This window comes from Microcaecilia unicolor, chromosome 4 (genome assembly GCF_901765095.1).
Source record: "Microcaecilia unicolor chromosome 4, aMicUni1.1, whole genome shotgun sequence".
Classification (NCBI taxonomy): domain Eukaryota; kingdom Metazoa; phylum Chordata; class Amphibia; order Gymnophiona; family Siphonopidae; genus Microcaecilia; species Microcaecilia unicolor.
This window is the reverse complement of record NC_044034.1, coordinates 208,173,230-208,245,318: the sequence shown is the minus strand read 5'-3', so window position 1 is coordinate 208,245,318 and position 72,089 is coordinate 208,173,230. Positions and strand designations below refer to the sequence as shown.

The following is a 72,089-nucleotide window of genomic DNA, read 5'->3' as shown; positions in this document are numbered from 1 at the left end:
ACTGCACACTTTAGACTGCAAGTGAGCATTGGACTTTTATTTGGAGGAGACTAAGCCTTACAGACAATCCACCCAGCTTTTTGTTTCTTTTGATCCCATCAAGATGGGGGTTGCCATCAGGAAACGCACAGTCTCTAATTGGCTGCCAGATTGCATTGCAAGGCTGCAATGGTCTTCAGTTCACATCTCACTATTACTTTGAGCAAGATACCCGACACAACAGTCGATTTGGACAAGCAGTTCTGTCAGACTTGGACGTTTGATTTTTCATTTGAAATTTTTTTTTAAATTGTGTTGACGTTGTAAGTAGCATACAATGGTATAATGTGTACTGTGATAATAATATTTTTAGTGTTGTAATTATCTATTATTACCTTTGTCCAGCTTATTATTGCTATATACTTCCTTGGGTGAATTTCTTCAAAATGGTGGTAAATAAATTCTAATAAACTAAGGGGTCCTTTTACTGAAAATTAGCTCATGTTATCTGCCACAGGTCCCATTTTATTCCTATGGGCACTGCTGCAGATAACATGTATTAATCTTTAGTAAAAGACCCTCTAAATAAATAAATGTACCATAGTATTCAATGAAGTCTCCACTAGAGGTTGTTGTAAGACCATATTTCTGATTTATTGAAGCTTTTTTTTTCTGTTGTGTGCTTATAAAGAACACTTTTCTTAAATCCAGCTCAGGCATGTTTTAGTGAGAGAATGCTGTTTTCTTTCTTTTTCAGATCCTGTGTAGAATGAAAGGCTTGTAAAGGGAATCAGCCTTTCTCTACCAAGGGCCGGTCTTAGGCCGAGGTGGCCGCATAGGGCCTCGCGTTTAAGGGGGCCCCGCGTGGTGTGCCTCAACTCTGCCTCCTCTGCTCCATCCTGCACCGGTGCTCACAGTCAGCTGCCAACCACCCGCAACCCAGACCCAGCCAGACTGCTCTGCTGCGCGTGAGCTGGGTGCCTGCCAGAGACTTGCAGCAGCCGGGTTGCAGCGCTCCCTGGCCCTGCTCACCCAGTCGCCGCTCCAGACCGTACCTCTCCTCCTGAGTGAGTCCGCATCTCTGACCCCCCGGGCCACGTGGCGAGATGGTCGTGACGCGTGCTGCATGCGTGAGCACCGCAGACTGCAGCAGAGCAGTAGATCCGTCCTGCTCGGTCCTCCTGAGTGACAGACAGTCCTGGTCTGCCACTGATGATGCGGCCCACCCCCGCGACAACTTCCTTCTTCAAGGGTGGGCCGCACGGGATGGGCAGAGAGAGTTCCAGTTCCAGCTTGAGCTTCCAGCTGCAGCCAGAGACAGAGTGACAGACAGAGTCGGAGTCTTCTTGAGTCCGAGAGTTGTGCTATATATTTTAAAACAATTTTATTACCTTGGTGGTCTATATGTTTTTATATTGTACATTATATTTTACACATCACTTTATTTTATTGTATATCTTTTCATTTTGATTTTATTGCATATATCTATATTATTTTTGCTTATCAATGGGGTGGAGCTAGGGCAGGGCGGGGCTAGGATGCGGCCCCACCAAATTGGTCTGCACAGGGCCCCGCACTTGCTAAGATCGGCCCTGTCTCTATCTGTATTTTATCAATTGCATAACCTCCCCTCTAATTCCCAAATGTAGAGAAAAGTGGGGGAAGAAGTCCTCTGTATCTTCCTGCTTGTCTGTTGATCTCTGATTCAATGTCTTTATTTTTATTGTTTTTCTCATAATAACCTAACCCAGAAAGATCAGCTTTGGACAAGAAAGCCAGAACAGTAGGCAGACGTGGGGTTATGGCTTCTCAACATAATGAGAAACAGGGATTAATCCCTAGTCCCTAATGATGTTGAGTCATGTAGAGGCGTATTTTCAAAGCACTTAGACTTGCAAAGTTTCATAGTAACATATAGAACTTTGTAAATCTAAGTGCTTGGAAAATGAGCCCCTTTGTAACTTAAGTCTTTATCTTTTGTGCTAGTTTTACCTGTACAATGAGTAGGCAGAGGAATATATTGAGTTATTGAATCAGAAAAAAAAGCTCATTCTGGCATAATTGAAATATACATTTGCAAGAAAAACTGTGACAAGATGGTGGAGAGGGAGAAGGTGGGTATTAATGAATGCTCCTGCAACCAACATACTTTCTTGTTCCTTAGATTTCCTCTTGATCTCTACGTTCTGTCACTGCTTGACTGTAACATTGTTCTGAACAGTTTCCTCCTACCCTACACATGTTCCATTCTGGGCAGTAATTATTCAAAACAATAACAATAGCAGTATTGTCAGTGTACACAGTGCTATATAGAATAATTCTTCAGATACCTGGTCCTGAAAACATACTTTCCACATTTAGAGGGGCATAATCGAACGGGGATGACCATCTCTAAGGGCGTCCATCTCTAAGGATGTTCCTGCGAAGGAGCAGGGAAACCCGTATTAGCGAAACAAGATGGATGTCCATCTTTCGTTTCGATAATACGGTCGGGGACACCCAAATCTCCACATTTAGGTCGACCTTAGAGATGGTCATCCTTAGGTCGTCCTTAGAGATGGTCGTCCCCAGTTTTCGGCCATAATGGAAACCGAGGACGACCATCTGAACAACGACCAAATCCAAGCCCTTTGGTCGTGGGAAGAGCCAGCATTCGTAGTGCACTGGTCCTCTTCACATGCCAGGACACTAACCGGGCACCCTAGGGAGCACTGCAGTGGACTTCTCAAATTGCTCCAAGGTGCATAGCTCCCTTACCTTGGGTACTGAGCCCCCCAAACCCCCCTAAAACCCACTCCCCACAACTGTACACCACTACTGTAGCCCTTAGAGATGAAGGGGGCAGCTACATGTGGGTACAGTGGGTTTCGGGTGGGTTTTGGAGGGCTCACATTTACCACCACAAGTGTAACAGGTGGGGGGGGGGGGGGATCGGCCTGGGTCCGCCTGCCTGAAGTGCACTGCACCCACTAAAATCTGCTCCAGGGACCTGCATACTGCTGTGATGGAGCTGAGTATGACATTTGAGGCTGGTATAGAGGCTGGAAAAAATGTTTTAAATTTTTTTTAGGGTGGGAGGGGTTTGGTGACCATTGGTCAGTTCGGGCACTTTTTCGAGGCTTGGTCATGAAAAAAAAGGGACCAAGTAAAGTCGACCAAATGCTCGTGAGGGACGCCCTTCTTTTTTCCATTATCAGCCAAGGACGCCCTCTCTTACCACGCCCCCGTCCCACCTTTGGTACACTGCCGACTTGGGTGTCCACCGCGACGGAAAGCAGTTGGAGGACGCAAAAGAAATCTGCTTTCAATTATGCCCGATTTGGGCGACCTCAAAGAAGGACGCCCATCTCCCAATTTGTGTCGGAAGATGGGCGTCCTTCCCTTTCGAAAATAAGCTAGTTAGAGTCATTGCAATCCAGTTTCTTAACATGTTGGATGACAGGGGAATGGATAAATTTTAATCAGAAGAACACTTTGAATATTCTCAATAATGTTTTTAACAACAGGCCCTGAACTGTCAGTGACCTACCACAGCTCAATTGCAAAACATTTTTTGTAGGACATGATTGTCTTCAAGTTATTATTGAGAGGAGAGTATTTGATAATATACTGGGTGATAAAGAGGCATATTTTCAAAGCACTTAGCCTTCCAAAGTTCCATAGGTTTCTATGGAACTTTGGAAGGCTAAGTACTTTGAAAATATGCCTGATAGAAACATAAAAACATGTCAGCAGATAAGGGCCAAATGGCCCATCTAGTCTTCCCATCCTCAGTAACCTCTAACTCTTCCTTTTCCTAAGGGATCCCACGTGTCTGTCCATGCTTTCTTAAATTCTGACCCAGTCTCCATCTCCACAACCCTTCACTAGGAGGCCATTCTACACATACACCACCCTTTCCGTGAAAGAGTATTTCTTAGATGTCCTCCTAAGCCTATTTCCTCTTAACTTCATCTTATGCTCTCTCATTCCAGAGGCTCAACTACTGTGCATTAATGCCATGGAGGTATTTAAACATATCTATCATATTCTCTCTCTCCCCGCCTCTCTTCCAGTGTATACATGATGAGGTTCATAAGCCTGTCCCTATTTGTTTTATGACAGAGATCGTGTTCCAATTTTGTAGCCGCCCTCTGGACCGACTCCATCCTGTTATATCTTCTGAGATGCAGTCTCCAGAAGTGCACGCCTTACTCTAAAGGGGACCTCACCATAGACTTAATACAAGGGCACTGTCACCTTTTTTTTTCCTACTGAGTCATTCCTCTCCTTATGCACTCAAACATTCTGACCATCACCTTTTCTACCTGTTTGGCTACCTTAATGGTCATCAGATATAATCACCCCAAGTCCCTGTTCTCTTTCATACATAGAGCACTTCACCCCCTATATTGTAACCATTCCCTTGGATTCTTGTAACCAAGTGCATGGCCTTGCATTTCTTGGTATTAAATCTTAGTTGCCAATTATTGGACCATTCTTCAGCTTTGCTAGATCCTTCCTCAGCCATCCACACCCTCTGGGGTGTCCACTCTATTACAGAGTTTGGTATCGTCACAAAGAGACAAACCTTACCAGACAGTCCTTCCGCAATATCACTCACAGAGATGTTAAAAAGAACCAGCCCAAGTGACCGTTCCCTAAGGTACACCAATGGTAACATCTCTTTCCTCAGAGCAAGCTCCGTTTACCACTATCCTCTGCCTCCTTCCATTTAACCATTTTTAACCCAGTCAGTCACTTTAGGTCCATACCAAGGGCAATCAGTTTATTTAGCAGTCGCCTATGTGAACCATGTCAAGGCTTTGCTAAAATCCAAATACACCACATCTAGCGCTCCTCTCACGTCCAACTGTTTTGGTCATCCAGTCAAAGAAATCAATCAGATTATATTCAGCCTGAACTCCAGTCCCATGTTTACAGGGAAATGTATATATGTTGGGGATTTATAAAGGAAATACGCATAGCCTTATACAGAGCCCCTGGAACCAATTTCAAAGACCTGGAAGAGCCTTTTGTAAAGAGCCTACTATTAATGAAATGCAATCAAGAAGGCAAGCAGAAGTGTGGACTGACTGCTTTGCCTTCAAGACTACCCATTAAACATAAACTCCCCCTCCAATGCTTGTTTTCACGTCTGCTCCCACCTGGATAGCACACTAGTTTGTTGCTTAGAATAAGTCCTTCCAGTAAGCAATGCTTAGCTCCATCTGTCTAAATTTAGGAGCAATCTGGGATTGGACTAATTAATTGTCATTCTTGAGTTTTACCTCCCGACTTGCATTTTTCTGTACAGCACTTACATAGTAGTTTTAATTTTATTGCACGTGAACACACTCAGGAGAATTAAAAAAAAAATAAGCTAACAAATGATGATTTGGAATTACTATGGGCTATAGGCCTAACTTCCACTTCACTGCAGTAAATAGTGTGAGTTGTGGAAACACCTGAGAAAATCAAGGCCTCTGTCATCCAGAGATGCCAGAGAGAAACAGAAGATCATGAGATGTTATTATTATTATTATTTGTTACATTTGTATCCCACATTTTCCCACCTATTTGTAGGCTCAATGTGGCTTACATAGTACCGGAGAGGCGTTTGCAGACTCCGGTGTAAACAAATACAAAGTGTTCTCCCGAGGATAAGCAGGCTGCTTGTTCTCATGACTGGGTGATGTCCACGGCAGCCCCAGGAACGGAAATCTCCCAAGCAACAAAATGCTTGCTAGAGCCTTTGAGTGCGCGGGCGCGGTCATCTTCCTACCCATCATGCGAGCGCCCCCGATCAGTTCTTTCGTTTTCCGCTGTAGAGGGTGGCTGCTTGTCAGTCTCCCTCCACAGCCCAGTGAAAGAGCCTTCGTTTTTTTCGCGATTTTTCTCTCTCCTTTTTTTTGTTCCTTATTAGTATATCCAGTTAAAAAAAAAAAGGAACCTTTATTTCTTAGTTTTGGTCCCTTAAGTTTTCTTTCGTTTTTCGGCGTGGCTTCTTATTTTTGTGCCTCTTTTCTTGGCAAAATCGCGAATTTTGACTTCGCCGCCGTTATTTTTCCGTCCATGTCATCGAGGACTCCCAGCGGCTTCAAGAAGTGTACTCGGTACAACCGGACGATCTCAGATACCGACCCCCACGCGTGGTGTCTTCAGTGCCTTGGGCCCGACCATCGCCCAGACGCATGTAAGTTGTGTCTTGCTTGAAAAAGTGGACACAGGCGTTGAGACAAGCTGTTTGGAACCAACTTTTCAGAGCTTCGTCCGGTTACTCGGCATCGATGTTGACAGCGGTACCGAGGTCAGCAGCTTCGATATCGGCACCGGGGATGGCATCGACATCGGGGAGCGCAGGTAATGGCTGTCCGGGGACCATCACACGCTGGGAGAAGTGAGCCGTCGAGTGGGTCTCCACCTGTCTCGAAGACACCTGCTGGACAGGCCCATCGGGACCGACCACTCTCGGACCCGACCCCGAGGAGGTGTGTGGATTCCACGTCCTCCTTGTCGGTACCGAGGAGTGCATCAAACGAAGGCTAAGAAGCATCGCATCAGTCTTCTTCAAGACACGGTACCGGGAGCTCTGGGGCGTCGAAGGATTCGGCATCTGTGAAGCGTCAACGCTGGGAGGACCGCTCACCCTCCATACAAGAGGTGTCATTGTGTCGGTCTCCTGACAGCCCGGTACCGCGTCCTCAACCTCCACGGGTTTTGACACCGACTCCTACACCGAGCCCACAGCCTTTCTCGACAGCGACTCTGGACGAGCGCATCCAAGCCATTCTTCCAGGTCTTCTGGAAGGACTGCTGCAACAGCCTCCTCCAGTACCGGGGGTGCTTGTGCCCTCCATGCCGTCGATGGAAGCGGCAGCTGGCTCTTTGCCTGTGGTGAGGTCTGTGATGCCGGTGCTGCCTGCGGCATCTGCCTTGGCTGCCACCCAGGTCGACTCCCCGTTGACATCGCTGGAGGGAGCTTCATCGCCGCCGGCATGGGAGTCGCTGAATACCTGCCATCTGAAGTACTTGACCTGGAAGGTCATTTTCTTGGTGGCTGTTACTTCAGCTCGTAGAGTCAGTGAGCTCCAAGCCCTGGTAGTGCATGCTCCTTATCTTAAGTTTCATCATAACAGAGTAGTCCTCCGTACTTACCCTAAGTTCTTGCCGAAGGTGGTGTCGGAGTTCCATCTGAACCAGTCAATTGTCTTGCCAACATTTTTTCCCCGTCCTCATACCCGCCCTGCTGAACGTCAGTTGCACACCTTGGACTGCAAGACAGCATTGGCCGTTTATGTTGAGCGGACAAGCCCCTTCAGACAGTCCGCCCAAAAGTTTGTTTCTTTTGATCCCAACAGAAGGGGAGTTGCTGTCAGAAAACACACCATTTCCAATTGGTTAGCAGATTGCATTTCCTTCACTTATGCCCAGGCTGGGCTGAATCTTTGAGGGTCATGTCATAGCTCATAGTGTTAGAGCCATGGCTGCGTCGATGGCCCACTTGAAGTGAGCCACTATAGAAGAGATTTGCAAGGCTGCGACGTGGTCTTCTATCCACACATTCACATCTCATTACTGCCTTCAGCAGGATTCCTGACGCGACAGTCGGTTTGGGCAGTCAGTGCTGCAGAATCTGTTCGGGGTTTAGAATCCAACTCCACCCCCTAGGCCCTTTTTTGTTCTGTTCCAGGCTGCACTCTCAGTTAGATGTTTCTTCGTAGGTCAATCCTTGTTATGTGCTCGCCGTTGCGAGGCTCAGTTGAACTTTCTTTGTTGTTTTGAGTGAGCCTGGGGGCTAGGGATACCCCAATTGTGAGAACAAGCAACCTGCTTGTCCTTGGAGAAAATGAAGATACATACCTGTAGCAGGTATTCTCCGAGGACAGCAGGCTGATTGTTCTCACATACCCGCCCACCTCCCCTTTGGAGTTGTCCTTCTCCTTGTTATTGCTTTGTTATCGAACTGATCGGGGCTCTCGCGCTACGAGCGGGAAGATGGCCGCGCATGCGCGCTCAAAGGCTCTAGCAAGCTTTTTGTTGCTAGGGAGATTTCCGTTCCTGGGGCTACCGTGGACTTCACCCAGTCGTGAGAACAATCAGCCTGCTGTCCTCGGAGAATACCTGCTACAGGTATGTATCTTCATTATATTGTGGTAAGATAAAGTTCATGTGGCACAGCCACATTAGGGAATTGTACAACGGAACAGTTGTGTTATGTTCATTACATACTTTAGTTTTGTTGTGTTGTAGAGATCAGGCATTTATGTTGGATTGGTAGGGTATGCCTTTTTAAACAGGTTAGTTTTTAGTTTTTTTCTGGAAGTTTAGGTGGTCGTACGTAGTTACTGCTACTACTACTTATCACTTCTATAGCGCTACAAGGCATACGCAGCACTGTACACCATACATGAAAAGACAGTCCCTGCTCAAAGAGCTCACAATCTAAATAGAACAGGCAAACAGACAGAACAACTAAGAGGTAAGGGAATTAAAGGTGGGGATAAAAGGGTACAGGGCAAGTGAGTAGTGGTTAGGAGTCAAAAGCAGCGTTAAAGAGGTGGGCTTTTAGCCTGGATTTGAAAACGGCCAAAGATGGGGCTAGACGTACAGGCTTGGGAAGTCTATTCCAGGCATGAGGTGCAGCAAGATAAAAGGAATGGAGTCTGGAATTAGCAGTAGAGGAGAAGGGGACAGACAAGAGAGATCTATCCACAGAACAGAGTACCCGAGGAGAGGTGTAGGGAGAGACAAGAGTGGAGAGGTACTGGGGAGCGGTAGAGTGAATGCACTTATAGGTCAGTAAGAGAAGTTTGAATTGAATGCGGAAACGGATAGGGAGCCAGCGAAGTGACTTGAGGAGAGGGCTGATGTGAGTGTAGCGACTCTGGCGGAAAATGAGTTGTGCAGCAGAGTTTTGGACTGATTGAAGAGGAGAGAGATGGCTAAGTGAGAGGCCGGTGAGAAGCAGGTTGCAATAATCTAGGCGAGAGGTGATAAGAGTGTGGATAAGGGTTCTGGTAGAGTGCTTAGAGAGGAAGGGATGGATTTTGCTGATGTTATAGAGAAAGAAACGACAGGTTTTGGCAATCTGCTGAATGTGGGTAGAGAAGGAGAGAGAGGAGTCGAAGATGACCCCAAGGTTACGAGCTGATGAGACAGGGAGAATAAGAGTGCCATCTACAGAAATAGAGAAAGGGGGGAGAGGAGAGGTGGGTTTAGGGGGAAAGATGAGAAGCTCGGTTTTGGCCATGTTAAGTTTCAGATGACGTTGAGACATCCAGGCAGAGATATCAGATAGGCAGGCTGATACATTGGTCTGGATGCTGGTTGAGATTTCGGGGGTAGAGAGGTAGATCTGGGAGTTGTCAGCGTTGAGATGGTATTGAAAGCCATGGGATGATATTAGAGAGCCAAGGGAAGAAGTGTTGATGGAGAACAGGAGAGGACCGAGAACAGAACCCTGAGGTACACTGATTGGTAGTGAGATAGAAGTGGAAGAGGATCCACCAGAGTGTACACTAAAGGTGCGAAGCGAGAGGTAGGAGGAGAACCAGGAAAGAACAGAGCCCTGGAATCCAAGTGAAGACAACATATCAAGGAGTAAGCTGTGATCAACAGTGTCAAAAGCGGCGGATAGATCGAGAAGGATGAGTATAGAATAGAGACCTTTGGATTTAGCCAGTAACAGTAACATAGTTAAGAGTTAGAGAAGGAGCAGAGGGTGATGATTCAAATTACATTAGATTGGATTTATTCATTTGATCTTTTGCTCCCAGACCAAAGGTATCAAGTGAAGTACAGTTAAAAAAAAAAACCATACAAACACAGAATCTCAGCAATAAATATAAAAAAACAATACAATTCATTAAAACTAATATAGGAGATCTAAACTAAAATGGTTACATTTTCAGTCTTCCACTCTATTTGACTATTTAAACAATCATAATTTAAACGTCTTCCTCTGTCGAACACAATTAAGCTCTTCACAGATCTCTCTTGGTAGCTTATTCCACATCAGTAGGCCAACATAACTAAATGCCTAATCTTTAGTAGATTGCCAGTGAATCTCTGAGAGTATAGGCCTAAGACCCCTATTGGAAGGAACAAAGAGCTCTGTTTGGAACATACAGATTTTGACACTTAGCTAGTTGTACCAAGAGGGGCATTTTTGATATGACATCTAAGTCCTACTTTAGATGTTTTGCAAAAAACTTCCAAAATCTGAATTGGAAAGAAGTTCATTTTAAAATAAGAAAAACATCTGTTTTTTTTTTTCGAAAATACTGTTTCTAACAAGGTTTTGTGCTTTGGATGTTTTGTTTTTTGGTTCATTTTCAAACCCCCCCCCCCCCCCCCCAAAAAAAAAAAAACATCCAGATAAAAAAATGTAAAAAATCTAGCCACTGGGATGCAGGAGGGACCAGCATTTTTAGTAGACTGGTCTCCCAGACATCCCAGGAGATAAATGGGGCGCACTAGAGGGCACTGCAGTGGACCTCAAAAACATGCTCCCAGGAACACATCTCACCGTTGCTCCCTTATCTTGTCTGCTGAGCCCCCCAAAACCCACCCAAACCCCACTGCCCACAACTGTACACCACTACAATACCCCTTAAGGGTGAAGGGGGCACCTATATGTGGTACAGTGGGTTTCTGGTGAGTTTTAGAGGGCTCACAGTTTCTCCCACAAATGTGACAGGTAGAGGGAGATAGGGATCAGAGTCCCCCACTCCATGGTGCACTGCACTGACGACTACACTACTCCAGGGACCTGTATGCTGCTCTAATAGACCTGGCTCTAACATCTGAAGCTGTCATAGAGGCTGCTCAATCATATTTGTTGTATTCACATTTTATGGGGGGTGGGAGGGGGGTCAGTGACCATTGGGGGTGGTCACCCCTGATTCCCTCCAGTGGTCATCTGGTCATTTAGGGCACCCTTTTGTGCCTTATTCGTTATAAAAACAGGTCTAGCTCAAAACATCTTATTTTTAGTCCTGGACACTTTTGTTTTGTTCCATTATGGCTGAAAAACAGGAACGCCCAGATCCTGCCCTTAACACGCCCGTGACAGAGCTCCTTGTGATTTGAACGCACTTCTGACGGACATCATAAAAAAACATCTAAAAATTGCTTTTGAAATTACCAATTTGGACGTTTTTGTGAGAAAAACGTCCAAATGCAGATTTATGCCACTTTTTGGATGTTTTTCTCTTTTGAAAATGAGCTCCCAGGACTCCCAAGTAAATGTATTTATTTATGTAACATATTTATAGTCCACCCATCCAAACATATGGGCAGAACAAAATAAAAAATGCTTAAAAGAAACATCACAAGCAATAAAACAGTCCTCCACAATACCCAACAGGCATTCAAAACCACCCCAAAACTTTTCAAGAAAAGGCAACACCAAACAGAAAAGTTTTCAACTGCTTTTTCAACAAAGATAATGATGAGATCTTACGCAAAGCAAAGGGAAGAGCATTCCACAAACAAGGTCCAACAACAAAAAATGCACACAAACGAACATCCTTTAAACAGACCTGATGCAGCAATGGAACAACCAACAAACCCCGACCCCTGAGACCGCAAAACCTTATTGGGACAATACACCTGCAAACCCTAGACCAAACTAAAAATACAAACCAAACAAAGGAATTTTAAAGTAGACCTTATTCAGGGAGCCAATGTAAATTCCATAACACAGGAGTGAAATGATCATATTTCCACAAATCAGCTATCTACATAGCCACCATATTTTGTATTGATTGAAGTCTTTTGTGACTAGCCTGGGAAGGCCCTGATTTTAAAGAATCATAGTATTCCAACCATGCTGCATGAGGAACTGATATGAAATCCTCCCACTCTAGATAAGACCTCAGCTGTGGAATCTTATGCAGTTGGGTGAAACTTTACCACACCACTGCTGAAATTTGAAATGAAATAGTAAACTGGGAATTGATCTGTACACTCAAACTTCTTATTGTGTCACCCAGTTTTATAGCACTGCTTTCTAATCATGGTGTGACATACAGCAAATGATTCTCCCTTGAAAACCATATCTACTATAATAAAAAGCACCCTCAACGTTCTGAAGCTGACTCTGGCTTCAGTGAAGGGTTCGTAAGTTCGTAGGTGTGTAACCGATTCACCATCTCTGTCTGACCCGCCCTCACGTCTAAACATGATGACGTCGAGGGCGGGTAATCCTACTATATAAATGAAGAGCGCGGCCGGCTTCCTTGCTTACAGTGGACTACATAGACTCACTTCCACTCCTGTCTATTAAAGCCTCCTTGGGCAGCTCTTTCTCCCTTCTCCACTCCCCCCCCCCCCCCAGTCTTACAGCTTTCGCATTTCGCCCACAGCCTCTCTATAGTCCGCGTGGTCATTTTCAGTGCCCTAAAGCGTTCTCCCTCCGGCACCGGATAGCCTTCTGCCAGCATCGGGGTCTCTCCTCAGGCGCGTCCCACCTACTGTATAATGCAACGTCTTGTTTTCCGCAGAGGTAAAACCTCACAAAGATAAGACATTTTCTGGCATTCCCTCTCATATGTGGCATTCTACCTTAGAGCTGTGATTTTTCTGCATTTCTACTGCGTCTCTAAACCTTGTCTTCCTCTCATCCCAACCGGCCGTGTAGTTAAGTGGCTTAATACAGCTTTAGAGATAGGTTTCATGTCTAACACACATTCCATAGATATTTAGTTGTTTAAGGAAGTACATTGAATTCCACCCACAGAGTAAATCTGAACAGGTTCTTAGATCTTACGCTAAATCTACTGGCTTCCTATATCCTATAGAACAGATGTAGGAAAAAAATAGGATTGTTACTTTGACAGGCCATTTTTTTTTATTTTACAAGTACAACAGCCTTGTAACTATGGTTAAGAAACTATTGCTGTCATTACAGCTTCTGCCTCTGTCCAGAACAAAGGCTTGGAGCAAGACAAGATTCTGGTTTCATGTGATAAATGTATGTACATTGAATCCCTCAAGAAAGAAGTACAAGAACTAAGAGAGGCAGTGACAAGACTAAGAAACATCTGGGACAACCGGAAATTTCTCGCAGAGATGTATGTTGAAACACTGGGGAGTTCCAGAAAAGAGAAGATCTTGGGCTGACAAAGACAAGCTGGATTCAGGTCCCAGATCCTGCAAGATCAACCCTCCAACTTCGTATTCTGTTGAACTAAAGAATCGGTTCGCAGATCTGGAGGCAGAAGAGCTACAAATATCTTTAAAAAACAGGAGAAAACAATGACCAAAATGCCAACACCGCTGGACAAGTGGCCAATAAGAAACAAAAGATAGTGGTGGTTGGACATTCACTTCTGGGGGGTACTGAAGTGCCCATCTGCCAACCGGACATGTTGTCCAGGAAAGTGTGCTGTCTGCTTGGTGCCAAGATTCGTGATGTTGTGGAAAGATTGCCTAGACTCAATGGTATACTTAGATTTCAGCAAAGCCTTTGACATGGCGACTGATAAATAAATTGAGAGCCCTCGGTATGGGTCCTAGAGTAACTGATCGGGTTAAAAATTGGATGAATGGAAGGAGACAGAGGGTAGTGGTAAATGAAGCTTGCTCTGAAGAAAGGGATGTTATCAGTGGCGTACTGCAGGGATCGGTCCTTGGACTGGCTCTTTTTAACGTCTTTGTGATTGATATTGCGGAAGGGCTGTCTGGTAAGGTTTGTCTCTTTGCGGATGATACCAAGCTCTGCAGCAGGTGGACACCCTGGAGCGTGTGAATGACATGAGGAAGGATCTAGCAAAGCTGGATGAATGGTCCAATATTTGGCAACTAAGATTTAATGCTAAAAAATGCAGGGTCATGCACTTGGGCCACAACAATCTGAGGAAATGGTACAATATAGGGGTTGAAGTGCTTCTGTGTAGAAAGGAAGAACAGGAGTTGGGGGTGATTGTGTCTGATGACCTTAAGCTTCCAAACAGGTAGAAAAAGCGATGTTCAAAGCCAGAGGGTTGGGTGCATAAGGAGAGGGATGACCAGCAGGAAAAAAGAAGTGATAGTGCCCTTGTATAAGTCTCTGGTGAGGCCCCATTTAGAGTACTGTGTGCAGTTCTGGAGACTGTCTCTACAGAAAGATAAAAATAGGATGGAGTCGGTCCAGAGGGCAGCTACAAAATTGGTAAGCGGTGTTGAACACAAAAAATATAGGGACAGGCTTATGAACCTCAACATGTAAACGCTGGAAAAGAGGAGGAGAGAGAAGATATGATAGAGACGTTTAAATATCTCATGGGCATTAATGTACAGGAAGTGAGCCTTTTTCAACTGAATGAAAATTCTGGAACGAGGGGGCATATGATGAAGTTAAGAGGGAATAGGCTTAGGAAGAATCTAAGAAAGTATTATTTCATGGAAAGGGAAGCGTGGAACTGGCCTCCCGGTGGAGTCAAGGACTATGTCAGAATTGAAGCACATGGGATTGCTTAGGAAAAGGAAGAGTTAAGGGTTACAGAGGGGCAGACTAGATGGGCCATTTGGACTTTATCTGCTGTCATGTTTCTATATTTCTGTGTTTCTAATATGCAACGGCAGCTAAGAAAGCAAGTAGAATATTAGGAATTATTAGGAAAGGAGTGGAAAACAAAATTGAGAATGTTATAATGCCCTTTGAATTGCTCCACGGTGCGACCGCACCTCAAATACCGGGTACAGTTCTGGTCACCGCACCTCATATAGCAGAATTAGAAAAGGTATAGAGATGGGCGATGAAAATGATAAAGGGGATGGGATGACTTCCTTATGAGGAAAGGCTAAAGTGGCCAGCTTGGAGATGAGACAGCTGAGGGGAGATATGATAGAAGTCTATAAAATACTAAGTGGAGTGGAACGAGTAGATGTGAATCACTTGTTTACTCTTTCCGAAAATACTAGGAGTAGGGGACACGCGAAGAAGCTACTACGTAGTAAATTTAAAAATGAAGAAAATATTTCTTAAATCAGGGACTCTTTTACCAAGCTGTGGCAAAAGGGGGCCTGCGTGTTTTTCACATGTACCGAGGCTCCTTTTTATGGCAGCGGGTAAAGAGAGAAGTCTCTCTTTCCTGCAGGAAATGGCCATGTGGCAAGGTGTGGCCATTTTTCTTTGGGGGGGGGGAACCCTTACCGCCATCCATTGAGGTGGCAGTAAGGGCTCCCATGCTAACCCAACGGTAACCGTGCAGTGCGCGGCACTGCCCAATTACGGCCGGGTAAACTCCGGCACTACAAAAATAAATATATTTTTGTAGCGCCAGACATGACGGCGCGCTAGGGGTGGGTAGTACTGCTGGGCTGCTGTGGTAGCCCGGCGGTACTTTAGCGAGTGGTAAGCTTGTGTTAGGCTTACTGCCGCTTAATAAAGGGGGCCCTCAATGAGTAATTAAACTCTGGAATAGGTTGCCAGAGAATGTGGTATAAGCAGTTAGTTTAGCAGGGTTTAAAAAGGTTTGGCTAAATTCCTAAAAGAAAAGTCCGTAAGCCATTATTAAGATGGCCTTCAGAAAATCCACTTCATTTTCTAGGATAAAACAGCATAAAATCAGTTTTATTGTTCTGGGATCTTGCCAGGTACTTGTGACCTGGATTGACCCCTGTTGGAAACAGGATGACGGACCTTCGGTTAGTCCCAGTATGGCGATGCTTATGTTCTTATGTTATGTTCTTAACGCTTCAGCATTTTTACTCAAGGATCTGACACCTGGACCCAGTATAATATGCTCTTGGTCCTCCCTAGAATCAAGGCCTAAAAATACTGATTGTAGTTGTAAAATTTTCTTTGAAAAATATCTATGAAAGTGATGCAAGATAATCCTAAATTTTTCTCCTGTAAATCTCATCTTATCAACCCTCACAATATAATTCAATATGCAGAACATTTTCTGTAGACAATTTTCAGCCTCACTCAGCCATCACTTTAGCATTTGACAGTGCAACCTATTATGCTTCCTACAACTCTCTCTGGGGCCTTTTTACTAAGGCACGTAGGTACCTACGTGTGTCCAACGTGTGCCAAATTGGAACTACCACCCAGCTACTGCATGCCCTGGGTGGTGATTCTATTTTTGATGCACACTCAAAACACATGGTAGAAAATATTTTCTATTTTCTACTGCTTGGTGGTTATCTGGCGGTAATCGGCAGTTTACACACTGGCTGTTTACCGCCTGGTTAGCGCGTGAGACCTTACTGCTAAGTCAGTGGGTGGTGGTAAGGTCTCAGGCTGAAAATGGACGTGCACTGGTTTTAATTGTACCACATTTCCATTTTCGGCCACAAAAAATGCCTTTTTTCCAGGAACGCTGAAAAATTGACCTGCGCACATCCAAAACACGCGCCTACACCAGCACAGGCCATTTTTAGGTGCACCTTAGTAAAAGGGCCCCTATATGTTTTATAAATCTAGACCTCCACCATTTCCTTTCCAAATGTCTGAATGCTTGATGGTAGTAGGTATGTAAATCTCTCTCTTGCATCCTGAAAACCTGACCTGTTGACAACTCTGAAGTAGTGGAGTGAAAATCAAAGGTCTAGATATGGTCCTGGAGGCACCCCAGCCAGTCAGGTTTTCCGGATACCGACAATGAATATTCATGAGAGAGATCTGCATACACTGCCTCCACTGCATGCAGATCTTTCTCATGAATATTCACTGTGGATATTCTGAAAACCTAACTGGCTGGGGTGCCTCCAGGACCATATCTGGGAACCACTGGTCGTGCACCAAACACAGCCAAGCATGAAACCAACAAGCTTCCTTGTTTGAGTTTTATTGCCTCTCAAAGGGAACTGTAAGAACATCTTATAACTTCTCACCCACCTGATTCCAAGCTATTGTGCTTTCCTCCAAGGATAATCCATGGGGAGGGGGTCAGAAACCAAATCTTCTAATAACAACTGTGTCTCAAAAGAAGATAGTTGTTTTAAATTTCTGTTATTTGATTATCAATAGAGACCCCCTACAGTTTTTTCTAAAAACATCAAGGAAACGTGAATAAAGTGACATGACTAATAAACTGGGGAGATGGATATCAAAGTCCATCTACTCATCCGGTAGAGACTAGACTACCTGCTCCCCCAGGCGCTGGGGAAATTCTTACCATGCTGCCATTGTGGAAGAGCTGATTTGTCCCTGGCCTGCTGAAATTCTGACCCCTAATTTTGATGTCATCAAACAAATAATTTTTTTTTCTAATCCAGCTGAGTATGGCACACCACAAGCAAGGACAAGTGCCCCTTTGTGAGCACTGATGTGGATTGGGACACCCCTATTGCAGTATAATCTAGAAGTAGGGACATTCTGGATTCTCTACAAGGAGAACTGGTCCAGCAGCTGATAATAGAACCCATTAGGGAAGGGGCCATACTGACCTGATGCTTGGGAATGGGAAGCATGTTTCTGTTGTTATAAAGGGTGATCATCTGGAATCCAGTGATTATTGGTTGGTGTGGTTCAATATTAGGGCACTGAAAACCATAAAAAGGAACAATTTTTTCTTTTACAACTCAACAGAATATAACAAAAATGTTTTATAGAATAAATTAGCCTACCATAAAAGTTTCAAAACACTAAACATGACATCACCGTAAAAAGATCGGTCTCTTAATAAAGCCTCCTATGATTTCATGACTTCTTGTTTCTCTTTTCTGGACATATAGGGCCAGATTCTATAAATGGTGCTGAAAATTTGGCGCTGATAAAATTTGGCACTCGATGGTATTCTATAAAAGGTGCTTTATTTGACACAACTTTGGGTGCGAGGATTTAATGCCACCTGAAACCTGGTGTAAATCCAGCTGCACAAAGTTTTCATGATTAGAAAGTTAATCTTTCCCTATTTGTTCTCAGCAACCCAGATTATATCTCAGATAGATTATATCAGGAATTAGTGAAGCTTCTAAAGAATCCTTTCCTCTCCTGTGAATTAGGATGAAGTAGATAAACAGCATAGCTAGTTTTAACTTTGTATGTTGCACATTTAGGGGCCATTTTACTAAGCTGCCCTAAAAGGTGGCCTGCAGTATGACTAGCGCATGGCATTAATTTCCCAATTAGCGCATGAGCCCTTACCTTCACCTATTTAGTAGACAGAAAAGGCTCACGCACTAACCATGCGCTAATCGGTTGGCATGTGGCATTGTATCTGTGCTAACTGATTAGCACTAGGCACACCTACTTTCTGCTCCCCAAACAAGCCCCCAATGCTAAAAAATACAAATTATTATTATTTTAGCACCAGGGAAACACGTGGAGATGCCAGAACTACCGCAGAACTCCAGAGCGCAACCCGCAGTAGTGCATTTTGGTGCGCAGCAAGCACATGTTGGTGTTTACCGCTGCTTAGTAAAAGGTAGTAGACTATTGGATAATTATTACTGATTTTTATACCTATATGTTTTCCTTTAAATCGGTTTTTGTATGGTTCTTCATTGTAATATGAGATTTTAATGATATTAAAAATAATAAGAGCATCCCTGTAGGACAAAAGGGAGACAGTGAGAGAATGGCATACAGGATGAGTAATGTTTAGATAGTAATAAATCCTCTAATATGTAAACAGTGCAGTCAGTGTTGAATTCAAATGCTGATTGCATCATGTTAATCTGTACCCAGATTTTCAGCACTGGCTGATACCCAAATACCAGTGCTGAATGTGAGGAAATATCTACCAAAACTAAGTGACTGTGGAAAACATCCAGCTTTCCTAAACTCAGAGAATTTTGGGTTACCCTGTTCTTTTCATGGAAACCTGATGTAGCCACATGTGGTAGTGTGGGACAGCAACCAGGCATTGGACTCTCACAGACACAGGCAACAAACAAAATCCCTGCCCAAGGGTAAAGAGCCAAGGGCCCCTTTACAAAGTGGAGATAAGCCCAACGTGGGCTTACTGCTCACTAAAAAGGAAGTACCGCCAGGCTACCGCAACAGCCTGGCGGTAGTTCCCACCCCCAGCGCACGTCATATCTGTCTCTACAAAGATATTTTTATTTTTGTAGCGCCGGTGTGTACCTGGAGGTAATCAGGCAATGCCACGTGCTGCCCGGTTACTGCCGGGTTAGCGCGGGAGCCCTTACCACCACCTCAATGGATGGTGGTAAGGGCTCCCCCCCCAAAATGGCTGTGTGGCAAGTGCTTCACTTGCTGCGTGGCCATTTCCTGAAAAAAAGAAACACCTACCTTTTACCTGCTGTGGTAAAAGGGCCTTGGCGCACGTCAATTGTGAAAGGTGGAAATGTGTTACCTTGAGTATTGCGTTCAATTCTAGTCACCGTATCTCAAAAAAGATATAGCGTAATTAGAAAAAGGTACAAAGAAGAGTGACCAAAATGATAAAAGGGATGGAACTCCTCTCGTATAAGGAAAGGCTAAAGAGATTATTAGGGTCCTGTTTTTAGCGCATGCTAAAAATTAGTGCGTGCTAATGCTAGAGATGCCCATAGGAATATATGGGCATCTCTAGCATTTAGCATGCACTAATTTTAGTGCACACTAAAAATGCTAGCTCACCTTAGTAAACAGGGCCCTAGGGCTTTTCTGCTTGGAAAAGAGACGGCTGAGGAGGGATATGATTGAGGTCTACAAAATCCTGAGTGGTGTATTATGGGTAAAAGTGAATCTATTTTTTTTACTCTTTCAAAAAGTACAAAGACCAGGGGACACACAATGAAATTACATGGAAATCCTTTTAAACAAATAGCAGGAAATTTTGTTTCACTCAAAGAATAGTTAAACTCTGGAACTTGCTGTCAGAGGATGTGGTAACAACAGATAGTGTATCTGGGATTAAAAAAGGTTTCCTGGAGGAAAAGTTCATAGTCTGCTATTGAGACAGACATTGGGAAGCCTCTGCTTACCCTGGGTTTGGTAGCATGGAATGTTGCTACTATTTGAGTTTCTGTCAGGTACTTGTGACCTGGATTGGTCACTTTTGGAAGCAGAATACTGGGCTTAGATGAACCAGTGGTCTGACCCAGTGTAGCTATTCTTATGTTCTTAAGGTAAACCAAAAGAAAAGTCTTTATTATGAACCAAAACTCTGTTACTGACACAGATCTGGTATGCAAACATAGGCAGGATTTAAATGTAACTTCATTCCGCTCAAAAGAAACTGTAGTTTCTTAGCTATCCTGAAACCCAGCTTCATTGACACATATTTGTTAACACTCATAGTGACTGCTCCTAACATGTTCACTTTAGTACAGCACTTGTACTCTGTAAGCTTCCCATCTTGACTTGTTTTCCAATACTGCAGTCAATGGCTGGGTAAATGCTTCCAAGTAAATCTCCTACCTTGACCCATCTTCCAACACTGCAGTCATAGGCTAGGACTCTCCTAGGGAACCCTTTCCTCCTGCCCAGACTTGGAATCTCTCCTGGAGCACCAATCCTTCGGTTCTGAGCCTTCTTCCTCTTCTGTTCTGCCATAGGGGTTTTGACTTCCTCCTTGCTTGAGACCCACTCTCCTGACTCAGCAGGCTAGGAAAGGAATGAAAAACAAAACTGAGAATATTATAATGCCCTGTATTGCTCCATGAAGCAACCACACCTCGAATACTATGTGCAATTCTGGTTACCACATCTTTAAAAGATATAGCGGAATTAGAAAAGGTACAGAGAAGGGCAATGGAAATGATAAAGGAGATGGGACGACTTTAAGTCTAAAGAGGCTAGGGCTTTTCAGCTTGGAGAAGAGATGGCTGAGGGGAGGAGATATGAGAGAGGTCTCTAAAATACTGAGTGGAGTGGAATGGGTAGAGGTGAATTGCTTGCTTACTCATTCCAAAAATACAAGGACTAGGGGGCATGCAATGAAGCTACTGAGTAGTAAATTTAAAACAAATCAGATAAACTATTTCATCACTCAGTGTGATTAAACTCTGGAATTTTTTGCCAGTGAATGTGGTAAAAGCAGTTAGCTTAGCAGGGTTTAAAAAAAGTTTGGCTACTTTCCTAAAAGAAAAGTCCATAAGCCATGGGAAAATCCACTTCTTATTTCTAGGATAAGCGGCATAAAATGTATTTATTTTTTTGGAGATCTTGCCAAGTACTTGGACCTGGATTAGCCACTGTTGGATAGAGGATACTGGGCTTGATGAACTTTCGGTCTGTTCCAGTATGGCAACGCTTATGTTCTTACCTTAACATAGCTCTTCCTCAGTCTCAGTGAGGGAGTGTCCTTAAGGAAACCTGGCTTTATATCACACACTCTGTAACACCACACTGTTGTTGTTAGGGTTGTAATTGCTGCTGCATGCAGGTTACTCAATACTTTCTTGGTAGCATGAGCTATTAGGGTCGTAACTGGCACTTATGCAGGTTATCCCTGTGCCTTTTAAAAAAATTTTATTTATGAAAATTATGAATTACAATTATTCAACAAATCATCTTGTCAAAGAAATACACATTTAGTAAACTTAAAAGCAAAAGAGAAGCATCTCTGTAATGAGGAAATCAATTAGTGCTTACAGTCCATAATATGGGGGAGAATACAAAGGAAACAAAACCTTGAATCCAGGTTATAAAGGCAATTTAACAAAATAAGATTGAGGGTCCTGTGCCTTCTTAGAGGACTGATGTAGTCATCTGTTAGGCTTGTAACTGGTGCTTTCTATAGGTTACTCCTAAGCTATGCCAATGGTTGGTGATGCCAGTAGGTCCATCTGCTACTCAGACCTGACTCTGCCTAGTTTCTGAGATCTGTCAAGTTTAGGCTTTTTCAAGGCATTGCTTCTGGGATCCCTTTTAAGCACACCTTCTAAATTTGGGAATACAACCATTCCAGCTCAGTCCTGATTCTCAGTACAGAAATGTACAGAGTGAAGATCCCATAGAGTGAGAATTTAATAGCATTTTTGCCAGTCATGTGAAATTAATTAATAATCACATAAAACATCATTGTTATTTGTAGATGGGATGGAGCTCTAAATAAAAATTTGGAGTCACTTATTCATTAATGAGGATGCTGTGATGTTTCAGACAGAAAAGGTGAAAGTTCTTAATTATAGACTAAACACACAACTAACATAGATGATAGTATTGTGATTTCTGGAGTTTAGCAGGGGATGATGGGCTTAAAATGATGGTACATTAGAAGGCTTGTTTGTAGTATGAAACATCACAGTCCAGGGTGTAAAAACACAAGGAAAGACACATTTTGCCTCCAGGTCAAAAACATTTTTTTCATTTTCTAGTAACCCGCTGCTCTCATGCTATTGAGACAAGGAAAGATTCTGTTTCTGTGAGTGAGGTCTGCCTTAATATAGATCAACTGTGTCAAGAAACCTCAAATGGCTACCACTAGGGAAAAGGAGAGAGAAATCTCCTTTTCCTGTAAGCAAGGAATGAGAGGAAGTTCCTCTCCTATGTGGGAGACAGAGCAGAAGCTGTTTTTAGATTCAGTCAATTTTACAGGCATATAAATTTTCAAGACCTCATAGTACATTTCACCTGTATCTCTAACATTAGGCAAAATGTCTCATTAGACCAATTGTCCGTTAGACCAATTGTCCTATTGGATGGATTGTCTATTAGACAAAATGTGCCATTAGACTAATTGACTATTAGATGAACTGTACCAAACCCAATTTATATGTGTTACTAAACATATATATCTATATATAGAGATATAAAGGTGAGAGGTTTATGGGGGTCATTTTATAAAGTGTTTTCTGTGGAAAATGGCAATTGTAAAATTGTGCGAGGGTATCTACATAATAATTGGTCACTCTGCTTCCCTGGATGGTTGGCTGGCTGGGTTCGTAACAGCATGCAAATGAGCTGACGTCAGCTCGCCTCCAGCGTTCCCTTCCCTCTCAGTGTCCTGCCCTCATGGAAAGATGAAATGACATCAGAGGGGGGCGGGACACTGAGAGGGAAGGCTGAAGGTGACGTGAGCCGAGCCTGCCGCCGCTGCAACCTGGGGTAACATGAATGGCTTAAAGGCAGTGTGGCAGGAAGAAGAAGAGGGCAGGGGAGGGGAGAGTCACTGGCCGAGGAGGGGATGGGCGAATTGCTGGACAGGGATGGGAGGGCAGGGCAGAGGAGAATCGCTGGACATGGATGGGAGAGCAGAGGAGGGGAGAATCACTGGACATGGATGGGAGAGGAGAGGAGAATCGCGGAACACGGATGGCAGGACAGAGGAGAATCACTGGACATGGATTGGAGGGGAGGGCAGGGAAGAGGAGAATCGCTGGATATGGATGGGATGGGAGAGGAGAATTGCTGGACATGGGGAGGGCAGGGCAGAAGAGAATCGCTGGACATGGATTGGAGGGGAGGGGCAGGGCAATCACTGGACATTGATGAGAGGGGAGAATCACTGGACATGGAGGGGAGGGCAGGGGAGAGAGGAGAAATCGCTTAGACGAGAGCCTTCCTAGGGCCTGTTTTCATTTTTCACAAAATGGGCTTTGTTGCTTGTACACACGTAAAAAGTAGGCTCACAGGAACATTGCACTTACTTTTACTTGATAAAATTTGGGTGGAGCAAGTGCAGAGCTGCGATGTGCTCACATACTTTATAAAATGAGTATGCACACATTCTCCCTTATTTTATAACAGGGTACCTATATTTAGGCAGGAGCATTTACACCAGCCATTGAGCTATCTTAAGTGCTCGTGCCTAAAATTAGGTGCATGAATGTCGAGGTGTTCTAGTATTCTAGTATGGCAACTTTGCGTGCAATTTCTGTTCTAGATTTCGTACTCAGCGTGCATCAACCCAGAGCCCAACTTTAGGAGAGCATGTATGTTATAGAATAAAGGGTAAAGGGTCATGCATTTGATATACCACCTTTCTGTCATACAACCAAAAAACAGTTGACATATTATACATAGGTACTGTAACATTCATATGTAGACTGTACACATATGCATACAGGTACAGTATTCGCTAACATACATGCACAACTACCTTAGTATGGAAATGCAAGGGGTGCATACACCTGGGCAGAGAATGGGTGGGGCATGAGCATGTCTCCCACTTACACACATAGCTTACAGAATACTGGAAATTATGTGCATAAATGCTGCATTTAGACCTAGTATAAGTGGGCACAACTAAATGTACATACTTTTCTGCTGACACTAGTATTCTACAGTGCAAATTATGTATGTAATTACCGTCAAAGAATTGGTGCACTACTGGGGACAGTTGTGGGAGCCAATTTTATAAAGCTGCATAGTTGCCTATATTGCTTTTTAAAAATAGGCATAAAATAGGCCCGTTTTTGGATATGGAAAATTGGTGTAGGTATCCTAGCAAATTCAGTGGACAGGACAAATTATGGGAAACATCAGTATTGAACTCAATTTGGTGACAAATTAGACTGAAAGATGTCAGCAAGAATAAGTAAACTTATGTGTATCATCGAAAAATAACATCTGCTATAAGATCAGAGGAATAAATCAGACTAAAAGTATGCAGGATCAGTCCTAATGAAATTGTAAGAATCTTTTAGAGTAGTTTAGACTGTAGAGCTATCTATCAAATCTTTGAGGTTCAAATAATACATCTAGCTCTGGCAATTCACTACCTTAGCTCCTCATGCCTCCACTTTCACAGCAGTAGCTGAGAAATAATAATCATCATGATTGCTGGGAATGTAAAGCATCTTGACATCCTTTATAGGGAAAAGGTAGAAACTGCAAATTGGTATATTACTACTTTTATAATCCCTTTGGACATAAAACCCATATACCCAGAAGAAGAGCTCATTAAGAATATAGTAGTAGTTATTATGATTTCCAACTTTTCCCAATCATGATGAGCTAACTTCTGAATGAGTCATAGAATTGAGAGGAATTTGTCAGGAGCAATCTCCTCTTAGTTTCGATAGCCACACTGACAAAAGAAGTAGAAACCACAGAGCTCAGTGAATCAAATGTAAGTAGAAACTTGCTATACCATATAAAGTGTTTTCTTGCAGTCACTAGAAATAAATGCTCTGAACCTTCTCCCCCCCCCCCCCCTCCATTTCATTTCTTATGAGTAGGGGAAGGGAATGGGACTTGATATACCACCTTTCTGTGGTTTTTGCAACTATATTCAAAGTGGTTTACATAGTATATACTTATTTGTACCTGGGGCAATGGATGGTTAAGTGACTTACCCATAGTCACAAGGAGCTGCAGTGGGAATTGAACCCAGTTCCCCAGAATCAAAGTCCACTGCATTAACCATTAACATAAATTAACAAATTATGACTTTTTTGGTTCTTATACCTTGAAATGAACTGAATGACTGTGGGGGAAGGTGTCACAAAACACCTAGCCACCTGCTTGGGTCTACCTCACAGCCATTTAGAGGGTCTATCCCCGTCACAGGGCAGGTCCATCTGCACCTGCTACTTGTGCTCTACACTAGCACCCTCCTCCTCCTGACTGGGTCACAACTGCCTCTGGACGAGTCTCCCACTCTCATATTATCCCCAGTGATACACTCCCAGTGGTCACACAGTTCCCAGAAAGCACTCACAGACCCAACACAAACCACCAAGATTCTTATCAGTCCAGGCAAGCAGAGTCAACAAACTAATAGTATTTATTGTCACAGAACTTGGAACAGTGAAACAGAAAAAGTGTAATCAGCACTTGAAAATAGCTGGCAACATCACTGCAGGCATTTTCTCTTTATCCGTGTTAAGTAAAAAGGGAAAGGTCAGTTCTCTGTAACAGCTTTAAGCATAAACATGCACCACCTGCTGGCCAAACTAGAGAAACACATTGCAGAAAAATATCAAAACAATTAAAACAGGCTTAAAAACCCACTGTTCTGTCACAGATGGAATAAGCTAAATCCTTTTTTGTGTGGATTCATTTTCATCACCAAATGAATTTGTGGCAATAGGGCCAGAAATTGGGAAGACACTTTGGGGGGGGGGGGGGGGAGAGAGAAGGCAGAAGCAAAAGTCAATCAATCACATTGAAACTTTCTGATAAGCAGGTAAACAAGTTGATCCATTCCTTCCTTCTTCCAAATCCCTTGGCTGATGATGTCAGCAGCCCAGTGGGAAAATGAAATAAGGGAAAGGGACTTATATACCACCTTTCTGTGTTTTTTCCAACTACATTCAAAGTGGTTTACATATTATATACAGGTACTTATTTTGTACAGCGCTATGTACGTCTAGTAGTGTTTTAGAAATGATAAGTAGTAGTAGTACCTGGGACAATGGAGGGTTAAGTGCCTTGCCCAGAGTCACAAGGAGCTGCAGTGGGAATTGAACCCAGTTCTCCAGGATCAGAAGCTGCAGCACTAACCACTAGGCTACTAAGGCATCAGCAGGCACAATTTTCTCTCCTGTAGTCATAGAACGATGGTCAAAGATAAAAATTCTGCTTCAGCATTTATCTTGCTGAACTCAAAAACGTAAACAAAAAGCATAGGCAAGTTCTGAGAAATATAGAGAGAGGCAGTTTCTTTCAGTGTCTTCTAGGCAGGGGCATAGATGGAGGGACTAAGCCCAAGGAGGGAGGAGCAGGAACCAGGTATGAAGTAGAAACCAGGCATAAATCAGGAATTAGACACAAAGCACAGTAGCACAGAACTCTCTACAAGACAGTAAAGAGGCAGTGGGTAGCAGTAAACACAGGATATTTTGTGTGGATATTTTTGACATGCTCCAAACTACAGTCTTCTGGGTCATATCCCTAACTGTTTTCCTAGTAGTGAACAGGTTGTAGATGTACTTTGAGGCAAGGATATTCTGTATAATTTATTCAGGATGACCCTGGATAGAGTATGGGGAGGCATGGGCTGATGACCTGGAAAGGGGGTGTTGTTTATAGGGTTTCAGTAAAGTCCTATGGCAAACCTGGAGGTTGAGGTTAACTAGGAATTGTACTTGGTATGCCATGGGATTTACTGGCTCCTGGATTATGAATCTTTAAATATTTTGTGCCCCCCCCCCCCCCCGACTTTATCCTCCATAGTAAATTGGGAAGAATCTCTTGGCATTGTTTGTCCATTCCAATTCAAACCACACGTGCACATGTTTCTCGTCCAGAGCTTAGATCCAGTCTGTTGCTACTTCTGCTGGTAGTCTGGAATCTTAGTTTTCACCGGAATAAAAGCATGGATGTATTCAATTGTTTATAGAGAACGGTGAGGACTTGATTGACAAATGTTCAGACTTCTTATATGTAGACTCTGCCACTGGAAGTAATTGGGTGCAATTGTTTCTGTTAGATTGCAGGTGGTAGGCTGAAGATAAGTGGACCTGGTTTTTCAGAAGCTTGATTGCTTCTCTCCAGAAACATGCAATGAACTGTGTACCTCTGTCAGAAACTATATGGGATGGTAGACCATTCAGTCAGACTGCTTATTTCTAGGATAAGAAGCATAAAATCTGTTTATCTGTTCTGGGATCTTGCCAGGTACTTGTAACCTGGATTGGCCACTGTTGGAAACAGGATACTGGACTTGACAGACCTTCAATGTGTCCCAGTATAGCAACCCTTTTGTTTTTATGTTCCTAGACCAGCATGTCCACTGTTTTGCATGCAGTTGGGAGGCCAGCAGCTGCATGAAATGGGCCATCTTTGAGAAAGAAAGAATAACTACCAGGATGGTGAGTTTTCCTTGAGAGGGGTCTGTGACAAAATTCATGGAGACCAATTCCTAGGATGTAGCAGGTCTAGGTAATACATTAAACCTCCTTGGGGGTAGCTGTAGTAGTAGTAGGGGGCTCTCGTATGGCACCTCTTTATGGGCACAGATTTTATGACTTGGCTCTGCCTTGACCCACTTTATGACTTGGCTCTGTCTTGACCTACTAGCTCCCTAGTTTTCTGAAAGCCATGAAGGCCTTCCAATAAAGCATCATGGCAGTTATGAAGCACTTCCAGGTGTGCCTTGCCTTTGGGTACGTATAGCATAACCCTCTTGTATAGGAATTCTCAATGCCAGCTCCAACCTGTCTTTCGATTCATAACTAGATGACCCTATCTGTACATGTAACTTACTGACCTCAGGAAGATGATGGGTAAAGGAAGAAAAGATTAAAAAAAAAAAAAGGAAGGTGGGATAAAGGGGGTGAAATCATGAAAGAGTAGGGACAGACAAAAAGAAGAAAGAAGGAGTGAGGAAGGTATGTAAAAGCAAAAGAGGAAGAGAGAGAAGGGGAGATGTGAAATGAAGAGGGTGTTAAGACTGGAGATGTGTGAGCCCTTGTGCCCCGACTGAGCACGGCGAAGATGGAGAGATGCCGTACTTGGTCAGGCAGCCAGACAACCCCTAGCTTCACCTGGGAAGCGTCCACCATTCACCGAGATTTGAGCCCTCAGCTGCAGGTGGCCACCAGGACTTCTGGAACCGGTGGGGTTGCACAGCCGCTGACCAGGATGGCAGGAATAGACAGTCCAGCACCAGAACTCTGAATAGGCAAGAATAGTCAAAAATCAGTCCAGGGTCAAGGCTGGCAGCAAAAAAGCAAAATCCAACAAGTAGCCAAGGTCCAGTGCACAGGAAATCAGGAACAGGAGATAGCCGGCGAACAGCATTCCGACAGCAACTTCTCAGGACAATTGAGGCCGAAGCAAAGAAGGCCTGGAGGCAGTGCTTTAAATAGTGAAGCAATCAGAGCAAACCAAACTCAGGTGCATCCAACATGGCAGTCCCCATAGGAGATCCTCCCACGACCAGATATGGAGTTCCTTCCTGTTCTCGTTTAGACAAGATGGCTGCCCCCTCCTGAGCTAGCCAAGATGGCTGCTGCTCTTGCTCCAAGCCAGATGACGGCTGCCGGGTTAGGAAATAGAAACCAACCCATCCCGGAGAAGTGTAGCAGAGCGTAACAGAGGGCAAGTCTCAAAAGTAAGAGTGCAATAAATAAGGAAATAATTGCATAGCAATTCTTATACATTTTTTTTTCTCCGTGCTAATTTGATTTCATGAAAACTTGGGTTATCCTTCTGCCTATGGAGGCTGCAGTTCTGACAGTGGCCACAAGGCATTGGTCTCATTAATTATAATTAAAAAAAAAAAGAAATGCTGTCCTCTTCTGGCTAGTCCTAGTACTGCAGATCTTCAGATAAACAATGATATTCCCCCCCCCCCCCCCCCCCCCCCCCCAGCAGCAGTTTTCAGCTATATTCAAAAGGTTTCTGGGAAAATATTATTATAGTTTCAAGGTTTTAATGTATTTCCCTATGTTGGAAATTTGAGTTAGTATTTGAAAGGACATCCATTTATTTATATGGCTATTTATAAACTGCCTACCAAACATTTTAGCAGTGAACAATAAAACATGAAAAACATGTATAACAATTAAATCATGAAAATATGTTAAAACAAAGTACAGACAGTTCTATAAAGGAGCACCTATAGGTGCCTTTTGGGAGGTATTCTATGAGAAAGTAGGTACCTGTGTTCCTTTATAGAATACAAGAGCTGCAGCACATATAAAGCTGGTTTAAATGATCATACCTAAATTGCTACAAAATGCATGCAAATTATAGTATTCTACAATTTCTCCGAGGACAAGCAGGCTGCTTGTTCTCACTGATGGGTGACGTCCACGGCAGCCCCTCCAATCGGAAACTTCACTAGCAAAGTCCTTTGCTAGTCCTCGCGCGCCCGCGCGCACCGCGCATGCGCGGCCGTCTTCCCGCCCGAAACCGGCTCGAGCCGGCCAGTCTTCTTTTGTCCGCACTCGGTACGGTCGTTTTTTCGCCGTGTCGAGCCCCGGAAAGTCGACCTCGCGCGTCCAAAGTTTTTTTGAGCGTGTTTTTTCTTCGGAAAAGCTTTCTTCTAGTGCGGGAAGTGCTCCGGAAACCCTCCCCGGGTTTCGTGTCAATCCTCCCCGTACTTCCAGCTTTTTGCCCCGATAAGTTTTCTTTCGTCGTCGGGGTAGGCCTCTTTCGGCCTCGGTCGAGATTTTTCTCCCTCTAAATTTTGGTGCTTCAATTTTCGCCATTTCGGCTTTTGATTTCGCCGGCGTGATTTTTCCGCCCATGACATCGAAGCCTTCCAGCGGCTTCAAGAAGTGCACCCAGTGCGCCCGGGTTATCTCGCTCACTGATCGACACTCGTCGTGTCTTCAGTGTCTGGGGGCTGAGCACCGCCCTCAGAACTGCAGTCTGTGTTCCCTGCTTCAAAGGCGGACTCAGGTAGCGAGACTAGCCCAGTGGAACGTGTTGTTCTCGGGCTCTTCGTCGGCATCGGCACCGGGATCTTCGAGTGCATCGACGTCGTCAGCGTCCAGACCATCTTCCTCGGCCGCCCTTGCATCGAGTGCATCGAGGCATCGGGCCTCTGCATCGGCGCCGAGACATCGGATAGCTGCATCGACGTCGGTGGTACCGGGACCTCGTCTCCTGATGTCGTCGGACGGTGGTGCATCGAGTGGAGTGCAGGTGAGGGCTGTCCATTCCCCTGCTGGTGGCGGTGAGCCCTCGGGTGGGTCTCCTCCTACCCTGAGGGCTCCTGCGGTACAGCCCCCCCGAGATCGACCCTCTTCGGTCTCGGCCCCGAGGAAGCGACGGATGGATTCTACGTCCTCCTCGTCGGTGCCGGGGAGCTCCGGTGACATGCTTCGGAAGAAATCGAAGAAGCATCGACACCGGTCTCCTCCCCGTGTCGGCACCGAGAGCTCGGGGTCGCCGAGGGATTCGGCACCCAGCAGGCATCGGCACCGAGAGGACCGCTCACCCTCTGTTCAAGAGGTGTCGATGCGCTCCACTCTGGACAGCCCGGAACAGCCTCCTCGCCCGGAACAGGTTCTGACGTCGACGCCTGCATCGACCTCTCAGCCTTTTTCTGCAGCCACTCTGAACGAGAGCCTCCGGGCCGTTCTCCCAGAGATTCTGGGAGAGCTGTTGCGCCCTACCCCTCCGGTACCGGCGGTGCTTGCGCCTCCGGTACCGTCGAGCGTGGCGCCGGCTGGCCCATCGCCCAGGTTGAGGTCCCCGACGTCGGTACCGCGTGCGGTGCCGACCGCGGCCACCTCCCAGGAGGGCTCCCCGACTACGTCGGCGGAGGGAGCTTCGCCGATGCGGGCGAGGGAGTCTTCCTCTCGACGCCCCCGTCGTGGACGTGGTTCCACTGAGTCGAGCAGGGCGAGGTTGCAGACACAGGTTCGGGAACTTGTGTCTGACACCGAGGGTGAGGCCTCGTGGGAGGAAGAGGAAGACCCCAGATATTTCTCTGACGAGGAGTCTGAGGGTCTTCCGTCTGATCCCACTCCCTCTCCTGAAAGGCAGCTTTCTCCTCCTGAGAGCCTGTCTTTCGCTTCCTTTGTCCGGGAGATGTCTACGGCCATCCCCTTCCCGGTGGTTGTGGAGGACGAGCCCAGGGCTGAAATGTTTGAGCTCCTGGACTATCCTTCTCCACCTAAGGAAGCGTCCACTGTTCCCTTGCACCATGTCCTAAAAAAGACATTGCTTGCGAACTGGACAAAACCCTTAACTAATCCCCACATTCCCAAGAAGATCGAGTCCCAGTACCGGATCCATGGGGACCCAGAGCTGATGCGCACTCAGTTGCCTCATGACTCTGGAGTTGTGGATTTGGCCCTAAAGAAGGCTAAGAGTTCTAGGGAACATGCTTCGGCGCCCCCGGGCAAGGACGCTAGAACCTTAGACTCCTTTGGGAGGAAGGCCTACCATTCCTCTATGCTCGTGTCCAAGATTCAGTCTTACCAGCTCTACACGAGCATACACATGCGGAACAATGTGCGGCAGTTGGCGGGCTTGGTTGATGCTCTTCCCCCCGAGCAAGCCAAGCCTTTTCAGGAGGTGGTCAGGCAGCTGAAGGCGTGCAGAAAATTCCTGGCCAGAGGAGTTTATGACACTTTTGATGTTGCGTCCAGGGCCGCTGCTCAAGGTGTGGTGATGCGCAGGCTCTCATGGTTGCGTGCCGCCGACCTGGAGAATAGACTCCAGCAGCGGATTGCGGACTCGCCTTGCCGTGCGGACAATATTTTTGGCGAAAAAGTTGAACAGGTGGTAGAGTCTCTCCACCAGCGGGACACCGCATTCGACAAATTCGCCCGCCGGCAGCCTTCAGCCTCTACCTCTACAGGTAGACGATTTTTCGGGGGAAGGAAGACTGTTCCCTACTCTTCTGGCAAGCGTAGGTACAATCCTCCTTCCCGACAGCCTGCGGCCCAGGCTAAGCCCCAGCGCGCTCGCTCTCGTCAGCAGCGTGCGACTCAGCAAGGCCCCGCGGCTCCCCAGCAAAAGCAAGGGGCGAGCTTTTGACTGGCTCCAGCAGAGCATAGCCGACATCCAAGTGTCCGTGCCGGGCGACCTGCCAGTCGGAGGGAGGTTGAAAGCTTTTCACCAAAGGTGGCCTCTCATAACCTCCGATCAGTGGGTTCTGCAAATAGTCCGGCAGGGATACACCCTCAATTTGACATCAAAACCTCCAAATTGTCCACCGGGAGCTCAGTCTTACAGCTTCCAACACAAGAAGGTACTTGCAGAGGAACTCTCCGCCCTTCTCAGCGCCAATGCGGTCGAGCCCGTGCCATCCGGGCAAGAAGGGCTGGGATTCTATTCCAGGTACTTCCTTGTGGAAAAGAAAACAGGGGGGATGCGTCCCATCCTAGACCTAAGGGCCCTGAACAAATATCTCGAAAAAGAAAAGTTCAGGATGCTTTCCCTGGGCACCCTTCTCCCCATGATTCAGCAAAACGATTGGCTATGCTCTCTGGACTTGAAGGATGCCTACACACACATCCCGATACTGCCAGCTCACAGACAGTATCTGCGATTTCAGGTGGGCACACGCCACTTCCAGTACTGTGTGCTACCCTTTGGGCTCGCCTCTGCGCCCAGGGTGTTCACAAAGTGCCTAGCTGTGGTAGCAGCGGCACTCCGCAGGCTGGGGGTGCACGTGTTCCCATATCTCGACGATTGGCTGGTAAAGAACACATCAGAGGCAGGAGCCCTGCAGTCCATGCGGATGACTATTCGCCTACTGGAACTACTGGGGTTTGTGATAAATTATCCAAAGTCCCACCTTCTCCCAGCGCAGAGACTCGAATTCATAGGAGCTCTGCTGGATTCTCGGACGGCTCGCGCCTATCTCCCAGAGACGAGAGCCAACAACTTGTTGTCCCTCGTCTCGCGGGTGCGAGCGTCCCAGCAGATCACAGCTCGGCAGATGTTGAGATTGCTGGGCCACATGGCCTCCACAGTTCATGTGACTCCCATGGCCCGCCTTCACATGAGATCTGCTCAATGGACCCTGGCCTCTCAGTGGTATCAGGCCGCCGGAGGTCTAGAGGACGTGATCCACCTGTCCACGAGTTTTCTCGACTCCCTGTATTGGTGGACGATTTGCTCCAATTTGACTCTGGGACGTCCCTTCCAAATTCCTCAGCCACAAAAAGTGCTGACCACGGATGCGTCCCTCCTGGGATGGGGAGCTCATGTCGATGGGCTCCACACCCAAGGAAGCTGGTCCCTCCAGGAACGCGATCTGCAGATCAATCTTCTGGAGTTACGAGCGATCTGGAACGCTCTGAAGGCTTTCAGAGATCGGCTGTCCCACCAAATTATCCAAATTCAGACAGACAACCAGGTTGCCATGTACTATGTCAACAAGCAGGGGGGCACCGGATCTCGCCCCCTGTGTCAGGAAGCCGTCAGCATGTGGCTCTGGGCTCGCCATCAAGGCATGGTGCTCCAAGCCACATATCTGGCAGGCGTAAACAACAGTCTGGCCGACAGGTTGAGCAGGATTATGCAACCTCACGAGTGGTCGCTCAACCCCCGAGTGGTGCGCCAGGTCTTCCAAGCGTGGGGCACCCCCTTGGTAGATCTCTTCGCATCTCGAGTGAACCACAAAGTCCCTCAGTTCTGTTCCAGGCTTCAGGCCCATGGCAGACTGGCATCGGATGCCTTCCTCCTGGATTGGGGGAAGGGCCTGCTGTATGCTTATCCTCCCATCCCTCTGGTGGGGAAGACTTTGTTGAAACTCAAGCAAGACCGAGGCACCATGATTCTGATTGCTCCCTTTTGGCCGCGTCAGATCTGGTTCCCTCTTCTTCTGGAGTTGTCCTCCGAAGAACCGTGGAGATTGGAGTGTTTTCCGACCCTCATCCCACAGGACGAAGGGGCGCTTCTGCATCCCAACCTCCAGTCGCTGGCTCTTACGGCCTGGATGTTGAGGGCGTAGACTTTGCCTCTTTGGGTCTGTCAGAGGGTGTCTCCCGCATCTTGCTTGCTTCCAGGAAAGATTCCACTAAGAGGAGTTACTTCTTCCATTGGAGGAGGTTTGCCGTCTGGTGTGACAGCAAGGCCTTAGATCCTCGCTCTTGTCCTACACAGACCCTGCTTGATTACCTTCTGCACTTGTCTGAGTCTGGTCTCAAGACCAACTCCGTAAGGGTTCACCTTAGTGCGATTAGTGCATACCATTACCGTGTGGAAGGTAAGCCGATCTCAGGACAGCCTTTAGTTGTTCGCTTCATGAGAGGTTTGCTTTTGTCAAAGCCCCCTGTCAAGCCTCCTACAGTGTCATGGGATCTCAATGTCGTTCTCACCCAGCTGATGAAACCTCCTTTTGAGCCACTGAATTCCTGCCATCCGAAGTACTTGACCTGGAAGGTCATTTTCTTGGTGGCAGTTACTTCGGCTCGTAGAGTCAGTGAGCTTCAGGCCCTGGTAGCCCAGGCCCCTTACACCAAATTTCATCACAACAGAGTAGTCCTCCGCACTCACCCTAAGTTTCTGCCAAAGGTCGTGTCGGAGTTCCATCTGAACCAGTCAATTGTCTTGCCAACATTCTTTCCCCGTCCTCATTCCTGCCCTGCTGAGCGTCAGCTGCACACATTGGACTGCAAGAGAGCATTGGCCTTCTATCTGGAGCGGACACAGCCCCACAGACAGTCCGCCCAATTGTTTGTTTCTTTTGATCCCAATAGGAGGGGAGTGGCTGTAGGAAAACGCACCATATCCAATTGGCTAGCAGATTGCATTTCCTTCACTTACGCCCAGGCGGGGCTGGCTCTTGAGGGTCATGTCACGGCTCATAATGTTCGAGCCATGGCTGCGTCGGTAGCCCACTTGAAGTCAGCCTCCATTGAAGAAATTTGCAAAGCTGCGACGTGGTCATCTGTCCACACATTCACATCTCATTACTGCCTACAGCAGGATACCCGACGCGACAGTCGGTTCGGGCAGTCAGTTCTTCAGAACCTGTTTGGGCTTTAGGATCCAACTCCACCCCCCGAGGGCCCTGTTTGTTCTGTTCCAGGCTACACTCTCAGTTAGTTGGTAAATTTTTTAGGTCAATCTCAGTTATGTCCTCGCCGTTGCGAGGCCCAATTGACCATGGTTGTTGTTTTGAGTGAGCCTGGGGGCTAGGGATACCCCATCAGTGAGAACAAGCAGCCTGCTTGTCCTCGGAAAAAGCGAATGCTACATACCTGTAGAAGGTATTCTCCGAGGACAGCAGGCTGATTGTTCTCACAAACCCGCCCGCCTCCCCTTTGGAGTTGTGTCTTCCCTTGAAGTGTATTGTCTTGCTACATACTGGACTGGCCGGCTCGAGCCGGTTTCGGGAGGGAAGACGGCCGCGCATGCGCGGTGCGCGCGGGCGCGCGAGGACTAGCAAAGGACTTTGCTAGTGAAGTTTCCGATTGGAGGGGCTGCCGTGGACGTCACCCATCAGTGAGAACAATCAGCCTGCTGTCCTCGGAGAATACCTTCTACAGGTATGTAGCATTCGCTTTATGCAAATAATTGTGTTCTCCACCCATGCTCTGCACAGACTCTGTCCACCTTCAAATTGTGTACCATTACATTTCAGTGCCATTTTATAGAATAGCGGGTAGCCTGAATATTGATATGTTCACAGATACTTATGTATATGCTAGAATTCAGGTCATTTACACACATTGCTGGTGCCTTACTCTTGGCATGTTTTTTTATAGAATTATTTCCCAAAGGTCATCACATAGCAGGGGCAGCGGAACACCATTTTATTTGGTGGGGCCCCAGCTCTGCTCCCAAACGACCCCAGCTCCTTCCCTTAATCACAGCATCTCCCCATCCCATAGTCCCCCCCCCCCCCCCCCCACATACCTCTGAAACTCTCCCCCATGGTGTCCAGTATTTCTCTCCTACCCTAACTTTCATCTCCCCTCCCCCCCATACAGTGTTCAGCATCTCTTCTTCCCTACCTCTCAACCCCCTCCCCCTGTGGTGTCCAGCATTTCTCTCCCCTCCCCACAGTCTCCAGCATTATCTCTCCTTCCACCCCCCCATCTCCGGCTCCAGCATTTCTCTCTCCTTTCCCAGTCTCCAGCATCTTTCTTCTTCCTTCCACCTCTTCCACAGGAAGCTGGTAGACCTTGAGCATTTAGCATTATAGAAATGATAAGGAAGAGGAGGAGTAAAGTGCTTAACTATACATATAGAGGATAATTTTATAACAGGTTGCCAAGATTGAGCAGTCAAGCAGGCAGCTATGTTTATATTTATTGTAGTACTTATAATACCACCTTAAAAAAATAAAGTCAAAGCAGTTTACAAAATAAATGGAAAACTGAAAAGAACTACAAAATAGATAGTACAGGAGGAAAACAGTACAGTGTCTAGGAAGAGAAAAAAAAAAGCCAGAAGGCCAAAACAAGCCGCTACTGCCAAGGCCAGTCAAAGCCAGGCACTGTACAGGTCAAAAGTATCTGTATTTGTGGCCTATTTTTTAAAAATTGCCCACCAAAAGCTGCAGAAACTGTGGTGAAAATGAAGGTTTGGAAGAATGAGAATCACAACTCCACCTATGCTGAACACGTTCTTATCTTCAGATGTACTTATATGCATGGGGTAGTTCTATAAGCTGTATTTTATGCATGTCTACTAGTATATACTTGTATAAAAAGCTTTTATAAAATTCTCCCCACAGTGGCTGAATAATCACTGCTAACTCCTGGATTCTATAAAGGTCATCCAAATTTGACCACCCAAACTGAGGCACGATCATGAGTTGCATGTGCAACTAAATTAATTAATGAGCAATTAACACTCAATAATTGGCTACCAACAATCAATCATTGGTATTAATTAACACTAATTTGAAGTTGCACACACAACTGTCGATGCGCAATTCTATAAAGAACAGCATGTAAATCTTCTCATGTGCCACCCAAAAGGGAGCGTGGCCATAGAAGGAGCATGGGCGAGTCAGGGGCATTCCAGAAAGTTATGCACTATATTACTGAATGTGGGGGTTGTGCTCCAGGATTTACATCAGGTTTCACTTGGTGTAAGTTCTCACGCCCAAAGTTGGGTATGGGAATCCAAGCTCTGTTCTATAAAGAGTGCTCAGCTTGGAATGCGTTTTATAGAATAGTGCTGAGTGCAGATTTTTCCCAGCGCCTATATTTCGGCGCCATTTACTGAATCCAGTCCTATATATATATAGCTAGTGGTAGTGACTGCACTTTACATATATTCAGCCCCATCGCTTATCTATATAGTAGTGTTGAATATGCATATTTTGAAACTGCCATAGCTGATATTAAAAAAAAAACCTGCCCCCTGATATTCAGCGCTATTTAACCAGCTTAGAACAACTCCTGGCCGGTTAAATACCAGATAACTGGCTCATATTCAGCGTGAGATAGCCGGTTTTCTCTGCTGATTATTTAGTGCATAGCGGTTAACCAGCTATATCTCAAATATTCAAGCACTGGTGTTTACCTCATGATTCTATATATTGCACCTTAATTTCCATGCAGAAATCAAAGCATATTCTATAACAATTCACATAACTTAATTGTTTAACTAGCTAATCAGCACTATTAATTGGATGTTAACAAGCAATTATCAGCCACTATCATGGTACCCAAGATCCTTTAGCTACTACTAAATGTATATTTTCTTATATAATTCTTATATATTTCTTAAATATTTCTTAATATGTTTGCTTGTTAAAATAATATCATGTTTTATCACTATCATGCTACCCAAAATCATTCAGTTATCACTAAATGTATACTTTTTCATGTATTTCTGTTACTCATGATGTATTGTAAGCCACATTGAGCCTGCAAAGAGGTGGGAAAATGTGGGATACAAATGCAACAAATAAATAAAATAAATAAAAAATCCTCAGCAGATGAGGAGCTGCACAACATGGCTGCTTTAGCTCTGTCTCAGCCAGCTAGCACAGCCATGGTTGGTCAGAAGCTCAGGATCTGCCTCAGGCCCCTATCCAGTCACCCACCCAAATGCTAAGGAAGACTCTGAGTCCTGGACCTGTGCACCATCTCCTCTCTTTTCTTATTTCCTCTGTGTCCCTTCCCGTTGGTCGTTAAACCTCCTTGGTCAGATCACATGCTCAATGCTCTTATTGGTCCTGGCCTCTCATCCCCTATCTCTCTCACTTCAGTGGGGAAAAGCTAGCGCACTGCCTGCCCATCCCGCAAAGCCTTGCACTCATGCAGACCTGCCAAGTCTCCTGCACTGAGTGGGAGACTCCTGCTTTGGCGGGTCATCTCCCACACTATCGTCAAAGCAGGAAATTCTCCCGCTCAGCACTGAGACACTGCACCACCGAACTGCCATCATTGCTTCTCCTGATGAGCAGCAGCGGTGGCAAAACAGCAAGAGTGGGGCTGCAGCCTTCAGGAATTCGCTGTCAGTTGTGCTGGTCCCCTGCCCTCGTCAGCTCTGCCGGTCCCCTGCCCTCAGTGACATCAACTTCCCATTCCGGGGCAGAGGACCAGCAGAGCTGACAGTGCATGCTTGAAGGCTGTGGCCCCACATTTCCTATTTGTTGTTTTCCCATGGCTGCTGCTGTTCATCATCGAGAGAAACTGCAGTGGCCAGCCCAGGATAGAAGATGCTGTGTAACAGGAGAGGGAAGGGGAGGGGAGGTGAAGAAAGAGGCAGGAGATGCTGAATTGCAAAAGGGGCAAAAAAGATAGAAAAATGGGGACCTGGATGGAAAAGGGGTAGACAGAGAGAGAGAGGCGATGAGTGGAAAGATGGGGAGAAAAAGAGGGGACACGGATGGAAAAGGGCTGGAGAAGATGCTGGGTAGAAAGAGAAAGGGGAGACCCTGGCTGGATGGATGGAGAGAGAAAGATGATGGATGAAAGAAGGAAGAGAGAAAGAGGGAAGATGCTGGAAGGATGGGGACAGAAAGAGGAGAGATGCTGGATAGGAGGCTGCAGAGGGAAGACAATGGAAGGATGGGGAGAGAATGAGGAGAGACACTGGATGGAAGGGTAGGGAGAGAAAGAAAATATGCTGAATGGAAGGGTCAGTGGGGTAGCCATGGATGGGCCAGGGCCCACCCAGTTTGGTCTCAGGCCCACCCTCAAAATTTCATCTCCCTTAGTGTGGCTGGTGGGGATCCCCAAGCCCCGCCAGCTAAAGACCTCCTTCCCGCCAAATGAGCTTACTTCTTGGGCATCCGTCAGCACTGTCCCTGAGCTGCTGCTGCCAGCCACAGGTCCCTTCACCATGCTGGATGGAAAGAGGGAGAGGACAGAGTTACTGAAAGACTGGAGGATAAGAGTGAGGGAAAGATGAAAAACCATAGGCAGATGACTTAAAAAGAGGGAAATTAAAGACTGAATAGTAAGAATGAATTAAATCTGGACAGAGGCAGAAATATAAATTGAAGAAACTGAAAGAAACAGGATGGAGAAAAATGTCAAATGGACAGGAAACCCTGGCAAGAGAGCTAAGAGAAGACGAAGGAAAGCACACAATTGGAAAAAGTAAATGGCCTTACATCAAAGGTAGAGAAAATAATTTTATTATTAATTTAGGATAAAGTAATGTAGCTGTGTCAATAAAGGTTAATAAATACAAATAAAACACAAAATAGAAAATAAGATGATACCTTTATAGTAGACTAATTTTAATACATTTTTGACTGGTCTTCAGAAACCAACACTTTTTTCCTCAAGTCAGTAAAGGATACTATAACAGAAGCGACCTGACCAGAGGCAGGAGGTTTTGGCCTTTGAAAGCTAATGGAAAAGGTATTAGGCTAGTCCAATAAAAAGTATCATCTTATTTTCCATTTTCAAGTGCCTGAACTGAGCATATGTAGGAGGTCCGGCATTGGCGACTGAAGCATGCTGCCGACTGCAGCACTGCTCAAAAAGCACAGTAGGGGGCTCATGCAGTGGATCTCTTTAGCGGGGCTTGGGCATCTCCACCAGTGATTCAACCAGTGCCACAGTTTTAGAGTAGGCTTAAGCTCATAATGGGGGGGGGGGGGGGCAAGGCCCCCTTGCGGTTATGCTCTTGAGGGGAATAGATGTTGGATAGGGGGTATAATAGAGTGAACTGAAACACTCCCTCTTACGCCATCCCTGCTGTCTCTGGTGTAAATAAAATATTTTCTGCAATGGCCGTGGGATTGAAGTGTGCCAGAGGGTGGAGCCATGAGATAGAGTAGGTGGTGCCAAGGCAGAGTGGGGCGAGGCTGGGGCATGTACTAAAATCGGGACTGCTTGGTAGCTCAGCTCATGCACTCTGCAAGGCTCTGCAGGCCCTAGTCCCACCCCTTCTGTAGAAGGCATCACCTGACCACGAGGCTCTGCGGCGGGCTGTTCACCACTGACTTATGTTTGAGGGTGTGACCAGAGAAAGGGAGGGAGATAGATAACAGGCATGGCGGTCTGGTGGCTGATGGGAGGGGGCGGAGAAGAATGAAAAGATGGAGTTGGGGAGAAGATGAACCATGGGGAGGGGGAAGATGATGGAGAGATGGCTGATTAGAGGGGATGAGAGAAGAGAACAGAGGTGGTCAAGGGGAGAAGATGGACTGGGGGGAGGGGGGAGAGGCCAGAGACAAGGAGGCTGGCTGCAGAAGGGAGAGGGGAGTTATCAGGCAGATAGTGGGGAATGGGAGAAGGATGGGTTGGCATTTGCTGCAGCTAGAGGTTGAGTTGGGAGAAGACGGGGTCTGAGGTAAGAGGATAGGAGCTGATTCAGCGCATTTACACGTTGTGTGAATCTAGAAAAGAGGCATGAGACACACTGAGTTCTCCCAGTATACCAGATATTTAATTGTTAAGTAATTAAGAGTTGTTATGTTATGTGTGTAGTGTACAGGAGAAAATGCGTTTTTGTTTGTTTTACCAGTACTGCAGTGCTTATGGAGTCTGGCTTTCTTTGTGGGTGCGTGTGTGTGTGTGTGTGTTGGGGGGGGGGGGGGGTAGAGGAGGTCAATTTTTATATGCATGAGTTTTCTGGTTCTCTATCTTGTTTCAGATGAAGGTCTATCCATGCTCTGCACATGTGACTGAGGTGAAGGATTCTGTTTCTGAGTTGATATTCAGAATCTGAATAATTTTTTTATGATGTGTTATAGCTCCATTGTTGCGGAATATGGCATCCCAGGAAGAAGAGCTGAACTCCGGCAGCAAAAAAAAAAAAAGAGAAATCCCATTTGCCTTCTTAGGTTCCAGCTCGCCTCACTTACAAACATTTGTGTGTGCATGGGTAAATAGAAATATAATCAGGATCCCATTCTAAATTTCAGCACCCACACCTCAGCCTTCACTGTCCTCCCTGACTCCCAGGCCAGCAAGATGGGGGCTTTTTCTTTTGTTTTAGTTTCGGTTTTGGTTGTGGCCAAAAATATGATATGGTTTTGGGCACAATTTCGGATTCTGCCAAAAATGAATGAATAGTTTCGATGCCAGTTTTGGTTACAGCTGAAACTGTACAATGGAGAATGTATTTTCCCCTCATCTTTTAGTTAGATCCCTAAATTTTTCCTGAAAATGTAGTTGCTGCAGGTTGAATGGTTCATGAGAAAATGTGGACACAGAGCAAAAACGTAAGCCATGTTTTGTTTTAGAAAACCACAGAAGAGTGAGGGAAGTCAAAGAAAGAAGAGTGAAGCTGAAGGATGAAAAAAAGTGGAGAGAGAAAAGAGTTAGAAAAGGACAACAGAGAGGTTGATGTAGAAAGCTGCTATTGGCTACAACACGCCCTTAATGAGTTTACTTTCTTGTTAATGGCCACTGTATACTGAAAGGGTTTCTGTGCTGCTGTGGTAGACATCAGTGCACAGCATATTAAAATGTATGCTAAATAGCTGATTAAGCTAACCTGCAGCATGCAGAGCTGTGCGCTGATGTCTATCTTGGGGCCTCAACACCAGAAACCTACTGTCATGTCTGAGGCTGGTGTAGAGCCCCCATGATCAGCATAGGCACCATCTCCCTTCACTCTACCCACTCCAGTATCGCCATATCTCCCCAAATCACTTGACCTGACCCGACTGACCCCTCCCATACCCTCTCCCCCGATATAATATATTTTAAAAACTCTGTGACAACCTCCCCCCCACATGACCAGCCCCTCTTCCACAGTCTGTTATTGAGATGGACATGGGGCAAGCCACTGCTTGCCCCGGGATTGGTAGCATGGAATTTTGCTACTGATTGGATTTCTGCCAGGTACTTGTGACCTGGCTTGGCCACTGTTAGAAGCAGGATATTGGGCTAGATGGACCATTGGTCTGACCAAGTATGGCTATTCTTATGTTCTCCCTTACTCCCCCCACCTGCTCAACCAGAATTTAAAATTAAAAAAGAAGTCCCTGGTGTCTAGAGGCACCTGACCCCCACCCGACCCAGTACCTCTTGATGAGGTCAAAAAGGTTCCAGAGGAGATCTGGGAAATTATAGACCAGTGAGTCTGACGTCGGTGCCGGGCAAAATGGTAGAGACTATTATTAAGAACAAAATTACAGAGCATATTCAAAAACCTAGTGTAAATGCCGACACCTAAATTATGCATGGAACAGGCATATTCTATAACACTGAGCGTAAATTCAAGGAACGCCCATGACCCTCCCATGGCCATGTGCATTATTTTATAGAACACACTTAGAGAGTTGTATATGTAAATTCTAGTTAATGCCAATTAGTGTCAATAACTGCTTGTTAAGTTAAATTATTGGTGCCAATTGGCTTGTTTAGCTAATTAAGATGTGCATAAATCTAGAATATGACCAGATTTGCATGCACAACTTAAGTCACAAAAATTGAGCACCCAAATTTGTGACTAGCATGTAAATGAGTGTAAGCGAGTTAGTTGTGCATGTAACTTAATTTAATAATGAGCTGATAAAGCGAAGATACTTACCTGTAGCAGGTATTCTCCAAGGTCAGCAGGCTTCAAATTCTCACGTGTAGGTAGATGCCGATCCATGTCATCCAGTCCGGCATTTATACCCAAGTAAAAAAACAGAGCTTTGTGAAGAACGAGCTGCACTCCACTGTGCATACACAAGTTCCTTCCTGCCCGCCACGAGAACGTGGTCCTCTCAGTTTAATTGTGAACAGTGGCGTAGCCACAGGTGGGCTTGGGTGGGCCTGGGCCCACCCACTTAGGGCTCAGGCCCACCTAACAGTAGCACACATTTAGCGGTAGCTGGTGGGGATCCTAAGCTCCACCAGCTGAAGACTTCCCCCATGATGGTAACAAAAATGCTCAGTTTTCAGCACATGCCTGGTGCAGACTGCTAAGGTGGAAAGAAGCATTTTCCTGCCAGCTGGGATATTTTATTTTTGGGGGGGGGGGGGGGGGGGGGGAAGAACACTTGGTGCCCACCTACTTCTTGCCTAGGTCCACCCAAAATCTGTTGTCTGGCTACGCCCCTGATTGTGAAGCAAAATAAGGAAAACAAAATAATGAAAAAGAGAACTCCAAGGGTAGGTGAGCAGGATTGTGAGAATATGAAGTCTGCTGTCCTCGGAAAATACCTCCTACAGGTAAGTATTTTCTCTGAGGACAAGCAGACTCTCATATTCTCATGTGTGGGGAATCCCTAGCACCCAGGCTCACCCAAAACAACAAGCAGTGGTCAACTGGGCCTTGCAATGGTGAGGACATAACACAGATTAACCTGAAACTATATACAATCTGAATGAGAGTGCAGCCTGGAACAGAATAAAATGGGCCTAGGAGAGTGGAGTTGGATTCTAGACCCCAAACAGAGTCTGCAACACTGACTGTCCAAACTGAATGTCGCGTTGGGTATCCTACTCAAGGCAGTAGTGAGATGTGAATGTGTGGACTGAAGACCATGTTGCAGCCTTGCAAATTTCCTCAATGGAGGCTGACCTCAAGTGGGCTACCGACGCAGCCATGGCTCTGACATTATGAGCCGTGACATGACCCTCTAGGGCCAGCCCTGCCTGGGCATAAGTGAAGGAAATGCAATCTGCTAGCCAATTAGAAATGGTGCGTTTCCCAACGGCGATCCCCATCCTGTTGGGATCAAAAGAAACAAAAAGCTGGGCGGACTGTCTGTGGAGCCTTGTTCCGCTCCATGTAATAGGCCAATGCTCTCTTGAAGTCCAAGGTGTGCAAGCTGCTTTCGCCAGGATGGGCATGAGGTCGGGGAAAGAATGTTGGCAAGACAGTCAACTGGTTTAGAAGGAACTCTGGCACCACCTTCGGCAGGAACTTAGGATGAATGCAGAGGGCTACTCTGTTGTGATGCATCCACTACTAAAGCCTGAAGCTCACTGACCCTATGAGTTGAAGTAACAGCCACCAAGAAAATGACCTTCCAGGTCAAGTACTTCAGATGGAAGGAATTCAGTGGCTAAAAAGGAGCTTTCGTCAGCTGGATGAGAATGAAGTTGAGATCCCATAGCACTGGTGGAGGTTTGACAGGGGGCTTTGAGAAAAGCAAAACTCTCATGAAGCAAACAACTAAAGGCTGTCCAGAGATAGGCTTACCCTCTACATGTTAATGATAAGCACAAATTGCACTAAGGTGAACCCTTACTGAGTTGGTTTTAAGACCCGACTCAGACAAGTGTAGAAGGTACTCAAGCAGGGTCCGCCTAGGACAAGTAAGAGGATCTAGGGTCCTGCTGTCACGCTAGACAGCAAACCTCCTCCATTTAAAAGAATAACACCTCAGTGGAATATTTTCTGGAAGCCAGCAAGACCCAGGAGACACCCTCCGAAAGACCCAAGGAAGCAAATTCTAAGTTCTCAACATCCAAGCTGTGACAGCCAGAGACTGGAGGTTGGGATGTAGAAGCGATCCCTCATTCTGAGTGATGAGGTTTTGGAAACACTCCAATCTCCACGGTTCTTCTGAGGATAATTCCAGAAGAACAGGGAACCAAATCTGTCTCAGACAGTAAGGCGTGGTCAGAATCATGGTTCCGCGGTCTTACTTGAGTTTCAACAAAGTTTTTCCTACTAGAGGTATCAGAGGATAAGCATACAGGAGACCTGTCCCCCAACTGAGGAGGAAGGCATCTGATGCTAGTCTGTCATGGGCCTGTGGTTGATTTGAGTGGCAAAAAGATCTACCAAAGGAATGCCCCATGCTCGGAAGATCTTGCAGGCCATGCCCATGTGGAGAGACCACTTGTGTGGATGCATTATCCTGCTCAGTCTGTCGGCCAGGGTGTTGTTTGCATCTGCTAGAGAAGTGGCTCGAAGGAACATGCCGTGCAGGTGAGCCCAATGCCACATCCGGACAGCTTTCTGACACAGAGGGCGTGATCCCCCCTGCCAGTTGATGTAATACATTGCAACTTGATTGTTTGTTTGAACAAGAATAATTTGATGGGACAGCCAATCTCTGAAAGCCTTTAGAGCATTCCAGATTGCTCTAAGCTCCAGGAGGTTGATCTGAAAATTTGTTTCCTGGAGAGACCAAGTTCCCTGAGTGTGAAGCCCATTGACATGAGTTCCCCATCCCAGGAGAGATGCATTCATCGTCAGCACTTTTTGTGGCTGAGGAATTTGGAATGGAAGTCCCAGAGTCAAATTGGATCGAATTGTCCACCACTGAAGAGAGCGAACAAGCTCTGGGGACACTTGGATGACATCGTCCAGGCTTCCCGTGGCTTGGTACCACTGAGAAGCCATGGTCCATTGAGCTGGTCTCATGTGAAGACATGTCATGGGTGTAACATATACTGAGGAGACCATCAGCCTTATTTTCAAAAGTGATGAGCGCCCAGATTTTGACCCAAATCGGGAGATGGGCTCCCATCTCGCAAAGGCGCCCAAATCGGTATAATCGAAAGCTGATTTTAGGCACCTGCAACTGCACTCTGTCGCGAGAATGAACAAAGTTGACGGGGGTGTTCGGAGGCGTGGTGAAGGCGGGACTGGGGCGTGTTTATCGGCCGAGCAGAGATGGGCACCTTCGGCCGATAATCGAAAAAAATGGCCGTTTTTAGTGCGAATTTAGGTCACTTTTTTTGGACCCTTTTTTTTCACGAGCAAGTCCCAAAAAAGTGCCCTAAATGACCAGATGACCACCGGAGGGAATCGGGGATGATCACCCCTGGCTCACCCAGTGGTAACTAACCCCCTCCCACCAAAAAAAAAAAAACAACTTTAACAACTTTTTTTCCAGCCTCTATGCCAGCCTCAAATGCCATACCCAGCTCCATCACAGCAGTATGCAGGTCCCTGGAGCAGTTGTTAGTGGGTGCAGTGGACTTCAGGCAGGTGGACCCAGGCCCATCCCCCCCTACCTGTTACACTTGTGGTGGTTAATGTTGAGCCCTCCAAAACCCCCCAAAACCCACTGTACCCACATCTAGAGTGCCCCCCTTCAGTCATATGTGCTATGGTAATGGTGTAGAGGTGTGGGCAGTGGGTTTTGGGGTTGGGATTTGGGGGGGCTGAGCACCCAAGGGAAGGGAGTTATGGACTTGGGAGGTATTTAACTTTTTTTAAAAACTTTTTACAAGTGCCCCCTAGGGTGCCCAGTTGGTGTCCTGGCATGTGAGGGGGACCAGTGCACTATGAATCCTGGCCCCTCCCATGACCCAATGCCTTGGATTTGTTCGTTTTTGAGCTGGGCGCTTTCGGTTTCCATTATCGCTGAAAAACAAAACCGCCCAGCTCAAATCCGCACATATTCGATGCATTTGCCGGGCACAAACTGTATTATCGAAAAAAAGATGGGCGGCCATTTATTTTGAAAATACGGTCTGTCCCGCCCCTTCACGTACCCGTTCTCGGACATAGACGCCCATGGAGATGGGCGTTCGCGTTCGATTATGCCCCTCCATATGGCCCAGCAATCTCAACATCTGCCAAGCTATGACCTGCTGAGAGGCTCGAACTTTGGATGCTCTGGCTTCCAGGAGACAGGCTCGAACCTTCTTTGTGTCGAGCAGGGCACCTATGAATTCCAATTTCTGGACAGGGTGCAGATGGGACTTGGGGTAGTTTAAAACAAATTCTAGTAGTTCTAGCACCCAAGTAGTCATCCACATGGACTCACGAGTACTGTCCTCTGAGGTGCTCTTCACCAGCCAATTGTCGAGATATGGGAACACATGGACTCCCAGTCTGCATAGCGATGCTGTGACTACTGCTAGACACTTGGTGAAGACCCTGGAAGCTGACGCAAGGGCAAATGGCATCACGCAATACTGAAAGTGATGTATTCGCAACCAAAATTGAAGATACTTCCGGTGGACAGGAAGTATCGGGATATAAGTATATGTGTTCTTTAAGTCTAGAGACCATAGCCAATCATTTTCTGAATCATTGGGAGAAGGGTGCCCAGAGAAATCATCCTGAACTTTTCTCGGACTAGAAATTTATTCAGTGCCCTGAAGTCTAAGCTGGGTCGCATCACCCCCTGTCTTCTTTTGCACAAGGAAATACCTGGAATGGAATCCCTGCCCTTCCTCTCCTGGTGGAACGGGCTCGACCACATGGGCCTTCAGAAGGGCGGAGAGTTCCTCTGCAAGCACCTGCCTGTGCTGAGAGCTGAATGAATGAGCTCTTGGTGAGCAATTTGGATGTTTGTAATGCCAATTGAGGGTGTATCCAAGACAGACTATATGGATGCTACATCAAAAGTGTGATAAGTGCTCCTGGCCTTCTGCTGTTTGACCAGCTGGCAAAAAGGCTCGGCCTGCTCCAGAGGGAGCATGTCAACCAAGTCAGACAGCTGCATCACCGAGTTCCGCAGGTAAACGCTCATGAAGAGCTGGTATGATTGAATGTGGGAGATGAGCATAGAGGTCTGTTATATCTTTTTCCCAAAAGAATCCAGGGTTCTAGCTTCTCTGCCTGGGGCAGCCGAGACAAAGTCCCTAGTACTCCTGGCTCTCTTGAGAGTGGATTCCACCACCATGGAGTCATGAGGCAACTGAGGCTGCACAAACCCAGGCTCACCATGGATCTGATACTGGGTGTCGATCTTCTTGGGGACAACAGGGAGAGCCCCCTTAGGCGGAAAGGTATAGTCCAGGATCTCGAGCATCTTGGCCCTGGGCTCATCCTCCACTTCTACAGGGAATGGAATAGCATCAGCCATTTCCCTCACAAAAGATGGGAAAGAGAGGCTCTCAGATGGCGATTGTCTCCTCTCAGGTGGTGGAGAGGGCTCAGAAGGGATCCCATAAGACTCATTGGAGGAAAAATATCTTGGATCCTCCTATGATTCCCATGAGTGCTCCTCCTCAGTGTAGGATAAAATCTCTGTACGAGATGACCAAGACTGAGCCTGCCTCAATGCCGAAGAACCATGTCCCCGAAAGCAGCGTCAAGAGACTGGCTCCCACCTACGATGTCAGAGGGGTACCAGCCTGGGTGGCAGTGGAGGGCCAGGCAGGGCTGCAGCAGGAGGTATGGCAGGCACATGCACCCCCGATACCATAGCACATCGCTGCATGAGGCCATCCAGCAGCTCAGGGAGCAAGGCCCAGATGTGCTCATCGAGGGCCCTCTTCGGGAAAAGCTGGGGCATCAGCTGAGGAACAGGTTGCAGAATTGTCCGGACCAAAATGGGAGCAGGATCTCGGCTTCCTGCAGACAGTCACATTGGCATCTCCTGGATGGAGGGAGAGCAGTCCTCACAGCGCTGACGCATTTTGGGTGCCGTGTCCCTTGGCGCCCCAGAGCTCCCTGTACCATGTATCGAGAGCAACCGGTGACGGTGTTTCGTGGTCTTCACCCAAAGCATGTCACCCATGCTCCTCGGTGCCGACAAGGATGACGTTGAATTCTCACATCACCTCGGGGTTGGGTCCAACAATGGATGGTCCCAGTGGGCCTGCACAGCAGGAGGCCTCGAGACAGATGGAGACCCATTCGATGCCTCACTGCTCCCAGTGTCCTGAGGTCTCAAAGCAGCCTTGCTTACCGATTCTCCTGATGACGGTGCTACACTCGACGTTGATTCCGATGCCTCCAATCTCGATGCCGATGCCAATGGAGTGGAGAAGTGGCCTAGTGGTTAGGGTGGTGGACTTTGGTCCTGGGGAACTGAGGAACTGAGTTTGCTTCCCAGCACAGGCAGCCCCTTGTGACTCTGGGCAAGTCACTTGCCTACCGCATTGAGCCTGCCATGAGTGGGAAAGCACGGGGACAAATGTAACAAAAAAAAAAAAAATGTCGAGGAACCGGAGCTGGCAGAAAACACTGTTAGCAGGGCTATGGTTGGGTCCAAGACTCTGCAGACACCAAGAATGGGTATCTTTTCCTGTGATGGTCCGGTTGTACCGGGTACAACGCTTGAAGCCATACTAGCACCCACATTTACCTACATAGAATGTTCAGAGAGGTCTAGCATGGGAAATGAGTGAGCCAGGCACTAGCATAGATAACGTGCAAATATAGTCAAGCTCTGCAAGCTTTTGTATTCCTGTCCAATGCTCAGAAAAGAGCACCTGAAACAAAACTACCTCACCACTGCAAAAAAAACTCATGATTTCTCATGATTCTCATGCTTCTCTCATGATTCTTAATGAAAATCTTCCAGTTTTGATTGCTTTTGGAAGCAGAAGGAAACCTCTGCAAGCCCTAAAGTGCTGGTTGTGAGAAACAGCAGACCCAAGCAAAAGCACACATTGGTATCTGTTTCCTGCAGACTCCAATGTGTGCTTCATGTTTGGGTTTTACCAGTCGCATGTGCACAGGAGCTGAGCTTACTGCGCAACTCTTCTGCGCATGCCCCAACACAATCCTCCCCCCAAACTCCCTAATGCTCAGAGCTATGAGTGCACCTATAATTGCTGAGCATTAGGGCGTTGTTCTGCGCTGTTCTGGTGGTATTTTTACGGTGCTATTCAGAACAGCGCCGGAGTTTTGAGCATCGGGTCCTATGTGAACAGATTATAGAATACTAGCACACCTAACTGCCTACAGTTAGGCATAAGCATTACATCAGCCATTAAGCTAGCATACGTACTCATGCCTAAAAGTGCACTTGTGTGCACAATTGCTGTTATGGAATCCACAATTCATGCACATCATCCCAGCACCTAACATTAGCCTTTGAGAGTAATTCTATACAGAAGGCGCTTTCATTTATCTGGAAAATATGCACATCAGTGTCTAGAATACTTGTGTATACATGTCTAGTTGTGTGAGCAAGGGCAGGCCTGGAGCCTTGATAAATTCAGCCACACAATGGGTTTTAAGGGTGAAACAAAAACAATTTAATATGCAGGGAAAGTGGTAACCTGTTTCTTTCACACGGACTCAAGAAGTCTCTCCCATGGCCTGCTCCTGCCAGGCTACAGAATCCACTAAACTGTTTCTCAAAAGGCAGCACAAACAGCTTGGCGTAGGTCTCAGAGATAAGGTTCTGTGTTTCCAAGTGCAGCACAGCTGAGCCTGGTTTGACCCCAGTTTTCCAGAGCAATGGCGTTCCTGGACCAGATGGCACCCGGGGTGGAGCGCCGATGCACCCCCCCCCCCCACTAGATGACACCTCCCCCCCTCGGCGAAATGACAACCCCCCCCCCGGGTGCACGCCGCTGGGGGGGGGGGGGTGCCGCGGTGCGCACCTGCTCCTCCGAGTTTGCTAAACTTCGTTTGTTCGCTGCAGCTCCCTCTGCCCCGGAACAGGAAGTAAGGTGATAAGACACCTATGGGCATTTTCTCATTTAGTAAGATCCTGTCTAGGTGGCGCGTGGGGTCCACCACCTTCGCACCAGGCAGGCAAGCCACCAGGCAATCTTCATGTCCACCAACCACCCTGCTATCTATATGCATAATGCCAACTACAACAACAACCTTTCCCGCCTGGGCGAAATTTCTTGGAGGCATATCCTCGGAGTGAAAGGATAGTACATCCCCTGGTGGGCAGGTCCTGGCTACAGGAGTACTTCCTACTTCACCAGGGTGATGCTGTCCTTCTAGGAGACCTCCCTCCTCCAAGGCAGCACGGGCTGCCAGACTGGAGGTGGGACTTCTCTACAACGTCCCTGTAGGTCTCCTCTATGTACCTCTCTCTCTCCCTCAGCTCCACTAAGTCTGCTACTCTAGCCTCAAAAGAACAGACCCATTCTCTGAAATCTAGAAGCTCTTTGCATCAGGCACACACATACAACCGCTCACCTGAGTGGGGCTTCTGCTACTTACTTACACCTATGTGGTTAAGGCATATGCTGGAAGGCTCCTCTTCTCTCCTGTCGGACTGTCTGACTGAGCTGTGCTGAGGGAGTTTATCTTGCCTGGGCCCCAACCTACATGCTCTGTCTTTGCAAAGTCATCTCTTCCTTGCTCTGTAGTGTGTTTTTTAAGGTGGCTTTGTGGCTGTGAGGGAGTGCCATTAAGGGGGAATGTAAAATTATTATAGACCGCCAAAAATCCAGCAACACACTATCCTGTAAATATGCACATATCTTCCATAGCATATATTTTACAGTGGATGGAGAACTGACAAGACATACCCTTAACGCTCATAAGTTATAGCTCTACAGCTGGTGTAAGTGCTCATGCCTAATCGCATGCATGTGTGCATACCAGGTTATGCTAGTATTCTACAAAGGAAGGTATAACATTCTATTTCCTTCTATAGCATAGCCATAGACTCCTGCCATTACAGTGCCCCTTTATAGAGTTTTCCTCTGTGTGAGTTTACTAATCATTAAGATTTTGTTTTTTTTAACTAAGGTGCACTAATGGATTTAGCGTGCACTAATGATTAGTGTGCGCTAAATGATAAGACACCTATGGGCATTTTCTCATTTAGTACATGCTAAGTCTGTTAGCACGCCTCAGTGAAAGAACCCCCTTAACTTCTTCCTGCCTAGATCTCATAATCTTCTTAGTGTTTCATTTAATTAACTTTACATAGAGTTGACAATCCTGTTTATTTTCAAGAGAAGGAGCGGGCCATCTTCCGACACAAATCGGGAGATGGCCGGCCTTCTCCTAAGGCAGGCCAAATCGGTTATAATCGAAGCCAATTTGGCCGGCTTCAACTGCTTCGGCGTAGGGCCTGGCCAAAGTTCAAGGGGGCGTCGGCAGTGTACGAAGGCGGGATGGGGCGTGGTTAAGAAATGGCTGGCCTCAGCCGATAATGGAAAAAAGAAGGCCGGCCCTGACGAGCATTTGGCCGACTTTACTTGGTCCCATTTTGTTCATGACCAAGCCTCAAAAGGTGCCGAACGACCAGATGACCACCAAGGGAATCGGGGATCACCTCCCCTTACTCCCCCCCAGTGGTCACCAACCCCACCTTCCCACCCCAAAAAAAAAATTAAAAAACATTTTTTTTGCAAGCCTCTATACCAGCCTCAAATGTCTACCCAGCTCCATCACAGCACTATGCAGCTCCCTGGACGCAGTTTTAGTGGTACTGCAGTGCACTTCAGGCAGGCGGACCCAGGCCCATCCCCGCCCCCACCTGTTACACGTTGGTGGTAAATGGGAGCCCTCTAAAACCACACCACAAACCCACTGTACCCACATCTAGGTGCCCCCCTTCACCCATAAGGGCTATGGTAGTGGTGTACAGTTGTGGTAGTGGGTTTTGTGGGGGGGCTCAGCCACACAAAGTAAGGGAGCTATGTACCTGGGAGCAATTTATGAAGTCCACCTGCAGTGCCCACTAGGGTGCCGGTTGGTGTCCTGGCATGTGGAGGGGGACCAGTGCACTACAAATGCTGGCTCCTCCATGACAAATGCCTTGGATTGGCTGGTTTGAGATGGCCGCCATTAGTTTCCATATCGGCGAAACCAATGGTGGCCATCTTAATGCCGGCAATCTCTAAGGGCGGGCCAAATGTTGAGATTTGGCCGGCCCCGACCGTATTATCGAACCAAAAGATGGCTGGCCGTCTTGTTTCGAAATACAGTCGGGTACGCCGCTTAACGGGGGTCGTCATTAGAGTTGGCTGCTGTTATGACATGTGCCCCTGTGTCCATGCTCTCATTCATCTCGCCCCCTGGTGGTCAGAACCTGGTTGGTCGCAATGGACTGTCTGCTTGTGGTTTGTTCCCGGTTCCAGAAGTCATGCCGGTCCGGTCTGGATTTTCTAGCCTGCCAGTTGGTCCTGAGACTTTTTGAACTAAGCAGTTTCCGTACCTGGTGAACGTCCCTGGCTGTTTGCCTTTATTAACCACCTGAAGCTTTCCTAGTTTGCCTTGCAACAGAGCTCCTTCAGAGGTGGTGTCTCTGCGATTGATTGCTGCTGTGCTTCCTTGCTACTTTCAGTTTCATGCCTATCTTTGCCTTTGAACCTTTGCTGGACCTGGACTTTGACTTTCCTTGCCGCCTGGCCTGTGAACCTTTGCTGGACCTGGACTTTGACTTTGCTTGCCCGCCTGCCTTTGAACCTTTGCCTGGACCTGGTCTTTGACTTTGCTTGTGCCTGCCTTTGAACCTGGCCTGGATCTGGACCTTGCCTTTATTTGCCTGCTCACGGCTCTGCTGGGTTTGTGGACTATCTTCCTGCTCTCTGCTGTGGCTTCTGTTCTGGACTTGCCGCTCCCAGTCTGGAGGGTACCGGTCTGTCTGGGTTCCGTCTTGTTCCCGGTGGGTGTTCCCCTGCCGCTGCCTGCGCCTCGGCAGTAGCCCAAGGGCTCACTATCCAGTGTTTCATGTGAAGCATGACAGCCGCCCTTATAGATGGCTGCCCCCGTTCGATTATGCCCCTCAATGTTATTTCTACCTGAGTAGAACATAGAATAATGTAAAATCCCAAAAAAGGAAAAACTTTTATTAAAATGTTATTTAAAAAAAAAAAAAAGAATGGGGTCTTAGTACCATGCTGACAAGGCACTGTCCAGCACTGAGTACAATACAGGGTATCTCTTCAGTATCGCCCTCCAGTAATGCATCATCACATCCAAAAAAGGTCCAAGGTAATAGAGCACCTCTAAATCACTCTTTGCAGAGCACTGGTATTATTCAGCATTGTTGTGGATGTGTCTCGTAATCCTTTGCACTTCTTGTAATCTGTTTACTGGTTGGGCTTACCCCGAAGGACACAAAGCAAAATATATGTATCATAAATATAAGAAATAATGATCTAGTAAGGAACTCCCAGTGATTTTCTCTGTTATTGGCAGCAAGAGCAAGGAGGCGTGTGAAGAGTTAATGGAAGAAGACAGTTTCCCAGCTTCTATCTTTGGGTAGTGGGTGGCATATTTCTAAGAAACTCTTTCTGTAATTAAAGTGATTCTGAATCTGTCTCCTGCAGTTCAGGAGAGGAGGAGAATGGGAGGATCTTGTGTCATCAACTAGTAGATGTGTTAATATTTAAAAATAGTGAACAAGGGATTCCTGATCTGGTAAGAATGAGAAGTAAGGAAGGGTGAGGGTGTTGAGGGGGTTCTCCATGTAGTACAAAAAGAGGAATCCTCCTCTTCCTCTGAGTCAGGGTTGGGGGAGCCTGGAATAATTGTTACCTGCCAGGCATAAGTGGGAGGGGGAGCCCTGTCACTTTCTTGAGGGGTGAAGGAGGAGGATATACCATGCAGGTGACAGTTTAATTGTAGTTTGTTCCTTCATACTCCTGCTTCTCTACTAAAAAGTAGAGCTCACAGTCTTATTGCTTTTAAGCCAAGCACGGCCTAAGAACAGGAACAAGCCGAGTGTGGATGCTAGATGGACATATGGAAAGTTCATTTAGCTGCCTTAACTACTTCACCAAAGAACCTGGCCTGGAAAGCAGTTTATCAAAGCTACAAGAGGTAAAGTGCAGAGCATAAAAAAAATGATAAACAAGTCTAAATATAGTCACTCTAGCAGCTAGCTCACTAAAACCAACATAAGGATTTGCAAAAGAGTTAAGCCATGTAAGTACTATCTTCTGCTTTCCTCACCAGATATCTATGTATTCTCTCACCACTTTTGTCATGTGCTTCTCCTACTTTTCCAGTCTTAGAAATTTTCCCTTTCTTGCACTCCTTCTGTGTTTATTTTTTTACATAATTTTTGGGATCTTGCCGTGTATTTGTGACCTGGATTGGCCACTGTTGGAGACAGGATGCTGGGCTCGATGGACCTTTGGTCTTTCCCAGTATGGCAATACTTATGTACCGTCTCCCATTCAAAGTAGTATACAACAAAAGCATTTGCCACAAGCATGGTGTGCAATACATCACTTGTATCATAAACAAACTAAAGAGACATCTTCCTCTATCTCTGTTGCCTAAATTTATCGTGAGCCCCCACAACCCCCTACACATTTTTCCTCTCAGTTTCTTTTCATTCTCCACAGATCCCTTTGTTTTGTCTTTGATTGGATTGGTTTTGTGTATACCATAACACTTGCAAAGCTGGGTATGTTGGGTACTACTCAGTTTCTCCTGATCTCTGTCTTTAAGACCTCTGGACCCAATGCAGAAAGCAACGCATTAGAGCTGCTGATCACACATGAGGTTCCCACTGAAAAATTGCCACGGGATGCACTAATGAATGAGCATGAAAGTTACTGCCGCACAGCTCATTGGCAGATGTAACTCTTCCTGTCAGTGCCTGAGCCGCAAATGACTCAAGCACTAACAGAAAGGGTGACATTACAAAAAAAAAAAAAAAAAAAGGTGCTAGCAATCCGCATCATCTGGTGTCCAGTGGCACTGTCTTCCTGGTGTCTAGTGGCACCCCCACCCACCCACCCAGAATTTAAAACAGAGTTCCTGCTGTCTAGTGGCACCCAATCCCTCGCACGTTCCACACCCACACACCTGACCCTCACCCAGGGCCCCCCCAACCCAGTACCTCTTGATGATACAAGTGTGAGGGGCATCACTCTTACCCTCATAAGTACATAAGTATTTCCATACTGTGAAAAGACTAAAGGTCCATCGAGCCCAGCATCCTGTTTCCAACAGCGGCCAATCCAGGTCACAATACCCAGTAAGATCCCAAAAATGTACAAAACATTTTATACTGCTTATCCCAGAATAGTGGATTTTCCCCAAGTCCATTTAATAACGGTCACTGGACTTTTCCTTTAGGAAGCCAGCCAAACCTTTTTTAAACTCGCTAAGCTAACCCGCCTTTACCACATTCTCTTCAACGACATTTCCAGAGTGTAATTACCCAGTTGAGTGAAGAAAAAGTTTTCTCTGATTCGTTTTAAAGTTTACGACATTGTACGCGTCATCGCATGCCCCCTGTCTAGTATTTTTTGGAAAGTGTGAACAGACGCTTCACATCTACCCGTTCAACTCCACTCATTATTTATAGACCTCTATCATATCTCCCCTCAACTGCCTTTCTCCAAGCTGAAGAGCACTAGCCGCTTTAGCCTTTCCTCATAGGGAAGTCATCCCCATCCCCTTTATCATTTTCGTCGCCCTTCTCTGCTCCTTTTCTAATTCCACTATATCTTTTTTGAGATGCAGTGACCAGACCTGCACACAATATTCAAGGTGCGGTCGCACCATGGAGCGATACAAAAGCATTATAACATCCTCATTTTTGTTTTCCATTCCTTTCCTAATAATACCTAACATTCTATTTGCTTTCTTAGCCGCTGTCATACACTGAGCAGAGGGTTTCAAAGTATCATCAATGATGACACCTAGATCTCTTTCCTGGTCAGTGACTCCTAATGTGGAACCTTACATTATGAGGCTATAGTTTGGGTTCCTCTTTCCCACATGCATCACTCTACACTTGCTCACATTAACATCCTCTGCCATTTGGATGCCAGTCTCGTAAGGTCCTCTTGTAATTTTTAACAATCCTCTTGAGATTTAACAACTTTGAATAACTTTGTGTTGTCAGCAAGTTTATTTATTTATTTTATTTTTGTTACATTTGTACCCCGCGCTTTCCCACTCATGGCAGGCTCAATGTGGCTTACATGGGGCAATGGAGGGTTAAGTGACTTGCTGCCTGTGCCTGAAGTGGGAATCGAACTCAGTTCCTCAGTTCCCCAGGACCAAAGTCCACCACCCTAACCACTAGGCCACTCCTCTACTCCCATCTCTAGATCATTTATAAATATGTTAAAAAGCAACAGTCCCAGCATAGACCCATGGGGAACCCCACTATCTACCCTTCTCCATTGAGAATACTGACCATTTAATCCTACTTCGTGTTACGATCTTTTATGCAGTTTTTAATCCACAATAATATACTACCTCCTATCCCATGACTCTCCAATTTCCTCTGGAGTCTTTCATGAGGTACTTTGTCAAATGCCTTTTTGAAAATCCAGATACACAATATCGATCGGCTTGCCTTTATCCACATGCTTATCCACATGTTTGTTCAACCTTCAAAGAAATGTAATAGATTGGTGAGGCAAGATTTGCCTTCACTAAATCCATGTTTTTGAATATGCTCTGTAATTTTGTTCTTTATAATAGTCTCTACCATTTTGCCTGGCACCAATGTCAAGCTCCCGGATTACATCTGGAGCCTTTTAAAAAAATCGGCTTTTCCTTGGCTACCCTCCAATCTTCTGGTACCATGCTTGATTTTAAAGATAAATTACATATTACTAACAATAGTTCTGCAAGTTCATTTTTCAAGTCCAGGCAATTTGCTACTCTTCAATTTGTCAAATAACATCATTACATCTTCCAGGTTTATAGAGATTTCATTCAGTTTCTCTGACATGTCAGCTTTGAATATCTTTTCTGGCACCGGTATCTCTCCCAAATCATCCTCGGTGATGACAGAAGCAAAGAATTCATTTAATCTCTCTGCTATGGCTTTGTCTTTCCCTAGTGCCCCTTCTAGTTGTCCAACTGATTCTTTTACTGGCTTCTTGCTTTTAACATACCTAAAAACATTTTTACTATGTATTTTTGCCTCCAACGCAATCTTTTCTTCAAAGTCCCTCTTTGTCTTCTTTTTCAGCGCTCTGTATTTGACTTGCCATTCCTTATGCTATTTCTTATTATTTTCAGTTGGTTCCTTCTTTTTGCTCTAATAGCTTCCTTCACCTCATTTTTTAACCATGCTGGCTGTCGTTTGGTCTTCCTTCCTCCTTTTTTAATTCAAGCAATATATTTGGCCTGGGCTTCTAGGATGGTATGTTTGAACAGCATCCAAACCTGATGTAAATTTTTGAATGCTAAAATATTGGATTTTCTGTGTGTATTTACTCCAAAGCCGATATCAAATCTGATCATATTATGTCCACCATTATTAAGCGGCCCCATCACCATTACCTCCTGCACCAAATCAAGTACTCCACTAAGGACTAGGTCTAGAATTTTTCCTCCTCTTGTTGGTTCCTGTACCAGTTGCTCCATAAAGCAGTCCTTGATTTTGTCAAGGAATTTTATCTCCTTAGCATGCCCTGATGTTACATTTACCCAGTCAATATCGGGGTAATTGACATTGCCCATTATTATTGTGTTCCCCAGTTTGTTAGCTTCTATAATTTCTGGTAACATTTCTATATCTGTCTGTTCATTTTGGCCAGGTGGACGGAAGTACACCTGGCCAAAATGATCCTTTTCTTCTTTAAACATGGAATTTCAATCCATAGGGATTCCAAGATGTGTTTTGTTTCCTGCAGAATTTTCGATCTATTCGATTCAAGGCCCTCCTTAACATACAGTGATTCCCCTCCACCAATTCGATCCACCCTATTAGTATGATATAATTTATACCCTGGTATGACAGTATCCCACTGGTTATCCTCCTTCCACCAGGTCTCAGATATGCCTGTTATATCTAATTTTTCATTTAGTGCAATATATTCTAACTCTCCCATCTTATTTCTTAGGCTTCTGGCATTCGCATATAGACATTTCAAACTATGTTTGTTGTTCCTATTTACATCTTGCTCAGCAGTTGACAGTGTTAATTTGCAATCTCTTGTGTGCTTTTTATTTGGGGGCTCATTTTCAAAGCACTTAGATTTACAGTTACTGTGTTTCTGGTCTACTATGGTCTCTATTACAGTCTTGCTATTGGGATACCATATCTTCCCTGCTTTGGTGATATCTTTGAAAGATAACTTGTTCCAAACCATGTGCTTTTGGATGACTGTCAGCCTTCCCCCAGGTTCTAGTTTAAAAGCTGCTCTATCTCCTTTTTAAATGCCAATGCTTATTAGGTGTATCAGTATTATGCTAACATTGTATTATGTCTCTGGTATTTGAATTCCAGTGCTGTTAAATGTGTATAGTTTTAATAGTACAGTACACTGCCTTGGATGAATCTCTTCATAAAGGCAGTTAATAAATCCCAATAAATAAATAAATACCAGTGACTGTGAGAAAGGCAGAAAAGTGCACAGAAAACAGAGACAAATGGAATAGAAATGGTTATTATAACCAATAGAACAGAGGTGATTGTTATAATATTCTGTCAGATTATTTGCATAGTTTTATAACTGATCACCTCAGTTCAGTGAACCTGCAGTTGAATAACAACTAGAACTCTCTGAAGTGCTAAATGTTATGCTTTCCCTTGATGCAGAGACCCCTTTTATCTCTAAGCCACGTGTATGAAATAGCATGCACTTCCTTTGCCTAGGCCTGCTAGGTGCCTATTACTCCCGATTCACAGCTGACTTGTATCAGGCATCCTTTGCCTAACCCTCCAGAGCCCCAGTGAAACCTTTAGGGCTGTTACCTGCCAAGGAGAGATTGAGTGTCACGTCTGTGGCCGTGACCCCTCTCAGACTCACCTTATTTCCTGTGGTCAGCTTCTGGGCTGCCTTCTGTCTGTTCTTTGTGAGTTAGTTCTGTCTCTGTCTCTGTGTGCTGGCTGTATTTAGGGTTACCATATGGCTCCAGAAAAAGATTGTCGGTGTGCTGTCACCCGTTCCAGATTTCAGCTCAGTCCAGTCCAGATCTTCCAGGCTGCCCGACCCTTAGTTGCTTGTTGATTGTTGCACCTGAGTCTCAGCTGCCTGCTGGGCTTATTAGCCATTTGGAACCTCTCTGCCTTTGCCTTTGCATTGCGTCTAAGGCCCTGGTATGTTGGTGCTTCTTGTACTTCTGCTAGTCCAGTGATTTTTCTGAGATTCTTGCCTTGATACTTGCCTGTTTCTAGTTAGTCTGTGTTTGGTTTAGTTTAGGTTTTACTTGTTTTCCTAACCTTGTTTCTTGTTTGCTTCTCAGAAGTTAGTTTCTGTTTGTGTGCTGGCTTTGTGGCTGCTTGCAGCTTTTAGTTCTGTGTCTTGTTAGTCAGTGTTTTGTTCCCTGTTTCAGTGGCTGCTTGCAGCTTCCAGTTTCTGTCCCCGAGCTTGTCCTGTCCCTGCCTTGTGTTGTATTGTCTAGCCCAGTTTCCTGCCTTGCGCCCATGTTCCTTCCTTTCCTCTCTGACACTTAGTCCTTGTGCTGCCTAGCTGTTTTCCTGCTCCTGCCCTGTCCTGCCAAGTCCTGTCAGCCACCTGAAGCTGGGAGCTCAACTCCTGGTGGAAAGTGGTCAGGTACAGGTGAAGCCTAACTGTTGTCAGAGTTCTGCCGTGCGCCTGGTGTGGGGTGGTTTTGCCTGCCACTGCTGCACCTCGGCAGTGGCCCAAGGGCTCACAAACCAGTTTCCAGCTTTGTAAACGTGACATTGAGCCATTGACATTGTTTCAATAGTTTCTAGACTGAAAAGAAGATATGCCCAAGATTTTAATCTACTCTCACTGTTGCCATCCCATCCCTTTTTTTTAACTGAGGGTCTCAGGGATCTTTTTGCCAAGCAGAGCTTAATGACTTTACGAAGTCTCTCTTTGAAAGATAAGACCTTTGTCCTACAGTGATGCACAGCATGATGAACCAAACCTCTAAATTCTCATTTTCTAACACAGAATAGCTCTGATGAATGTGTGATTACAATGAGGTATATTAACTGCTATATTTAGACACAGAGCTCAAACACATTTCATGGAGATGTTTTTTTTTTTTTTACATTGGCTTGCACGAGGTCTGAGAATGCTTTGAATCACTTGTCTGTCACTCAAGGTGAATAAGACAGGAAAAGAAGTGAAACGAGAAAGAAACTCAAGTAACATAGAATAATGAGAACATAGGAAAGAGAAAAACAGGAAAAAAGAAACAACAGGGAGAGATCAGAAAGGTTAGAAGGAAGAAGAGAATAAGGTAGAGACGGGATAGCTGAAAAACAAGAAAACAGGATAGAAATAAAGACAAAGAAAAGATAAGTGGTAAGAAGAGAGATTGGGAAGCTAGAGAAGCAAAGAAAATGTGAGAAGGGAAGAAGGAGAGAGAGATGCAGCAGCAAAGAGAGGCTGATGCACAAAGATCGTCGTTAAACACAACCACTGCAGGAGAACTTACCAAGTCGCAAACAGTGACTGATGCACAAAGGGAATAGCATGCAGATGAGACGCATGGAAATTCCTTTGTGCATTGGTTGCTGTTTGTGACTCGGGTGCTTAGCACATGCACAGAACAGGATTGTTTCCTAGGAATCAGGGCATCATGCCTGGGCTTGAGGTGCCCACTGATCCCTGGCACTACTGACATGTCCAAATAACCAGGCACTGCTTGGTAAGAGCTAGTAAAGCTTGGATAAAAAGCAAATTCCTTGGCCCTGGAGGAAGGTTCCTCACCTGGGAGGGAGCCGCTGAGCTCTGGGTATTTCTCTGCCGGGTGAAAGGAGCATGGTTTCTGCTGCAAGTTCATGATGTGATGGTGGGAATGGAACAAGCAGAAGCCATAGTAGGTGCTTCCAAAGGGGGTAGCTATAGTCCATGCTGGCATTGGAAGCTGCTGTTGCTAAGGGAGCCGGACACTGATGGGTGGCCTCAGGAGAGATCATAGACAGTTCTGGTGGGTATAGATAGCAGTGGAATGGTGCCCTGAAGCTGGATGAGAAGAAATAAATCCCTGCAGTGGCTGCTCCGGCAATTTCCTCCATGGCTGGGCTTTTATCCTGATTTCTTAAATTTGGACTGCTTTCATACATGCACATGAAGTTATATGCTCAGCGAGGATGAAGGATCAGTGAAGTCATCATATCATGGTCTGTCTGGGCTTTTTAACAATTCCACTTATCACTGTTCATGCATTTGCTATTAAATGTGGGGTGATCTGGAGGCAGAGGCTGGGGGAGAAGGGAACTGGTCAGCCCTAGAGTTGCCAGCGTGGATAAAGAGGACTCCTCTCCGACAGCTCCTGACCTGCCATAAAATCTAGGATGTTAAAGGAAGGTGCTCCTTCTGTGCATCACATGGAATGCTCATTATAATACTAATGAGCTGCTTGCAATACATTTGTATAGGGTTTTCGGTAGCTGCAATGGTGAACTGTAAAAGGAACAGCAGAACCCCTTTATGCATTACATGCTAAATAACGTTTGCTTTAGACTGGCTACAACCGGTCTAAAACAAACATTGTAAGCATGGGTAACCTTTGTGCATCGAAGCCTGAGAGAGAATAATGCTCAGAACTCTTAGATTGCTTTTTAAGATTCTGTTTTTATTTCCATAGTTTTATTTTTTGTTCAGCCGGCTTAGTGCTTTGGAGAACTTTCAGTATGTCTCTTATGAGACAGCATGGGCATAATTATACATATATAAGAAATTATATTAGTGTTAATTCTGTTAAAGGTGGTCCAATACTATTTCAACTTTTCACCTTGCAAGTAAGGTGAAGGAATGCCAGCTGGATTTAATTACTTAGAAAGTCTAGCTTTGGCTAAGCTAAAGGTTAAAAAGGTCAGAGAGAGAAACTTCTTTGACCCCTTGTGAGTGATGGATTGTTAATGCTAGCACATCTGTAACTATTATGACAGGCATGAGCCAGACATACTGTAGTTGTAAGATTAGGCTGAAATACTGTTTAGAAGAAAATAGTTAGATTTTAGAAGTTCTTGATATTTAGAATATGTCTTATAAGGAATACTGATTTTGCTTATTTTAGAATATGTGTATTCTGTGTAGTTAATATGTAGAATACCTTTTTAAATCTAATGTCTGTCCAACTCTTTGTCTGACTTTCTAAGTAAGACTGTAGTTGAAAAGGTCAGCATATGGTTTGAGTTAGCTGCAGTCCTGGCTAGGTGAAAGAGAAGTCAACTCTCTTCTCCTTGATTAATTATAGGTAAATGTAGGACTGGGCTTTCTGAAAGAAATAACAAACTATAGCTGTATGCTATTAAGTAAGACTGGCCCTTGACCCCTTAATGAATGCCAGAGTTCAGTTAGCAGTTAGTATGAAGTTGACTAGGAATATGAGAATAATAAATGTCAGATTGGCCCATTAGCCCCTCAATGAACCTAAGTTAATCATAATAAAATGCAAGAGACTGGTGCCATATTGTGTAATGTGAGGGGCCCCAGGTCATAGGTCAGTTTGAGAAATATTAAACCTATGTAACTGATATTTGGAATATATGTATGGTAATAATTAGTTCAAGGCAGGGTGATCAATCTATTCTTTACCATCTGGAGAGTAAGGGGGGCTAGGAGGGAGATAGAACGGTATATAGTGGGAGGCAGAGCAGCTTACGTCAGAAGGAACAGACAGAAGAAGGAGAGCTGAAGGAAGACAGACAGCAGAAGAAGAGAAGAAGCTGAGACAGAAGCCATAACATCCAGAGAGCTGAGAAAGGGAAGAAGAGAGCTAGAACTGATATCCTACTTTGTTTGCTGGCAAATAAAGAAGATTTCTCCCTCATTCTGGTGTGTGCTGTTTGACTCCTGAAGTACCACAGATTCTGCTAACAATAGGGGTAATTCATGCATCAATTCCTGCAACAATTCTTGGTGGCAGCGGTGGGATCCTGAACCGGCACCCAACTGACTGAGGAACATTCGCCGGATATGTATTCTGTATTCTGTATTGTAATCCTAGCTAGGAAACTGTAAACCAGCCCCTCACAAATTGAGGGAAGGGGAGTCTGATCAACTCTCAGCGAAGGCCTTAGTAGCTTTTAGTCTAGTGGAGATTAGAAGCGAAACCGCTTGAGCTTATCTGTATCTGAGAAATTTGAAATTGTTGGGTGGGATTTTCTGTATGGAATGTGTGTGATGCTTGAATGTTAAAAGAGTGCGGACTTCTTATAGCTGCGTTTCCAATTAACGCGAGTTCAATTGGCCAGCGACGGAAGGAAGCGATTGTTGTTTGTTTTACCTTGTGTCTCGGATCTGTGGACCCCTTACCACAAATCCAAAAATTCCCTCCCTTTGTGTGTTGTAACTGTAAGCATTATGGGAGGGACATCATCTAGAAAAATTGATACTCCCCTAGATTGTATGCTTAAGAATTTCAAAAAAGGATTTTTAATTAATGATTATGGACAGACTTTAAGCTCAAGTACTCTAAGAACCTTGTGTGAAGTTGAGTGGCCATCTATGGGAGTGGGGTGGCCCCCTAGTGGCAGCTTAGATATTGAAGTAATCCGGAAGGTCTATAGTATAGTTGTAGGAGAACCAGAATATCTTGAACAACTCCCCTATATAGATTCCTGGGACAGCCTTGTGACTGACCCTCCCTCTTGGTTGAAAACTTATATGGGATCCCCAGTAAAATTCATGTTGGGCCGCGTTCAAAGAAAGATTAGAAAATCTAAACTGGAAGAAGGAAAGAGCCCCAGGAAGCCTACCACCCAATCGGTGGCTTCCGCCCCTACCCTGTCCGAAAAACCCATACTCTCTGATGACCCCTCAGATCTTGAGCCACCACCTTATGGCCCATTGTTGGGGTTCCGTGCCACCCTTAGAGATCCACGGCGTCCAGCCCAAGCCTCTCCAGCACAGGCTTCTCCGGATAGTTCCTCCCCTTCTATGCAAACCCCGCCACACCCTAGGTTGGACTTTTCATCCAGCCTCTACCCTCCTCTGCCACATCCTTCCCTGCTAACCTCCAAAGACCCGCTTTGGGCTCCACTCCCTGACTCCTCAACTCCCGACAGCCCAGCTTCTCCCTCTAATACCCCTCCCCACTCATCAGGGGCTCATCATCCTTTTCAATGGACTGAATCACCTGTGACCACCTCTCAGTCTATGAGTACCCCTCCCCATCCCTCAGGGTTTCAACATACCTCCACTGAATGGGTTAGACCTGCTGCAATCACTTTTGAGCATGATAGGAGGATAGCTCCTAGCTCTACCTCAGGTTCCATTCCCACCTCCTCGAGAGTTCTGCCCCTGCGTCAGGTAACCACCACTCGACCGGATCCTAATAATGAGGGTCAGGTTATGCAGGCACAGGCCTACCAGTATGTACCCTTCACAACCACCGATCTCCTGAATTGGAAGACGCATTACCCCTCTTATACTGAAAAGCCTCAGGCAGTGGTGGACCTAGTGGCTAGCATTATGGCCACCCATAACCCAACCTGGACTGATTGTCAACAACTTCTCCTGACCCTCTTCACAACTGAGGAGAGGCGGAAGATTTTACAAAATGCTGAGGCCATCACGTGAGCGCGTGCCCCCGAGAGGACACCGGACCTAGAGGAATGGGTTAGAACTCGGTTCCCTCGCGCAGCTCCAGCTTGGGATCCAAATAATGAGCAGCACTATGAACTGTTGTCTGGCTATTGCCGGGACTTGCTGGAAGGTATGAAGAAAGGCATAAAAATGCCCATTAATCTGGCAAAGGTCTCTGAAATTCTCCAAGGGGCAACTGAATCCCCTGGGGCCTTTTTAGAGCGACTAATTGAAGCCTACAGAACATACACCCCATTTGACCCTGAAGCACTAGAAAACCAGAGAATGGTGCATAGTGCATTGGTGGCCCAGAGTATGCCAGATATCCGGAAGAAGTTGCAGCGTCAGGAGGGATTCGCAGGGATGAATACCACCCAGCTAATTGAGATCGCAACCAAGGTTTTCATTAATAGGGATCAGGAGGTGCGCCGAGAGGCTGACCGGAAGATGCAGAAGAAGGCCGACCTTTTAGCGGCAGCCATTACTAATTCCACCCTTAACCGAGGTCGACCTCTAGCTAATGGGAAGTCAAAGTGGGACCCCGGACCACCAGCCAGGCCCCAAGATTCCTTTAATCAATCCCGGCCACGGGGGGAGAATCCCAGACCAAGATTGGAGAGGGATCAGTGTGCCTACTGTAAGGAAAGAGGGCACTGGAAAGATGAATGCCCCCAGAGGCGCCAGGGACTGAGAAGGGGACCAGGAGATCGAGGAAGCCGAGGCCGAGTTCGAGAGGGGAGGTATGAGCCTCCTGAATCTGACATCATTGGGATAGCCGAGATGGCAGAATGGGACGAATAGGACAGACCGGGTTCCTACAAACTGGGCTCCCAGGAACCTATGGTCAAGTTAACTATAGGGAGCCGCTCAATTCCATTCATGATTGATACAGGAGCTGAACATTCTGTTGTGACGGAGCGATTAGCGCCTGTGTCTGGAAAAACTGTCCGAGTGGTGGGAGCCACGGGGGTGCAGAACCGGAGGCCCTTCCTGACGACCCGTAGATGCCAATTAGGCTCACACACAGTTACTCATGAATTCCTGTATATGCCAGACTGTCCAATCCCTTTTGTTGAACAAAAGTATGAAAGATTTGTTGAATAAAAGCATGAAAAATAGGAGTGGAAAGCTTCAAAGAACATGCAGAGCTAGCTGTTTCAACACTAAACCAAATCTCCTGAGGCATGAGAAATTTGACGGACATTAAACATTAGCCAAAGGCAGGCTCCAGAAAGTCTGTGGGCTAAAAGGTAGGGGGGTAATAGAAAGCAGATGTTCTGCACATGATTAACAGTTTGTGGTATTCAGAGACTTGCACAGGAATGTTGTATGAGAGAATTAGTCAGAGGCCCGGTATAAAACTAGAGGGGAACAAAGAGGTAGTAAGCATTTTTGAATTTTTCTTTGTCTGTGTATAGCATTTTGATTTGCCTTAAGCTTGCTGTAAATTGCTTGTGTGTGTAGATATGCTTTGAGTATAGAAATGCTTCCTGACTACCCCTATTGATGGTAATCAGCTTGTACACTAAACAAATGAGTAAACTGTTTATATTAAATATGAAATTCGTCTGGCCTTCTCTACAAAAGTGGCGGCATCCTTTTATACAAAAGTGGCGAGCCAGCCAGGAGTAGGCCGCACACGGAAAAGAGAAGGCGAGACGAAGGACAAATTAAGTTGTTGTTAATGAAGTTTTTTACAGGATTGAAAGCAAAGCAAGCGTTGTTTAAACCTGATGATTTCTGTGCTCCACTGATGTGGGATTGATCAAACTACTGACGTGGACATACAGGTGATAACTCCTGGGCTTGCTAAAAAGAGAAATAAGAAGACGCGTGAGTAAGCTTACACTGTGGCCTTATTACCGATATATTTGTTTAGCTTTGTAGTTTTCTTTTTTGTATATTTTCTTTGTTTAAGTGCATTAGTATATTTTTGTAGATTGTGGCTTTATAGGAGAAATTGTAATAGTCAGAATACAATGAAAGGGAAAGGGGCAGATAAGAAAGAAAAGCCTCCTGTATATGCTATGTATTTAGATTTAGATAGTTCAAAAAAATGCTCCCCTTTGCAGCATGTCATAGAATTATTCCCATTAGAAAAAAAACAGATTGAAAAAATACATGAGAAATGGGTCAAATATGAAGGAAAAGATTCTGTTTTGAGCTGGTCTCAGGATGGATCGTTTGATCGTCCAAAATTATTATCTCTCCTGAGCTACTTACAAGAAAATAAAAATAAAACTAGGCAGAAGAAAAGCTTAGAAAAGCATCTTACAATTTGGAATTTATTTTCTTTAGCAGCAGATCTGTTTCATGCTGATGTAGATAGGATACAAAAAGAGGCAGAAAGAAATAATCCCCCGTCATATGAATCTAGCAGGGACACGTTGTGCCCCATAAGGGCAACTGATAAAATGAAGGAATCCAAGGCAAAGCGCCCTGTGCCATGCGCTGGGTATTCGGCTCTTGATGACCCCCCCAGTGAGTCAGAAAGTGAAAAGGGAGGGGATAATGAGGACAGTGATGTGGGGACTAGGGAACAGAAAAAGGAGAAAAAACGGGTGAGACAGAAAGAAAAAGGAAATCTAGTGCAGAATCAGGCACTTACCCTGATTTGAAAACCCTAATTACATCAGAACAATATGACCTGGCAACTCAATTTGAAATTGAGGGACGACTGCGGATGTACTCCGAGCCTCCCATGACCATGTCAACCCCAACTTATAAGCGAACAAAAACTATGCCAACATCTTTAACCCCAGGGCCCCCCAGGCCAATTTTTCGAGGCACGCATGTGGCTGCAGAGCTTATGAGACTGAATAATACTAGATATGGTGAGGAATGGTGGGGGGCTACTAGACACTTGTTAGATGTAAAACGGCTCCCCTTGCCGTGCGATGAAAATGGTCCTAGTACACATGAGGACATTCAGGAATTATTAAAGGCTGTCCACAAAAATTGCCCGGGTATAGGGACTGGAACATTTGTAAAAGAGGGATTGGAATTCTGGGATAATTGGTTCCACAAAATAAAACGTGATTTGGAAGAAGAGGTGGAAGAGGAAGGTAAACAGGAGATTTGCAGCGCTTTAGATAGTAGTGCTTTACACATGCCAGTTATGACGCGCTTAGACGCAGCTGGCAATCAAATACGTCATTACAAACCATACACCCCCGTAGATGTTACAACTTTAGTTGCAAAAATTCCCAGTATAGGGAAAGGAGCTCGTATGTGGTTAGATGGGATAGAACAGGCAACTGCAGGGACTCAATTGACTATTGGAGATTTTAAAGCCCTGTGTGCAGCGTCAGGTATTAGTATATCTCAACTGGCAGTGCAGTGTGGATATCAGCGCCTGCCATCACATACTGTGGATGGGGATGTATACGCAGGGAATAGTAAGGCTGCTCTTTCTGCAGCTCTGCATGTGATGTATCCAACCCCGATTGATTTTTCAGCCATAACAGCAAATAAATGGGACCCTAAAACTGATTTTTCGGCACATTTGACAAAATGTATAAATTTGTATAAGGCTCAAACAGGGCAAGATGCAGATGTGGATCATAATGTAGCAGTATTTTTACACCTATTCATGTCCACACTGCCTGATAATATGCGTAAGAATTTAGATGCTGTCATTGCCCTGTCTTCAAAGCCGTGGCCTGAAATAAGAGAGACATTGATGCATTTTAGTAATGTGCATCGTAAACTGATAGAGACCCCACAGAAAGAACAGGCTAAATTAACTTCTAAGTTAATGACTATGCAGTTAAAGGATTTGGAAAGCAAGGAACAGGATAGAAATAAAAAACAGGAAACAATGGTAATGCCCTCTGCCTCACCTCCACAGGTCATTTACTATGTACAACCGGGATATAGCCGGCCGTACCAACCAAGGGGACGAGGCATGGTTAGAGGCAGGGGTAGGGGTCGAGGGATGCAAGGATCAGGACTATCACCTAATAGAAGGGCACATGTACAATGTTGGGGATGTCAGCAATTTGGTCACTATGCTTCAGAATGTTATCAGAATGCAGGAATGCCCCAAGTACAAATGCAGACGCAGCAAGGATTAATGCCACAATTAGTAGGGATGCCTGTGAGTGCCCCGCAGACTGCAATACAGCAGCCGGCGATGCAATCACAGGGACCAGGGGCTGCAGTACAGAGACAAGGCACTGTAAATGCTTTTCCAACTTGGCAGAATATTCCAGACCAATGCTATTGACTGGAAGCAAACCCGTGTCAGGAAGAGGGAATGATTTTCAGATTAGACACAAGGGAACCCTTTATTACATTGACAATTGGCAAATATGGAACTCCTGTGAGATTTTTGATAGATACAGGGGCGAGTACCTCTGTATTGTGTGCAAAACCACAGGGAGTTAAGCTTTCAAATCAGTATAGAACAACAGTGGGATTTACGGGGATAGAACAAAGAAAAAGGCTAACAGAACCCACTCTGGTGCGCTTGGAATGCCAACCGCACGGTTCAAGGGAGGTAGAGACTTATTGTCTCAATTAGGATTGTGTTTAGATTTTGGAAATAAAGAAATACCAAGTTTGCTCACCATGGTTCAACTGTTGAATAATGAAAATAAAGTAAGGGTTATGGAAGAATTACCACAACATATTTGGAGTACAAGTGATTCACCATATGGACTAGCCATAAATGCAAAACCCCATAAGATAGAATTAATAGAAGGGGCAAAGGGGCCGAAGCAAGACCCTTACCCCATACGACCTAAATTAGTATCCAAAACCCTGGAACACATTGGTAAATTATTGAAATGTGGTATTATTGAACCTTCAGTATCCCCGTATAATACCCCAATGTTTCCTGTCCCGAAAGGGGAAAACAATGTAAGGATAGTACATGATTTAAGAGAGCTAAATGAGATTACAAGAAATCAATTTCCGATTTGTGCAAATCCTGCTACTCTTTTGCATACCCAGAATATATATGCATATAACACTGTTATTGACTTGTCTAATGCATTCTTTTCAATACCTCTTCATCCAGAGTCTAGGGATTTGACGTCATTTATAGTACAGAATGAGGCATACAGGTGGACTAGGATGCCTCAAGGCTTTACTGATAGTCCATCGGTATTCTCAAAACAACTAATGATGGATTTAAAAGATTTCAGGAGTCAATTGCCTGACACGGTGTCATTGTTTGTCTATGTAGATGATATTCTACTGTCTGCTGAGACTGAAGCAGAATGCCTAGATTGGACTAGAAAATTATTTTGTTATTAGGAGAGTTAGGATATAAATGTAACAGGGAAAAATGTGTTATAGCTCAGTCTACTGTCACCTTTTTAGGACAAAATGTTTCAGCAGAACATAAGGTCATTATACCTGAAGTTATATCTATTTTAAATGAAACCCCGGTACCGCAAACTGTTACTCAGTTACGTGCTGTTTTGGGAATGTTAAATTACTGCAGACAATGGATACCAAATTATACACAAAAAGTAATGAGACTTTATAAACATTTGAAACTGCCCGCAGCCACACCAAAGAATACACTAATTGTGTTGGAAGAACAGGATAAAATAGTGCTGGCTAAGATTGTGAGGGATTTGTTATCCCCAGGACCCTTAGCAGTAATAGATATCCAATCACCTGTGCATTTGTGGGTAAAAGACATGGGAAACAGTTGGGCAGCTATGATTAATCAAAACAATGAAGTAAATGCACCAGTAGCTTTTTTGTCAGGCTCTTTTAATCATGTGGAAAAGGGAATGAAAGAAATACCAAAGTTACTGACAGCTATAGTGGCTGCAGTAGGCAAGTGGAGAGCACAAATGCCTTTTGTTCCTATTGTAATACATACCAACCACACGATTAAAACGCTGTTGAGCCCTAGCCAAACAGCATTGACAGCCACTAGATTTGGAAAATATCAAGCAGTACTTTTAGGACAAGATATAAGAATAATACCATTAACTAAAGAACAGAGAAATAAGATAGATCTGCTTTTTCCTGTCGATCAAAAGGGTGAGATCGATACTATAGAAATCCCTACATTTCACTGTCTTACTTTTGAACCCTTATCTGATGGGTTAATATGGTTTACAGATGGAGCTTGTGAAAGGACTGTTGCAGGCTTTGCCTGCGTGCAGGTAGATGAGAATCTAAGAAAGATAATGCAAGTACAATATAAAACCCCTCCTGACCAGACTGCACAGCATGCTGAACTTTTAGCCGTTATTACGGCCTTACAACACACTGATATGACTCAAAATGTCACTATATATACTGATAGTGGTTACGTTGCAAGTTCACTACAGTATCATATATTAAAATGGCAGCGTAGGGGGATGATAACCAGTGCAGGTAAAAATCTACAACATTACACATATTGGAAATTGCTGTTTGAAATTTTGGCAAGAAGGGAACGTGAAGGTAGAAAAACTGCAGTTGTGTGGACCCCGGCCCACACTGAAAGGCCAACCTTTGAAGCACTAGGTAATGCAATGGCTGATGCAGCAGCAACGGAGGTGGTTAAGCAAAGTGAAAAGATTTTGTATAATACTAGACAGACACAGGAAGGGCCACTTACGAATGTAGATAAGATTGAAATGTGGCAGCCAGAGGGACAGGAAAGTGAA

The 72,089-nt window shown here is 45.5% G+C and overlaps 1 pseudogene; it reads right to left on the bottom strand.

The window, feature by feature from the left end:
- Nucleotides 1-20,164: 20,164 nt before the first annotated feature.
- Nucleotides 20,165-62,051, bottom strand: LOC115469665 (annotated as a pseudogene).
- Between the last annotated feature and the right edge of the window lie 10,038 nt (nt 62,052-72,089).